The sequence below is a fragment of the Mercenaria mercenaria genome, chromosome 9 (genome assembly GCF_021730395.1).
Source record: "Mercenaria mercenaria strain notata chromosome 9, MADL_Memer_1, whole genome shotgun sequence".
In the NCBI taxonomy this organism is placed as follows: Eukaryota; Metazoa; Mollusca; class Bivalvia; order Venerida; family Veneridae; genus Mercenaria; species Mercenaria mercenaria.
The window spans coordinates 32,307,839-32,379,927 of record NC_069369.1 but is presented as its reverse complement, the minus strand read 5'-3'; the positions used below and the strand labels follow the sequence as shown (position 1 = coordinate 32,379,927).

General features: G+C 36.0%; 1 protein-coding gene across 1 annotated transcript; it reads right to left on the bottom strand.

Moving 5' to 3' along the window:
• Nucleotides 1-31,630: 31,630 nt before the first annotated feature.
• LOC123546861 (uncharacterized) lies at nt 31,631-51,428 on the bottom strand. Its single transcript, XM_045333474.2, has 2 exons — nt 51,342-51,428; nt 31,631-39,941 (listed from the first exon to the last, which is right to left on the bottom strand). The coding sequence occupies exon 2, from the start codon at nt 38,803-38,805 to the stop codon at nt 37,663-37,665; it is 1,143 nt and encodes a 380-aa protein (XP_045189409.1). The 5' UTR covers nt 38,806-39,941; nt 51,342-51,428; the 3' UTR covers nt 31,631-37,662.
• Nucleotides 51,429-72,089: the final 20,661 nt, after the last annotated feature.

Here is a 72,089-nt window from a genome sequence, read left to right as displayed (position 1 = left end):
CTTTCTTTATGATACTTTTGAGGCTTTTTAAATATGATAAAAGTTGAAAAATAAATTAATGAAGTGCATATCCTTTCCGCTCTGGTAACGTAACGTAGTAAAACATATTAGCGTCTGATGACCCTTTTACGCTTCTGTAGAATCAGTATTTATTACTTAAAAATATTTATAAAATTTCTAGGTCTGCAGTTCAAATACGGAAATACCTTACAACCGGGGCATATATAGAGAATATTAGGTTACTGTCTTTCTTAATTTAAGTTTATCCACCCGAGGCTTGCCGAGGGGGATAAACCTTTCGCAGACGAGGTTTGATAAACTTAAGTTAAGAAAGTCAGTAACCTAATATTCTATTTATCCTGCAGTCAATAAAATTTGTGTATAACATATACTTAATTTCAAGATGTTTTTTCTATACAAAAATAATCCAGAATTTCACTCACTTGTGAATTCCTACGCCCTTCAAGTTCAACCCCCTTGTCTGCTTGATCCAGTTACACACGATTCCTTACAATAAAACATTATTTCATGCCTCATACTTTGCCTTATGAAGTTCTGTGTATTATAAATCATCGGTGCTAACAGGGCATTCGCGTACAAAACAAGCAGAATGTTTTGACTCGGATAAAAATACAGCCGAAAAAACCACGACGCTTGAGATGAATTCAAATGCCCGCAGTCTTAAATTTACTCCAGTTTTGTACAAGACAATGTGAGATAATGAAATTCCTTCCACCATGAATGGTTTAGATCCGATAATTACAATAAGCGACTGCTTAAATCTGGTTATTTGTGTAAATTTCTAACTAAAAATGAGTGAACAAAGCCACGGTCGATTCACACAGTCTTTAAAAAAACCGTCACAGTACCTTTCCCGTACGGAGGTTTACTAGGATAGAGTGAACCAATTTTAAATTTTTTTTTACCGTGGCCGTCCTCATTAAATGATGAAATGTTTGAGCTTCGAACACAGCCCATTTTTACATCGCCTATAGCACATATACCTGAAAAAAGTAGTCCGTCAGTTGCATTGACGGTATTAGTAAACCTGCATTGACTGTGTAAAGCTCAAGTTTACACGGCAGACAGATATCGGCCTGGAAAATGCATAGTGGTAGGATAAAATGACACTTTCAGACAGCAAAAGAAATGACCTTTGAACGATTTGACGAAGTTTAAAAAATCTCCATGAAACCTTACTCCGTGACTGTTTGTGGTTTTGTCCGAGTTCAGATATATTTTCGTAGATGTAAAGCTGATATGTCGACAGTCGTGCTTATAAGCCCAGGTGTTTTTTACGGTGTTCCGTTAGGGCCAGCGCCAGCTCCCTGTGAACTCTTGTATATATAGAAATATACCAGCATTTTATAATTTGAAATCCTACTTTCACTTTCACATGCCAAGGTACGACGGCACGATGGTGAAGCGCGACAGTACGATGGTGATAACACAACAGTACGATGGCGAAGCGCGACAGTACGATGATAGTTTTTAGGTAACTAATGTGAACACATTACCAAGACAACACATTCTTTCTAGTTTCAACTTTTATCTCTTCATCAGAAATCAAGACAGTCCAACATTTTATTTATAAGACTATCTTGTCAAGTCTTGATATTCGGCACGGCCCTCTACACCGCCCGCGCCCGTCCGAGCAAACAGGATAGTAGAAACTACGTTGTTCCTTTTGAACAATCGTGACTTTTTATTTTATACTAAACCGCGATGCACGATGGTACGATGTAGGGCTGTCATCGATAGAAACGATATCGATGTATCAACGATATTTTTTTGTCGATCGATTATCGATTCCCATTTTCAAAAATCGATATTTTACAGAGAGAAAAAAACTACCCAAATAAACACTCAGACCCTAAAAAACAACTAAAGTTCACAAAGTAAATTTGGATAAATGCAAAAAAGGAGTGAAGGCAAAATAAAAATGAAGGATGTTATTAATTTTTATGTATTTCTTTTATTTCATAAATACAAATACATGTACAACACAATCAAACAGAAATATGGAAAGTAGGCAATAAAACTACAAATAGCATTTACAGGAAGGTATATAGTATGCATATGAACAAATAGCTCGTTAATATAACTTAGTAATCAATATATCGATGTATCGTCGATATTTGTCTTCTGATATATCGGTATCGCCGATACGCCTAAGACCCCATCAATGACAGCCCTAGTACGATGGTGCGATGGCACGATGATGAAACAACGATGGTACGATGGTGAAAACGCGATAACGCGATGATTTAATCGCGATGGTACGATGGTGAAATGTCGATGTATTATCGTGTTTTCATCATCGTACCATCGTGTTTTCACCATCGCACAATCGTACCATCGCGTTTTCACTATCGTGCCATCGCGTTATTATCATCGTACCATCGTGGTTTCACCATCGTACCATCGCGTTTTCAACATCGTACCATCGCCTTCTGGTTAGAAATGCGTAGTCCCGTACACTTGTATTTTTGTCAACAATAGATGAATGTATCTCAATGTATTTTGTGAGAAGAAATTTACCATTTAGATTCTGCTGTTTTGCAAAATATTTTACAGAATGTTCAGTGCTCAGTTCATTAAAACTATAAAATCTTCAAGGCCACGTTCTTTATATTTTATGTATGCATGAAATTAACTTAAAAAAACTTGGTGTAATAGTCACATGGTATTATTCAAACTCAGCTTATTCTTGTAAGGATGTAGAAGGTACATAGTGTAATGTGAAAATGAGATTGCATCAAGCCTGTATTTTACTGACACATATACTGTACCACTGCGCATGCCCACCGGAAGGTGATGGTACGATGTTGAAAATGCGATGGTGCGATGGTGAAAATGCGTAGTACGATGGTGAAAACGCGATGACACGAGGGTGAAAGCGCGATGGTACGATGATGAAAACGCGATGGTACGACGATCTACGATGGTGAAAACGCGATGGTACGATGATGAACACGCGATATTACATCGACATTTCACCATCGTACCATCGCGATTTCATCATCATGTCATCGCGTTTTCACCATCGTACCATCGTTGTTTTATCATCGTGCCATCGCGTTTTGGTAATCGTACCATCGTGCATCGCGGTTTAGTATTAAATAAAAAGTCACGATTGTCCTAACAGAACACCGTAAGAAACGGACAACATCGTTAGTTTTTGGAATTCGTCAATGTACAAACTTAAATTTAATGCAGACTGGACATTATCAAATGTCGTTTATGTCACAGTATCGGCATTTCAGTCTTTTAACAACTGTGTTATGAAATCAGGCTAGAATTTCACCGGTTAAATATCGTGCATTTTACTTGCGATGAATTAAGTAACGACACTGTAATTTTAATATATACCAACCTGTTTACAAAATTTCTGTAGCTTTAATGTCATGATTGTATATTATCATTTCCTGTTTATATTCTGACTTTAAATTATAATTGATATTTTGTGATAAAATATAATTTATATAAGCTCTAATATTTCTTATTTGAATAATTTATTTCTATTTTATTAGCTCCCTTTATTGTTGTTCTAGTTTTTTAAATGATTTTCGATCGTAGCCTATTGTCATTTTTTATTTTATATTTGACCTTCATACAAATAAACACATTTAAACTATTGAATATGTGCTCCCAGTCATAGTTATTGACTGTTGGAAGTACCATGTAGATGTAGATGTTCGATTTTTACCCACTGACAGCTAGAAATTAGCAATCTTTAGACTACGTACGGATATGCGGCCGTAAATAAAATACACCGAAAACATTGAAAATGTGATATTTTTGTTTTGCAATAAATTTGTCATTTTTATCAAATTCTAATCAAAGTAGCCCATTTCCAACTTTGCATTCCAGGATTCAGATATTTTTTATTAGAGAAACAAATTAACGAAAAAAGCATCAATCGTCGAGGCATGTAGCGTAGAGAGTATATGTAGGCTATATTAGACTGGCTCCCGTCCCTATGTTTGTTCTTATTATCATTTATCTGTTTTCTTCATTAAGAGGGAAAGAAAACTCCAGCAGGTTGTTTCTACATTGATATTTTTATTTGCCCCTGGCTCCAAACAGATAAAATTATGCTATTTTAGAGGCTTAAAATTTTCTTAAAAAATGTTTTCAGTATTTATATAAAACAATAGCCATGCAGCCAGGGGTCGGGCTATGTGTACTTGTACGAAAGGCGGTATCCTGGACAGTTTTAAATATTACTATGTTAATGACGGCGTCGGTGCATTTTGGGACTAGATTCAGAGCACCCACTATTACATTTTACTCGTCAACACTATTTTCCATCGTTAGTCTGGTCTGGACACGTTCGACGAAATGATTGCGTTTACTTATTTAAAAAGATTTGCCTAGCTTTCTCTTATTTTCGTAACACGTCAGACTTACTGAAAATATCAGATATAAAGAAATATGCAAAAAGAATTCCCGTCGGATTGGCAGCGCTGTATTTCATATAAGCTGAAAACAACAAAACTGGTAAAATTATTAAAACACAAAATAAATAAAAAAGAAATTTGTATTTTAAATGTAAGATCAAAACATCTTTATCCGAGTGAACAGCATATCAAAATAATTTCGCAAGGGAATACGGACGACCCCCTCCCCCCACCCCCACCCCCACTTCCTCAAACAACCCCCAACCCCCACGCCTGCCGACCCTCGCAATTTGAGCGCCGTTTAAATTTCATTCCGTTTAAAAATCTATGTTGATCATATTATTTTTTTAGGTTTACAGTAATCTTTTTCAGAGATTTTTTTGAACAGAATCAAAGCGGAGATTTTGCACGTCTTGATAAAATTGTACATGCCATGGGATTTTGTCCGAGGGGGGAGGGGGTGGAAACAGTCATTCTTTCGCGAATGGCAATAGTGAACAAACTCTATGAATGTAATTTTGGACACCGAAGGTTATTTACTTTCTCTATAGACTGTAAAATCCGATTTTTTTTTTTTTAGATACGAAATTATAGTGATCACAACGAGTTTGTTAATGATTATCATGTTGTTTTTTTTTTTGTTTTTTTTTGCCGTATGTGTAGCTAAATGCACCAAAAAATTTTTTGAAAAAAAAATAAAAATAAAAATAAATAAAAGATCAAAATACGTTTAGATACATTTCTGAATATTCAGAAACCGATTTGCGAAAATATTGAAAATTGCTAGATTACTGGATCAATTAAAATGCAAACATAAATGTAACTTTTGATTTTTTACACGACGACAAGACTGTCTTCTTTCGCAGTAGGTGGTAAGATAAGATAGATCTTCGTAGAACACCGACAATCTGTCACCGGAAATTCTACGTGGCTGGAGGCGGTAAAATTCTTTTTTAGTTAGTCCTAGGGCATGTCATGCCGAGAGTATAGAGGGCAATAAGTTATTCTTGTCTAACCGTTTCATGTTAAGATGCATGATTTCGAATCCTTTGAAACTTCCGCAAAACCAAGTGCATATGTCAGTGAAAAGTTGTTTTAGTAAAAGCGAGAAAAACGTTTTGGAATGTGTTACAGAAATGTATGGCTTTTCTTAAAAGAATCATATAAACTTTATATAACCTGGTGTTTCTCAAAAATGTAAATATGTAAACATAAATTAATACATTACTTAGTTCGCTAGCTAATTAAAGAAGAAAGATAGAGAGATAAATCTCACTCGATCTTTAATTTGCCTATGTATAGTAAATGGGAAAATAATTATGAGTTTGTTAAAGTGTCATGTATTAGACGCGTTAATTCATATTGCTCGTAGTATTTTGTTATCTGATATTTTAACATTTAGCCTTCTGGACGTAAGTGATTCTACATTTGCCACCAATGCAGATCAAGATCTGCCTGCACATCCATGCAGTTTGTTCATGATCTGCACTGTTCGTCTTTCAGTCAGTATCTTTTTATTAAGCTCTATGTTACATCATTTTATGACTTCACGTTTTCGTTGCTAGATGGTCAATTTAATTAATTATTAATCAGGGTGCCAAAGATTTGTTGTAATCTACCGGTAATAAAGTTTGGCTGATATAAAAGAAAAATAACGGATGAGGGTTCTGAAATATGAAATTCTTCATGTTTAAAGTTTAATCTTAATACATCAAACTTCTTTTAGCTTATACATGGGTTTTAAATATATAATGACAACTTTTAAAATGAATCACAGGGCAATAGTTTTGACAACAAACTTGACCTTTTAGTAAGTGTATAGTATTTCATAAATTCTAATAAATACATTACGCTATAAAGCCCATGAGACTGTGTGCATCTCTTCATGTTATCATTTAAATTAAATTAAAGACCTTAAATAAATTGTTAATATCAGTATTGATTCATCTTGGTATTATCAGGAAGGTCTAATACGTATCAATTGTTCCAAGTATTATCATGTGAATGAAGAATGGTGTGAAAACACGAACAAATTAACAGTAGTTTTTCATTTACCATGATTCATTTCTTCAAAGTAAACAGCATAATAACGATTTAAGTGAATATAAAAAATTCTTCTAAGTGTGACAGATCATGAAACTAACATTATCGCATACCAGAGGTCTACCATAGTTCCTCGGGATTTTTACGAACCTCTGATGGATGGAAATGGAAAGTTAGGGGGAAAAGAGCGAGAAGGACGCTTATTTTTATGCTTATTATGTTCCAGCTATTCCAAACCCGTTATGAAATCATTTCCCAAACTAACAATATGAGACCGATGATGACCCTATCTGCAAAATCACCTCCCAACTTATCTGCTTCTTATCAGCGATTATGTAATTGTAATTAACAGAAGTGCAATTAGCACAGCAGGGAGTCCCGCTAGACCATGAAAAGTGTGTGCAATGGAATAGAAAGTAATTAATTTTCCTTCAGTGAATGTAGAAGGAATAAATGATGATAAATACATAATAATATAAAATAATGATTTATGAAAATAATACGAATAATACGAATAAACTAAAGGTAAGGTGAAAACCAGATCATCCGGTTTTATTGACATATAATACCTGAAATTATCCTAATAATGAAAACGGTATTACCAGTTAAAGTTATCATTTATATACATTTTATTGCAAAAAAAAGGTAAATGATAAATGTCATAAACATGCAGTCTTTGTTACAAGAATTTAACATAATGAGAAAGAATCAACAATATCTATATATGGATTTTTTGTTTCATAAAGTAATGCTCCATTTTATAATACTAAAATGCACACGGCTTGTTCTGTCTAAAATGTAAATATTATATTATTCTGAAAGCAGTAAAACAATTAGGGTTGTAAATGTCACGTTTCTTTTCAAAATTCAATTTCAGTTTGCGCACATCTCAAGCAAATGATCAACCATGAGATTATGATATACATTCAATCCCAATAAAATTGACAAGACTGACTTGAATTTATTTTCAATAATTATAACACAGACACCAGAAAACACTCGAGACATTCTCAACATGCTTTTCTTACTAAATGAATTGGCACATTTGTAACGATCTTTTAAAAAAGTAAATTAAAAAGGTATGGTATCGAAACACAATTTATCCTTTTTTACTTGATAATATCATAACATTCATTATTAAATCAATGAAATGTAATAAAACTTTTGAAACAAATAAAGCACATATTTTATATATTCGAGATCCGTCCATAAATCATATTTCACTTTTATTTTGTAAACAGTTAGCTTGCATAAAACTGACCGGTTGCCAAACGCCCGATCGCTCCACCTCTTTGATCACGTGGTCTGGAAATGCGAAGTCACCCTACCGTGGTCACTGGACCAAAACTGCTGCTAACCTGTCATTGGACCAAAACTAAAAAGGCGGGCACTGACTCCCGTCATCTAATGAGAGTCTTGAAATTGTCACAGTAGGCGTAATTAACAGTAATTGTATTTTATTACTTTGCGCATGATTTATCAGATACGGCAGGTTTTGATATTTCTAGTTTTCAATAATTTTGATATATATTTATACAAGCCTCTCGCAAGTGACCTCGGGACGGATATTTGGACCCGATTCGTAAACATATTATTATTATTATTGTTGTTGTTGTTTTCATTGTTGTTTATGTCGTTTATGTTAACTTAACTTCCGTGATTGTGTTTCAGTTTCACCAGTATATAAGATAATTTTTAGCCAAAATCTGGAGGTCAGTGCCTTTAATATGACGTTCTGGTACCTTTACACCTTTACAGTTTGGACGAGTCGTATATATGATAAGATCTGAGAAATGCGCCACCCCCACTCTTAATAATTAGAATGATAAAATCTCTTTAAAATTCAAAACCAATTTATAAAATTATTATTTTTACGACTGAGACCTTCAATAAACTCGAGGTCCACAATTTTTACCGTTTTTACATAAGGTTTATTCATTACATGCTCGCCTTTCATTGTGAGCCGGACCTTGTGTCAAGTTAGAATTTTGCTGATAAGACATGATTACTAAAATATACACTTTCAGAAACAAAAAAGAAATATCTTGACACCAGGCCCGGCACATAATTATGGTATTTCCACTTTTCTTCGCAATTTTGGTCGTACTTTCCTTTCAGAGAAGCTCATCAATCAGATACACGAAGATTTGTTTTAATCATGAGGGTGATGACTTAAAGTTGCTTTTTGTAAGAAAATCTAATGTTTAGATCCAAGTTTAATGCAAACGTGAATCTGAAAGTAAACATTCTGCTGATCAGTTACATGTTTTACTGGAGAACAAACTGTAGATCTATCAACGTTGATTTTGTTCAAGTGGAATTTTTAAAAAATAATGTTAAATTAGACCTTTGTTTAGAGAGTTCATTGTTGTTGTTTACATAAGTATAACTGATGTGCAACGCAACTTGTAAACAGTTGATTTATGTAACATGTATGACCCTCTGTGACGCAATCGGTACGCACAACGGTTCATAATATTCTTTTTTGTTTGGTGAGAAAAAATTCAAAAATTAAATAAAGGGAGGTAATAAATCAATGATGTATATTGATTATTTATTTGACCTAATTCAATTTATTTAGAAACATCTTAAATATTATTAAATATAATAATTATAATAGGAAAAGCAAAAGTTACAGGAAAAAGTAAGATAAAAGAAACCTGTATGCTTGTGTTGGTAAAACTGGTATAAAAAATGTTTATTAAAAACTATTCTTTCTAAAAATAATACTAGCGTTAAAAACTCTTACCATGTTACGGAGAGGATGACAACTTTAATTCTGCGGCAGCTTAAAATTGTTCAACGCTTAATACAATAGCATCAAATATTTTTTATGCAAATAAGGATTGCTTAATATTAAAAACATGGAAACAAATCTTTAGTGTATGTGGACAACAAAGACGATACGAATGTTACCGTCTCGGGGATTTTAATCACCGGCGCTTTGCGCCGTGGGTAAATCTGTTATGACACTAAATGTAAACTACAGTTTCGAGCGAAGTTTCATTTTCTTTTGAGTGGCGAATAGTTTCTTTGTAAGCGGGTATATATAAAAGATAAATACCCATGCATATCGCCAGTATGAATATTGAAATATTCTAAGCAAATAGAATAATTCCACAATGATAGAATATATTTGCCTACTCTAATTTCCGCTCCATAGTTCTGTCGCCTAGTGTGAAATGTTAACATAACTTTAGAATCATAACCATATTTCATAAGAAACTTGGGGCCATCAAACTATTCATATCAATATTAAAGCGATGACCACTAGAAAATCAGGGGCGAGGCTGTCAGAAAAGTAAATAAACGATTATGTACTCCGGTTGCAACATTCATCTTAATATCATATTAGTATTCTTGTCTCAGTCAGGAAATATTCTAAAATCTCATAAGACATTTTACTCGCTTTTCTCTCAATGAATATTGCAGTACTTTTAAAAGATGCACTACTGCCTCCTAGCCAAGGTCAGTTTGCAATAAAAATGTTATAATCTGGCAACAAGTAAGAATATCCTAGAATATTAAAACATTCTTAATAAATACAAGTATTCTGTTTTTAATCCATATCCTACACATTAAGTATGAAAGACAATATTTTATAATTTGGCGTTTATTTCAGCAAGGATATCCACATATATTATCGTCGATTCTCGTGCAGTAATTAAGTTGCCCCTTTAAACTAACTGTCATTTTTTTGTGCTAAGCGGCTACACCGTATTAAATTTGTGTTGTGCATTACTGTTGTTTCACATATGCCTTTTATCCATTTATAACTGTTAATGCCTGTTTATTTGTATATGATACTGTTTAGAGAAGAGCTAAAATTATGGTTGACAGATTGCACAAAATTAAGGTTCGCAAATTTATTGTAAAATTTATATAGATTCATGTTTCGCAAATAACAGCAAATAAAAACTTATTATGATAGAAAATGACAAACTCTGAAAATTTGTGACAAAAAGACAACACTTATTCATCCGTCAGTATGTAATCTAGGATAAAAACTGTATTTCCGTACTTTTCTGTACGGAAAAAGTCCGTGTTTTTCATTAACCTCAAATAATTGTAGAATGTTCGAAACACAAGACACTTTAATGAAATAACTTTTATAAATTAAATCTTAATATTGTCTAAACAGATATTTAGTTTGTGTATTTTTACCACCGACAGTTTCGTCGGAGGACCGTCTCAAAATATATAATTTTTCGTGAAAAAATGCAGTCTTCATATATCAAATAGAGGGATGGGCCTTGTCGGAGGAGTCATATTTTCATAACCTTAGGTCCGATTTTAAAAATGATACCTTGTTGTAACTGGCAAGCCAGTACCTTGAGAAAATAGGCCACGTCAGGTTCGAACCCGGTCGGCTAGGGAGTCAAGGTCATAGGTCAAAGTCCGGTAATACTCTCAATATATGAACTGTTCAGAGCAGTCAAGACAGTCCTGAAAACTCAAGCACTACCTTCACTGAGTCCAATGATACCATTGGAGCAATTCTCACGGCTCACCGGGTAGGGCCAGCTACTGCATATAACAAGTTAGGTCAATTTCTGATACCTGTCATGAACTCTGATGGCACTATATGGACTTGTAAGTAGCTTAAATGTAAAGCTAAGACATCTACAAACATATTTTTATATGTTATAGGTACCTGGGGTGTAGAGACTCGAACAAGGGTCAAAATCTTACATAGTGTCATTATCAGCTGAAATTCAGTATTTATAAATTACAATACCGTGCCTCAATGTATTAACTGCCCTGACACCTATGGCTCACCCAGCTTTATGAACATGGTCTTAATCTGTAGCCAGGACCCGTACCTTGTCGACCACGTGTAAAAGCGATACAAGTTTAGGTTAAAATGGACCCAACTGGGTCGAAAACCTTCCAGACATGGTCAAAACAGCCGTTTCGAACCCTACCTTGTAGCCGTATATGACCTGCCCTGACATCAAGGGCTTCTCCGAGATACTTTAACATGGTCTCAATCAATAGCCAAGACCCCCACCTACATGAAAATGTATGATATAGGTATATCAGTTTGGAATAGGGGCTCGAACCCTGTCGAAAACCTATTAGATATTGTCAAAATAGGAACTTAGAAGACCAAACGGTAAATTTACATGTCCCGCCCTGACCCCCACGGGCATCCAATGTACTTGGACGTGATCTCAACTGAAAGCTGGGACGAGTATCTACACGGCCATGCATAATACGGGTATATATGTATATACATGTGGGGAAGTTAGCAGTTACTTGCGGAGAACAGATTTATTAAAAAGAAGATAGATATTTAATAGATTTCCTAAAGTTTTTTTAGTCTATAGATTGTTTATAATATAGTTCGTAAAATTAAAGGGAGGTAATTACATTTACATTATCTGTATAATTTTTATCTTAAGATTGATTTAATAATTTCAGAATAGTAAATTGTTTTAAATAAAACAACAGTTTTAAAATTTTATACAGACTGTAATATATTATCTTAATTTTTAACCTTATAGATTGTAAGGTGGCGCCTAATATATAAATGAAAACTGTCACATTTGGGGTCTATACTCTACATAGCGAAAGCTATACTGTGCCTGAAAGGGCGGATGGTCGGACCCTTATTAAACTTAAATATGGAATGGAGGTTAGCACATTTTGATTCACGTGCGGGGCGTATGTTCCCGTGACTATTTATTAACGACATTGTGTCTGAAATCAATAGTCCTTCAACTCTGATTCATGTGGGGAAGTTGGCAGTTACTTGCGGAGAAGAGGTGTATACTGGGACAGAATCCAGGAACATTGGTTAGGTTAACTGTTCGCCGTTACATGACTGAAATACTGTTGGAAAACGGCGTTAAACCCAAGAGAAGAAGAACTTTAAAATCAATCGACTTTGAATTAATGATCTGTATTTATGATAGTCAACGTTTATTTGACGCCCTATAGTTAGTATAACGCTATGGTAACGTAATGTTATATATGACGTAAAAGCTGAAACGTTGTAAAACAGAGGGGTTATTTTTATTATTAATTGAACTGTAATGTAGTCTAGTATTTAGAGCCATTTATCAAATCAGTGAAGGCATATGTTAGCTTCAATCGATGCTTGGCTATTTCGAAGAATTCTAAGTAATTATCCCCCGCCGATGAAATCGGGAGGCGGGTATTGAAATGGCGTTGTCCGTCCGTCACGTTCGTGCGTGCGTGCGTCCGCCCGCAGCCATTTCTCAGTACCTAGCTGGTAGAATTTCATGAAACTTGAAATAAACATGAACCAACATACTGCGATGATGCCCGTCAAGTTTTTTTTTTCTTTTTGATTGGTCAATTTACCGTAGAGTTATTGCCCTTGATTTAATGAAAAATGCCCAGATATGTCCGTCCGCAACCATTTCTCAGTAACTATCAGGTAGAATTTCATAAAACTTGAAATAAGCATGCACCAACATACTGAAATGATGCCCGTCAATTTTTTTTTTTTTTTTTTTTTTTTTGGATTCATCTTGGTCAATTTCCCTTAGAGTTATTGCTCTTGATTTAATGAAAAATCCACGTCTGCAGCCATTTCTCAGTAACAAGCTGGTAGAATTTCATGAAACTTGAAATAAATATACATACTTCCATGATGCCTGTCATTTTTTTTTTCTAATTGGTCAGTTTTTCTTAGAGTTATTGCCCTTTAAATGTTTAAAAATCTACAGATTTGTACATAACAAACCAACCAATTGGTAGAATTTCATTAAACTTCTTTCATTCTTTCCATGAACATTTTTTAGAAACATGTGATGTACCCACACCTGGTCACACCCCCTACCCATCAATATTTATAATCAACATGTGATGTTTTGTACCCTCACCCGGTCAACCCCGCTGCCCCCCCCCCCCCCCCCCCCCCCCACACACACCCCTGAATTTGCTTGTTTAATTTGCTTTCCAAGCTTACGCCTGAAATGTTGTGTAATTTATATTTGTATTAAATTTTCCTGATACAAGATAGTCTGTGTGTATACGTTCGTTATGCATTGCCACTAACTACATCATGTTTAAATTCAAACTATCATGCTATGTATGTTAAATATACGCACTTTGGAGACCATGAAGGTAGGTAAAGGTAAATAAAACAACATATACTTCATACCAATTGAATTCCGGAGACTTAGGGTGATATGAAAAATCTGTGATAGGAAGGTAGAGTTTAAGGGTGCACTTATACGTCCTTTCTATTAAGCTAGCTTTTATAGCAATGCAGTAGTATTCCCCTTAATTGTCTGCAACCACCTTTTGGATCTCTGTCGTTTATGCTCTCATTAGTCGTGATAGTGACCCACTTATTTGGACTTTTTGGCTGATATTTTACGGAAACTGTGTACAGGTAAATTTTCTTCACCATAAATTTTCAAAATTATCTTCAACTGTATGTCTGGCGACATACCAGGGGTCCAATGCTATACTGCCCCTGAAAGGGCGAATGGACCCTTTTTAAACTTAAACACTGACTGACCGTCCGCCTTGGGTGTGATAGGTCCCATCAGACATTAATGTTTCAGCATGTTGCAAATATTCACCTCGAGATATAGGAATACATAATAAATTAATATGAATCAAATATGAATACAGTCCTCTCCTGGAGTCATAGTCAAATACATGTAATTGTCTTGGTGCTGTGTGTTTGTGTCTTAGATTTCTGTGTCTGCAGCTACACATGGACCACCTCATTTCACTTCGCTGGCTGACAAAATAATAAATATTTTTCTTGCGTGACTGTTCAAGCAAGATGTGGAACTCAGGTGAGTGATCTAGGGCCAACAAGGCCCGCTTGTTGCTATACGTAACAGCACTTATCATTAAGATAATTATTTGTAAATAAAACTACATAAACCTGTTAATTTTTCTTCACTCAAAAAAGTAAATATACACAAGGAATCGATAGTCACAGTGTCAAATAGAAAGTGCGACATTTAGCGTTGGTGTTTGCGACATATAACGGTGGGCAATTTTTTGCGACATTTAAACGTTAAAGCTGCGACATTTAGCGGCGACGATTTGCGACATTTAGCGGTGGTTGCAACATTTAACGTCAACCTTGCGAAGTTTAACGGTGGTTGCGACATTTAGAGGCGTTGCGACATTTAACGTTGCCACACAGTTTATCGTAGTTTTAGGCTTATACTTTCGGTAGCAGATTGCGTTGCTGAGTATCTAATTATTTAGTATTTATATTATCTTTCTAAAATGAATGCAGCTACACATGGACCACCTCATTTCACTTCGCTGACAAGTCTGATTAGGTGGTAGTCTGATTTCTCGGCACTGTCCTGTTCTATCCGGCGTACAGTGATTTTCACTGGACTAAGCTACAAATAATATACTAGTATTTTCGCGATATAAATTCGGATAAACCTTTGAAATTTTGTGTTTATCAACAATGAAGGAAGAAATATAATTCAAATCTTAGCTTTCTAATCTAAACAGGACAGAATAGGAATCAGTAAAGGTTAAAAGTCTTGTTTTTTAAAGCTCACGGAGCATTCGTTGTTTTAAAGACCGGTGAGATTTTTTTCTCTTGTCGTTCATGCGACCATCAAATCCCCTTGGGAGGAAAATAAATTGAACCAAAGAGAATGGGCGTATTCGACGGCTATAGCTACAGAGCTCATTTTTCATTTGTCTTTTAAATTAACAGATATCGGAGCTTATAAACAGCAGTCATCCTCGTCTAACTTTTTATCGAAATATAATGTACTAGTATGCATGAAATTTTAATCAACACACGTACCGCTGTGAAATATAGTTAAAATGTTGAAAATGTGTTCCTTAAATAGACCAGTAGATGAGGGATTAGTTCAAGATTCGTTCAAGATGGCAGTATTTGGTATTGAAATAGGAACTAAATTTGTACATTCAACAGTAATAAAATATAATTATACCAAATGACAGGAAGAGGTCTTACTTAATGTACTACTCCGTTTCTGCTTGAAAAAAAAAAAAAAAAAAAAAAAACAAAAAAAAAAACGTGATAATTAACTTAGTATCTGCATATTTTCCAAATTAAATCAGGCGGTTATATTCCGCATGTCATTTTATTACAAATGCATAAAAGCCACAAATTTCCAGAGTTTAATCACAACTTATGAAAAATAAGACGGCAAATAGTGACTGTTTGAAGTCGTTTAAATAAAATAAATACTCGAAATCACCTACTTTGAAGATACAAGGTATTGATTTAACAGGGTTACTGTCACGTAACGTCATGAGTTTCTGTTTTAATTGTTAATTATTTTTGGCCTTGTTTAACAATTAAGTGTCAAATCACAGACAGGTTTACGTAATTGTCCATAAAAGTGTAAAAACAAACACCTATTGTTGTTGTTAATGTTGTTATACACCAAGTTCCGTTTCTGAATAGACATGAGAACATTAGAGTCTTATGACACACTACACAATTAACTGGATTGCGTTATACCTGGAGATTTATTATAGACATCGTTGAATATATTGTTTGATAGACATCGTCGTCTAAATTAATTTGAACGATGATAATTCAATTTATAAGATTAACATTCAGAATAATATCAAAATAAGATAATAAACAGAAATAAAAGAATACGAGGGTTGTCCAAGAAAATAGCGACTTTTTTAATACAGTTAGCGCTAGTCGGCGCACACTTAATTTTACACATAATTCCTTTTAAATTCATGTAACTTTCCCGACATGCACCCACACAATTAAAATCTATATCGTCGTTAAACACTGACTGCAGTCAACTATGTAAAGAATACTCAAATAATATGAGAGGTATTCAATTATATATATATAGAGAGAGAGAGAGTCCTGTGGAGTATGAAATACCAACAGTTAAAATGTTAAAATAATTATTTCATGCGTCGCTTACTTTCGAAATAATAAGAAAAGTTCGCGATTTGCTGGGATAATCCTCATATAATTATTATTTGTCGCCACACACCACGATTTTGTTATACGAACAAAAAAACAACATCAATAGTAATGATAATAAAAAAAAACGTTTTCAATTAAAAAAAACTCCAATTGGACCTTTTTCCAATTTTTTAGATTGGAAAAAAAAACCAACTGGAATTTTTTCCAATCGGAAATTCGTCCGGGCGGATATTTTTCCATTAAAAATGTTGGAAAAAAATCCCATTGGATTTTTGAAAAGTTCTAGGAGACCGCTCTTTGATACAAATTACGTTCTTATATACACTATATACAATAACCAATTGTTTTTACACACTTCGAACAAAAAATGTTTTCCGCCCGGAAAAAAATCCACAGCACGCCAAATATGGGAAAAAATCCGATTGGATTTTCAAAAATTCCAATCGGACGCCATATATCCGATTGGAAACTGGAAAAATCCAATGGGACAAATTTTTTTAATCAACTTTTTTGTACATAAAAAAATTAAAAATAATGCGAAACTATATCATTTATTGCTCATTGGCGCCTAAACTACCATCCAAGCTAAAACAGAAGTTTCTAAGTCACTTAGAAATGGTAGTGAAGTTTGCCAAAATCCTGGTTTTGCAAAGATATCCTGGTGGCTGTTACGTGTTAACTGCTATATAGTATCGGTATTTGTACTCTCTGAATGCTTATCTCTTTATTTACGTACACTGCAGACGAATGAACAAGAATCAATATGAACTACGATCAAGTGAAAAAGTAATATTATTTTTATATTTTTACTTGATATAGTTTTTTAAAACATTTATACAAGGTATGGTATAGAGGTCAATATTTTTCATGACTGGGCAGTCATATTAACGCCGCGCAGTTGTGTTTGTCGAGAAATTGTTGTTCTGTTACATCAAAAAAAGAGTGTTTAATCTGCTAAAATAATATAACTTTATTAAACAATACTTATTGCGACAACGTTATCGGAACTATGTTATTGTATTACCATCACGAGTAAGGCCATACACAGATTCCACTACCTAATCTAAAATTGAAAAAGGTGGAAATTATGCTAATATGTAACACTAATAATTTTGCATAATATGCACAAAAAATAAAATAAATATGATATTTGACTACAGTCTGCACGTACAATTAAAAACAAAAGGGCCATGGTTGCCCTATATCGCTCACCTGAACAAATTTCTTAGCTAAAGTTTTAAAAACAAGAAAATTAGGAGAGTGGGTCAAGGTAAAGATTAGAAAGATTACTTTTGAAATCTGTTAAAAATATTACAGGTTGTCCAAATCCTTTTGCTGTAGCTTAGAAAACTAGAAAGTAGGTCAGTAAGTCACATTGATGGTCACTGAAAGTCTGTTTAATGATCGGCATGCAAAACTATACATGTCATCCAAAATTCAAAGCTGTATCTTAAAAATCAAGAAAGTAGGTCAGTAGGTGACATTCATGGTAACTGAAAATCAGTTTTAAGATCGGTGTGCAAACTGTACATGTCTCCACATTTCAGGCTGTATTTTAAAAAAAACAAGAAAGTAGGTCAGTAGGTCACATTCATGGTCACTGAAAGTCTATTTTAAGATCGGGTGCAAAACTGTACATGTCATCCACATTTCAAGCTGTATCTTAAAAAAACTAGAAATATATGTCAGTGGTCAAGGTTACAGTCAAATGACTCCTAATTAATTGGGGTCATAAGGTTATTATAATTTAACAGTCTAGGAAATATGATCAGATAATTTTTGAAGTATTTTTTTCCTATATAACTCATACAAAATTTATGTGACCCTCGGGGCTGGGCCTCTTTCACCCCGGGCATATTTGAACAATCCTGTTAGAGAGCCACTAGCAATGCTACATGCTGAATATCAAAAGCCTAGGTCTTGAACTTTCAGTCAAGAAGATTTTTAAAGTGTTTTCCTATGTAAGTCTATGTAAAACTTAGGACCCCCAGGGCAGGGCCTCTTTTTACCCAGAGGTATTATTTGAACAATCTTGGTAAAGGATCACTAGGCAATGCAACACACCAAAAATCAAAAGCCTAAGCCTTGCATTCTCTGACAATATGAATTTTTAAATTTTTCTCCTATGTAAGTCTATGTAAAAATTGGGACTCCCGGGGCGGGACCTCTTTTCACCCCAGGAGCATAATTTAAACAGTCTTGATAGAGAACCATAAGGCAATGCTATATACCAACATCAAAGGCCTATGTCTTGTGGTTTTAAACAAGAAGATTTCTTTTTTCCTATTTAAGTCTATGTAAAATTTTAGACCATAGGGGCGGGGCCTCTTTTTACCCCAGGGGCATAATTCGAACAATCTTTATAGAGACCATTGATGATATCACATGCCAAATACTGAGGTTCTATGTCTTGTGGTTTTGGACAACAAGATTTTCATAGTTTTCCACTATATAAGTCTATGACAACCATGTGAGCCCCAGGGCGGGGCCATATTTGACCCTAGGGGAATAATTTGAACAATCTTGGTAGAGGACCACAAGATGATACTACTACCAAATATAAAGCCCTTGACCTGTGGTTTTGGACAAGAAGATTTTTAGAAATTTTCCTTTCGGTTGCCATGGCAACCACAATTCTATATGGAATTCAATGCTTTGAATAATTTATAAAAAAGACCATCCAAGGAACATCCCTGTGAAGTTTCATCAAAATTGGCCTGATGGTTAAGGAGGAGATGTTGTTTAAATGTGGGCCGGTGGTCTAGTGGTTACACGTTTGACTGCCAATCCAGAGGTCCGGGGTTCGAATCCCGGTCCAGGAACTGGAAATTTCTGAGATGCTCTTGAGTGTCTCCCACTTGACTAAGAGGCCTGTACTGGTTCTTCCCAGGAAAGACGGCTTCGCGTGTGTCGGTGCTATACACCTGGCACGTTAAAGAACCAGACTGTCTATTCACAAAGAGCTAGGCAAAGTCAGCCGGACAGGCCTGTATCTCTCTCTGTTCTCTCTGTCTGTTCTGGGGGCTTTACCTCACTCTGTCCCTCTGGTTAGATCGCTCTGTGTCTGTACTAGTAGAGGATAAATTTCTGTGTGGCTGTGTTTGCTATATGTAAAGCGCCTTTGAACGTGTTTATCATGAAAAGGGCGCTATATAAATCTGGTATAATAATAATAATAATAAAGGAAAGGGTGGACGGACGAACGGACGGACGGTGAGCGATCACAATAGCTCACCAAACATTTTCGTCTAATTTGTTTGGAGTGGTGGGGTGGGGTGGGTTGGGGGTGGGGGGTGTAAACGTCGCACTGACATATTAATAGGTGATATTGCGACTGTTCAGCTTTGATGAAGAATAATGACATCAGAGTGTTACTAATGGTTCTCTATTATTTGACCTAGACACATTGTTTAAAGGACTTTGTCATATATGATGCAGGTGATTAAGCGGATTAACCGTTTTAAATTGAATCAAACGCATAGAGTAGCAACAGAGATAGCGAAATTGTGTCGCAATATTTGACAAGAGTTACTTAGAAATAAGGGATATAAATAGCAATATTGGTGCGAACGTTACTGATCTTGTGCCATATGACGTGGGTGAGGACGTGAAACAAAATATTAAAGTTTGACTCAAATGCGTTTGGGAAAAAGCAGAAAGAGTAATTAACAAGAGTGGCAGACTATCACAAATACTTGGCCGAGATATTATGCCTAAAAACATTGTCAGCAAGTTTAGTGGAGATTGGATGAAAACTGTTCGACTTAGAGTGCGGACAAGGCTAAATTCGCAGTCTTTTATTAATTCAAGGGCCATATTCAAGGTGCTGGGCGATTTGATCGCTCGGTTCACAAATCCCTCACAGGTCTATAAACACAATGCGGACCTATTCCCCGAACTACATCATCCGAGAACTAATTTTAAAACGCACTGGGCGTCATGTCGGAATATAAATGGACGTTATAATGATCTCGCAGCGGTTCGTGCGTCAAAATGTTGTTTATTGCAGATTTTAACACGATACGATTTGTTTTTCTGGTAAACAAAGACAATTGAAAGTGTGACGTTATTAGGAAATGAAATTATTGCTTGTATAGTGTGTCATACTAATATGTTCATTACAGCGTCTGAAAATTGATCACAGCGGTGCGTTGAAAACGAATACTGCAAATATAACAATAATAATACAACATACTATAATCATTTAATACAACAACAATAAATACATGCCGCATACAGAACTAACAGAGACAAAATACACATCATATAAACAACTTTTAATACAATTTTAAGATAAAAAAATGTAGACGAGTTTCCGGGTGTGAGAATTACAGTCACTCAGTTCACAAGTCTGTGACACACAAGTCCACATATTTACATTTTAATCTACACTTAAGTCATGTTATAATGAATATATACAACACTTGTTTTAAAACTGTAAGTTTCTTTCAAATATTTTGGACCTCTTAATCTCAAAAATCTCAGAAAAAAGGCTCTGAAGACATGAAAACAACCCCTTTTATACAAACTACAAAATACTGAAAGCTATCCCTCAAATATGGAATATGCTACCTCATAAGAATTTGTAACAGAGTTACCAACGCCCCCCGCTTAGGGAAATTTTTCACAAAATATATTCCATGCCAATACAACATATTCTATGTAATAGGGCAACATACTAACAATGTATATAGTCATAAATATATATCATATAATTCATGAAGACATCATGAAGTTTGAAAATGTCTGGAAATCTATAACTGGTGAATGCTTTCAAATGCTAATATCTGTATTTTAATGATTTAATGTGATTTTATTTTTAAATTGGTAAGGAAAAACAAACAAGAGTGCAAGAATATTACAATATACACCCGTCATAGCAAATTTCTTACACTTACTTAGTCTAGCACCTGTATTTGCATATAGATTGTTTTTGCCAATTATAAAAAGTCATAATATAAGTTATTTATAGTGACAACAAAGGGAAGTTAATCCTAAAAAAAGTCTTTATAAAACTCCTTACCAGGTAGAGATAGGTCGAAATATTGGATGTAACATGCATATTGTACACAGAAAAAGTGGTCTCGATTTTCCCTACGGCCAGAAATAAAAAATGTTTAATATAAGCTATATATAGTAAATACAAAGGGAAGTAATTCAAAAACAAGGGTGCCTCATGGTGGTGAACATTTGTGCCAAGTTACATCAAATCACTCCATGCATGAACAAGAAATACTCCGGATAAAGTCATTCTTGAATTTGACCTTTGACCTCTAATTATGACTTTGACCTTAAACCTAGGGACCTGGTTCTTGTGCATAACAAATTAACTCCTTATAGGGAACATTTGTGCCAAGTAATTTTAAAATCCCTTGATGAATGGCAAGGTCATTAGCCGCAAAAAGAAGCAGGTAATTTTAACCTTTAACCTCTAAGTGTGATATTGACCTTAGAGCTAGGGGTCTGGGTCTTGTGCACGACACGTCATCTCATTATTGGGAACATTTGTGCCAAGTAATTTCAAAATCCCTTGATGAATGGTAGAGTTATGGACCGACACGAAATATACCATGTTAACATTTTACCTCTAAGTTTGACCTTGACCTTGAAGCTAGGGCCCTGAGTCTTGCGCATGACAGGCCGTCTCATTATGGGGAACATTAATGCCAAGATATTTTAAAATCCCTTTATGGATGGCAGAGTTATGGACCGGACACGAAGTGTGACGGACGGACAGACGGACGGACGGAGCCTATTTCTATATCCCCCTTTTTTCTTCGAAAAGGCGGGGTTGCATTAGCCTTGACAGTTGGGAAGCTTAGATCCTAGAGCTACATGTTGAAACACACGCTGACATTAGCATCCTGTAGCAGACATTCTCTGCATTGAAATACTCTAAGGGAAAGAAATTTAAGAAAACATTTAAAATCATTACAAAATTACTACAAAAGGAAGAAAAGTTACTTTATACTCAAGATGTATTTAAAGGCTTAGTTGTATAGTATGCAGGAATATCTTATGTTTGTATTTGGGTTTTCTTTAAAAGCGGCCAAGTACGGGTGATATTTACTGAAAAAAATATTTCTATTTAGAATATGATTTTTTTTCGACATTCAAAAATAAAAATCCATGTTCTGGCAGTATGCTAAAGAAACTGGTTATTCTCAAAAATCCAAATGAACTCGCTGCGTTTTCTAGGTTTTTAAATCAATTTTTAAAATAAAAAAATATTTAATCTGATCTTAAAATCTCCCAGTATATTCTAACGATTATAGAGGTTTCTATTCATGGGAACATTTTTAAATTTCACTCCGTTTGTCCTACCAAACAATTTGGTACATATGAAAAAATGTCGATTGGGAAGGGGATGGATGGTAGGCCTTACTGGAGAAAGTGATTCGAAGTCAGTGATCTTAACCACCCTGTCACGGAAGCCCTGTTATCAAATCTATCTAAGCTAGTAAAAAATAACAAAAGAAATTAAAACCGGTATCGACTACATAAAAAGATTTTTTTCATACACATTTACACGAGTTCGTTTGACTCTTTCTTGCAACAAAATGGTAATTTTCAATACCTGTACATAACTGTAAGTTTCCTCTTTTATCATTCAAGTTTTTAAAAAATTCGTTGAACTTCATGTTGCCAACACAGTATGAGCGTATCACTTAAATTTCACTTAAAACTCACTCGTACGTTTATATGCGGTTTTAAGAGAACTTGTACGTAAAGGTTACATGTATTAAAAATCAATCAAGTGGCAAACGCGCCAGAGGGGTAGTTCTGTACACTTTCTTATGAAACAAGAGGGCCATGAAGGCCCTGTATCGCTCACCTGACCTATTGACCTAAAGATCGTCAAGATAGTTTCATTACGATATGGTCATAAATGTGGCCTCTAAAATGTTAACTAACTTTTCCTTTGATTTGACCTGGTGACCTAGTTGTTGACCCCATATGACCAAGATTCGAACTTGACCGAAAGATAATCAAGATTAACATTCTGACTAAGTTTCATGAAGATACAGTCATAAATGTGGCCTCTAGAGTGTTAACAAGCTTTTCCTTTGATTTGACCTGGTGACCTAGTTTTTGATTCCACCTGACCCAGATTTAAACACGATCTGTAGATCATCAAGATTAACATTTTGACCAAGTTTCATTAAGATATGGTCATAAATGTGGCCTCTGGAGTGTTAACTAGCTTTTCCTTTGATTTGACCCGGTGACCTAGTTTTTGATCCCACCTGACCCAGATTTGAACAAGACCTATAGATCATCAAGATTAACATCCTGACCAAGATTCATTAAGATATGGTCATACATGTGGCCTCTAGAGTGTTAACTAGCTTTTCCTTTGATTTGACCTCGTGACCTAGTTTTTGACCCTAAATGACTCAGATTCAAACTGGACTTTGAGATCATCATGTGTAACATTCTGACCAAGTTTCATGAAGATACATTATAAATGTGGCATCTACAATGTTAACAAGCTTTTCCTTTGATTTGATCTGGTGACCTAGTTTTTGACCCAAGATGACCCAATATCAAACCCATCCAAGATGTAATTAAGGGTAACATTCTGACCAAGTTTCATTAAGATTGGACCAAAATTGTGACCTCGTGTGTTTACAAGTCTTTCCTTTGATTTGACCTGGTGACCTAGTTTTTAACCCCAGATGACCCAATATCGAACTTGTGCATGATTTTATTGTGGGTAATATTCTGACCAAGTTTCATTAAGAGTGGGCCAAAATTGTGACCTCTAGAGTGTTAACAAGCTTTTCCTTTGATTTGACCCGGTGACCAAGTTTTTGACCCCAGATGACCCAATATCAAACTCATCCAAGATTTTATTGAAGGTAACATTCTGACGAAGTTTCATTAAGATAAGGCCAATGTTGTGACCTCTAGAGTGTTAACAAGCTTTTCCTTTGATTTGACCTGGTGACCTAGTTTTTTACCCCAGATGACCCAATATCAAACTCATCCAAGATTTTTATGAGGGTAACATTTTGACCAAGTTTCAATAAGATTATGCCAAAATTGTGACCTCTAGAGTGTTAACAGTCAAATTGTCGGACGACGGACGGACGGACAACGGACACAGGGTGATTACAAAAGCTCACCTTGAGCACTTTGTGCTCAGGTGAGCTAAAAATGTATCATGTTCTGTGAAACAATTCTCTTGCCTTTTGTCTGAATTTGGAGCTCATGACTATGTAAAATATTGGACTGGTCATACAGTTGATCATGTACAATCTCTCGGCCAGAAAATCTGCTCTCAGCGATCGCGTGTTTGTAACTGTTTTGTAAATAAATGTTGTCCAGTTTACAACCCATGTGCTTATATAGGTCAATGTTACGAGGAACACTATCAGAGTCGTAACGTTTTTCTTTTTTCTGTCTCGTTCAATGCGATTAAATGAATGAAGAGTCTGTTTTGGACGTTCAGTGTTTATGTGAATCGCCTTGCTCTGCGACGGAGCAACACATGCTCCGGTGTGCTTTCTATTAGATTGGTCAAATATCTCGTCTTTAGCCCTTGTGATGCCTGATTTTCCTTCTCTATTTTCTACTTTGATTTCTTTTGGCGTTTCTGAATGGATTGTCTGTTCATTTAAACATCTGGGTTCGTCCTGAAACGTTGTTGTCGCCTTGCCAAGATTATGTGATTGACGGCTTTGCGTTGATATGGCTGTCGATGTATCGGAATCCTTTACGTCATCATTAAGCGGTCTTATTCTCGACTTCCTGTTCCATAGTTTACACTTCCTATTGGTTTCATTGTTGATGATACCCATTTCCATTTTAAACTGTTTACGATGATTTTTCCATAGTGAAATTGAAATTTTCGTGTAGCAGACGATGACGGTTATAAACATGACGCCAAAAACAAACGCTAAAATACCGCTAAATATAGCGGCCAAAGTTTTATAATCGTCCACTAGAACACATTTCAGTGTGGTCGAATCTACTGTGACCGTACAAAGATAAACTGTGCTGTATACAAAACTTGAAATCATTACGCCAAAACAAATTCGCTTTGCTTTTGTGGAAGCAGATTGTGCTTCTCTAGTTGAAGTAGCTTTTGCCTTTCTGTAACGATCTAAAGCAATTGCCGTCAGGAGAAAAGTTGTAGAAATGTTAGTCAGGCAAATGGAGAAAACATGCAGATGACAGAATGCCACGGACGCCAGAAATTTCCAAAAGGTTGGTTCGTAGCGAACTATGAAACATGTCGTATTGACAGAAGCCGAAAACAAGTCTATGCCAGACATCAAAAGAACAAAGACATCCGTGGTCGATTTATCGCGAAACTTGCTCAGTACGGTTACAACAATGGCATTTCCTGGAATTCCAATTATTGCTACGAGAACCATGAAACCAATGAAAGTATATCTAGTCCATTCTAAAATCCCATCTTCAAATGATTCTGAAAAATTTGATATGTTTGAATGCGTTTCATTTTCCATTACTAAATTCTTGAAAGTCTGCTCCAAGAAGAGATCACGCGTGAACTGCTATAGTATCGGTATTTGTACTCTCTGAATGCTTACCTCTTTATTTACGAACACTGCAGATGAATGAACAAGAATCGATATGAACTATGATAAAGTGAAAAAAGTAATATTATTTTCATATTTTTACTTAATATAGTTTTTTTTAAAAACATTTATACAAGGTATGGTGTAGAGGTCAATATTTTTAATGACTCAGCAGTCATATTAACGCCGCGCAGTAGTGTTTGTCGAGAAGTTGTTGTTCTGTTACACCAAAAAAAGAGCGTTTAATCTGCTAAAATAAGATAACTTTATTAAACAATACTTATTGCGACAACGTTATCGGAACCATGTTATTTTATTACTAATAGTTTTGCATAATATGCACAGAAAATTAAAATAAATATGATATTTGACTACAGTCTGCACGTACAATTAAAATCAAAAGGGCCAAGGTGGCCCTATATCGCTCATCTGGGTAGATTTGTTTGCTTGAACAAATTTCTTAGCTAAAGTTTTAAAAACAAGAAAATGAGGAGAGTGGGTCAAGGTTAAGATTATGAAAGATTTTTGAAATCTGTTAAAATATTACAGGTGGTCCAAATCCTTTTGCTGTAGCTTAGAAAACTAGAAAGTACGTCAGTAGGTCACATTGATGGTCACTGAAAGTCTGTTTAACGATCGGCATGCAAAACTATACATGTCATCCAAATTTCAAAGCTGTATCTTAAAAATCAAGAAAGTAGGTCAGTAGGTCACATTCAAGGTCACTGAAAATCAGTTTTAAGATCGGTGTGCAAAACTGTACATGCCATCAACATTTCAAGGCTGTATCTTAAAAAACAAGAAAATAGGTCAGTAGGTCACATTCATGGTCACTGAAAGTCAATTTTAAAATCGGTGTGCAAAACTGTACATGTCATCCAAGGCTGTATCTTAACAAGAGGGTCATGATGACCCTGGATCGCTCACCTGAGTAATATGAGCTATATGTTTCAAATGTCAAACTGATGATAAAATATTAAGAAAGTCAGTAGGTCACATTCATGGTCAATGAAATTAATTTTTACGATTTGTGTGCAAAACTGTGTATGTCATCAAAATTTCAAGGCTCTATCTTAAAAAACAAGAAAGTAGGTCAAGGTCACAGTCAAGTGATACCATATTACTTGGGGTCATCAGGTAATTATAATTAAACAGTCTTGGAAATAGAATCAGATGATTTTTTATGTATTTTTCCTATATAACTCACATAATAACTAAGTGACTCCAGGGCGGGACCTCTTTTAACCCAAGGGGCATAATTTGAATAATTTTGGTGGAGGACTACTAGATAATGCATCATACCAAATATCAAAAGCCTAGGTCGTATGGTTTCAGACAAGAAGATTTTTAAAGCTTTTTCCTATATAAGTCTATATAAAACTTGGGACACCCAGGGCAGGGCCTCTTTTCATCCAAGGGGTACAATTTGAGTTGAGGACCATAAGACAATGCTACAAACCAAATATCAAAGGTCTAAGTGTTGTGGTTTCAGACAAGAAGATTTTTAAACATTTTTCCTATATAAGTCTATGTAAAACTTGGGACCCCCAGAGCGGGGTCATATTTGACCCTGGGGGGATAATTTGAACAATCTTGGTAGAGGACCATTAGATGATGCTACAAACCAAATATTAAAGCCCTATGCCCTGTGGTTTTGTACAAGAAGATTTTCAAAGTTTTCCGTATATAAGTCTATATAAACCATGTGACCCCTGGGCGGGGCCATATGTGACCCTAGGGGGATAATTTGAACAATCTTGGTAGAGGACCACTAGATGATGCTACACACCAAATATCAAAGCCCTAGGCCATGTGGTTTTGTACAAGAAGATTTTCAAAGTTTTCCCTATATAAGTCTATATAAACCATGTGACCCCCGGGGCGGGGCCATATTTGGCCCCTGGGGGGATAATTTGGACAATTTTGGTAGAGGACTACTAGATGATGCTACACACCAGATATCAAAGCCCTAGGCCCTGTGGTTTTGGACAAGAAGATTTTTAAAGTTTTTCCTTTCGGTTGCCATGGCAACCAGAGTTCTGCATGGAATTTAATTCTTTGACCAATTTTGAAAGGGGGCCAAACAAGGACCATTCCTGTGAAGTTTGGTGTAATTCTGCGCAGTGGTTTTCAAGAAGATTTTTTTAGAAATTGTTGACGCACGACGCACGACTGACGACGCACGATGGACCTCAAGCGGTCACAATAGCTCATCTTGTCACTTTGTGACAGGTGGGCGAGCTGAAAAACAAGAAAGTAGGTCAGAAGGTCAAGGTTACAGTCAAGTGACCCCTAATTACTTGGGGTCATAAGGTAATTATAATTTAACAGTCTAGGAAATATGATCAGATAATTTTTGAAGTATTTATTCCTATATAAGTCATATAAAAACTATGTGACCCTCGGGGCGGGGCTTCTTTTCACCCCAGGGGCATAGTTTGAACAATCTTGTTAGAGAGCCACTACGCAATGCTACATACTGAATATCAAAAGCCTAGGTCTTGATTTTTCAGTAAAGAAGATTTTTAAAAGTGTTTTCCTATGTAAATCTACGTAAAACTTGGGACCCCCGGGGCAGGGCCTCTTTTTACACCAGAGGCATAATTTGAACAGTCTTGTTAAAGGACCACTAGGCAACGCAACATACCAAAAATCAAAAGCTGAAGCCTTGCAGGTTCAGACAAGACGATTTTTAAAAAAATTCCTAAATAAGTTTATGTAAAACTTGGGACACCCGGGGCGCGACCTCTTTTCACCCCAAGAGCATAATTTGAACAATCTTGGTAGAGAACCACTAGGCAATGCTACCTACCAAACATAAAAGGCCTAGGTCCTTTGGTTTCAGACAAGAAGATTTTTAAAAAAATCCTATTTGTCTTTGTAAAACTTAAGATCGCAGGGGCGGGGCCTCTTTTCACCCCAGGGGCCAAAAATTGAAAATTTTTGGTAGGGAACCAAAAGGCAATACTACATACCAATTATCAAAAGCCTAGGTCTTTTGGTTTCAGGCAAGAAGATTTTTTAAAGAATTTTCCTATATAAGTCTATGTAAAACTTGGGACACCTGGGACGAGGCCTTTTTTCATCCCAGGGGCATAATTTGAATAATCTTTATAGAGGACCATTAGATGATGCCACATGCAAAATATTGAGGCTCTATGCCTTGTGGTTTTGGACAAGAAGATTTTCAAAGTTTTCACTATATAACTCTATGTAAACCACGTGACCCAAAAGGCGGGGACATAATTGACCCTAGGGGCATAATTTGAACAAACTTAGTAGAGGACCACTAGATGATGCTACATACCAAATATAAAAGCCCTATGACCTGTGGTTTTGGACAAGGATATTTTTAAAGTTTTTCCTTTCGGTTGCCATGGCAACCACAGTTCTATATGGAATTCAATTCTTTGAACAATTTAAAGAAAACCATCCCAGGAACAACCCTGTGACGTTTCATTAAAATTGGCCTGATGGTTTATGAGGAGATGTTGTTTAAAGGAAAGTGTGGACGGACGGTCAGCGATCACAATAGCTCACCCAACATTTTCGTCCGATTTGTTTGGAGTGGGGGGTGGGGTGGGGGGAGGTTGACGTCGCACCGACAAATTATTAGGTCAAATGGCGACTTTACAGCTTTGATGGTGGAGAAGACCCCCGGTACCCCTCAGTGAATTATTTCATAACGGGTGGGAACCTGTGTAAAACCACTAACCTTCCGAATGTGTAGAAAATGGTCCAATCCCAACCCGACACCTACCAACCCCGCCCAAAAAAATAACAGCGGTCACTGGAATACATGGTTTTGTCCAGAAACAAAAGGACGATATTGCCGAATTGTATACTGTCTGTTCCAGAAGAATAATGACATCAGAGTGTTACTAATGGTTCTCAATTATTTGACCTAGACACATTGTTTAAAGGACTTTGTCATATATGCTGCAGATGATTAAGCGGATTAACCGTTTTAAATTGAATCAGTCGCATTGAGTAACACAGAGATAGCGAAATTGTGTCGCAATATTTGACAAGAGTTACTTAGAAAAAAGGGATATAAAGAGCAATATTGGTGCGAACGTTATTGATCTTGTGTCATATGACGCGGGTGAGGACGTGAAACAAAATATTAAAGTTTGATTCAAATACGTTTAGGAAAAAGCAGAAAGAGTAATTAACAAGTGTTCCAGACTGTCCTCGAAATTGGCCTAATTCAAGGGGCAAAATCCAAGAGTACCTGGGGCGATTTCGGTTGTTATCGTACTTGGCCGAGATATTATGCCCAAAAACATTGTCAGCAAGTTCAGTGGAAATTGGATGAAAACTGTTCGACTTAAGAGAGCGGACAAGGCTAAATTTGCAGTGTTTCGAGTAATTCAAGGGCCATAATCCGAGAGTGTCTCAAGCGATTTGGCTGGTTATCGAACTTGGCGGAGATATTATGCCCACAAAACATTGTCAGCAAGTTTGGAGGAAAACTGTCCGACTTATGAGAGCGGACAAGGCTAAATTTGCAGTGTTTCGAGTAATTCAAGGGCCTAATCCAAGAGTGCCTGGGGCGATTTGGCTGGTTATCGAACTAAGCGGGGATATTATGTCCACAAATAGTGTCAGCAAGATCGGATAAAAACTGTTTGACTTAGAGAAGGGTCAAGGCTTAATTCGATGTTTTTCGAGTAATTCAAGGGCCATAATCGAAGAGTGCCTAAGACGATTTGGCTGGTTATCAAACTTGGCCGAGATTGTCCAGAAACATTATTAGCAAGTTTGGTGAAATCCGATGAAAACTGTTCGACTCAGAGAGCGGACATGCTCTGGACTCCGACCGCCCACAACTCTTTCAGAGACGGGCGTATAAAAATGCATCAACACTTTAAAATGGAATTCTAAGTTAAATATTGGGAATAAGTCGTGAAATATTTTACCTGAGCTATAGTGTTTATGTCATATGGTGTGGATGAAGATGAGAAAGAACTGTTTTAAGTCTGAATTTAATCCACTTAGAAATAACAGAGTTAAATTACATATCGATTCTAAGTAAAAATAAGGCATAAAATAAATGGCATGAAATATTGGTACCATTTTTTACGGACCTCATGTGGTACGATGTGGGTGATGTTTGAAGCCAAGCCATTTAGTAACAGCAAACAAAAATGTTAAAGTCCACATCTTAACAAAGCATCTGGACAAGCACGCTGATTCAAAGACATAGGATAATCTCCATACACTCCATAACCTTAGGAGGGCTGGCACATTTCTATACTATCTCGCCTGGCATAGGCATGTTTTTGTTTGTTTGTTTGTTTGTGTTGGGTTTAACGCCGTTTTTCAACAGTATTTCAGTCATGTAACGGCAGGCAGTTAACCTAACCAGTGTTCCTGGATTCTGTACCAGTACAAACCTGTTCTCCGCAAGTAACAGCCAACTTCCCCACATGAATTATCAGAGGTGGAGGACTAATGATTGCAGACACAATGTCGTTTATCAAATAGTCACGGAGAACATACGCCCCGCCCGAGGATCGAACTCACGACCCCGCGATCCGTAGACCGACGCTCTACCTACTGAGCTAAGCGGGCGGTTTTTTTGACAACACAGAAAATAATGTCATATGACCTCCATCTTTTCCCGGAAGTAAAGAAAATGAAAGTAAACTAACTTTAAAAATGAAAGACGCATTTGCATTGGTCTATAGGCAGGGTTCATTCGCAGGGGTCACCCCGTATAAATGTATGCGCGTGGATTTGTTTTTTTTTTTTTTTTTTTTTTGATGGGGAGTCAATTTTCAGCACTTCCTTACGATTTGAAAATAACTTGGTTTTAGCATGATGTCAGCTTTTCATCTACGAAAAAATATTTGCACTCGGAAGAAACACAAATCCCACTGGGGTCCATGACAGAGGAACGGTATCGTTCAGAAGGTTCTTTTTAACGTCGCCTTGGATGTCAGATATTTCCGTATTTGAGAAATGCAGAACTGGACATTTCAGAAATATTTTCGAAATAAATTTCGTATAATAAATGTTGATTCTACGGAAGCGTGAAAGAGCCATCAAACGCTACGGCTACGGTAAGGATATGGTCAAGCTTAAAACAACTGGTATGGCCCATCGAAGGGAACTGGTACTTTAGTGTTCTGAGGCGTGAGAGTTGTATCACTTTCCACCACCTCATTTGAACAGACTCCGTTATTATTTTGCTTGATGTCATTCTATGCCTCTGAAGGATCTTTTACACAATGTATTATCATTGCGGTGACATAGGCCTTTGAACTAATGATAATTAAACAAGAGTATGTCAGACTGATACAATATACATGCCTGTCACATCAAGACTGAAAATACTCTACTTCTTTTACAAATCATTTGTAAACTTCCTCATTTTGTTTTACTAATTCAAGGGCAATAGCTCTTGAGATACCTATCAAAACAAGTGTGTAAAAATTTGAATGTTACGACATAAACACTATGGCAGTGCCTGTTGATGAGATTAGATTTTAGATGTTACACAGAGAGAGGAGAGAGAGAGAGAGAGAGAGATATATATATATTCATATACATATATAAAATTGGGATGGTACTGTGTACTTTCGTACTTTCGATGAATTCAACGGCAATAAATCAGGATATACTAATCCAAGCTAAGTTTTATATAGGAATAAGAATTATGTGTAAATCTGGTTTAGTTTTTTTTAAAAATGCACTAGTACTTGGACACTGCCAGTTTTCACTATATTAAGTAATTCAAGGGCCTAACTAAAACTGATTTATTTCATTAAACGCCTATTGCTATACAATGACATATTCAATTTAAACAAACCTTAAAATATTAATGATGAAATGTGAAAATTCAAATAAAATTAAAAACTAACACCGGCTGTTTTCGCATACACAACAATAATAAAACAAGAGGACCATGATGGTCCTGAATCGCTCACCTCTACCCACATGACCCAGTTTTGAGTATGACGTCGTTTTTTCTATTATATGACATAGTGACCTAGTTTATGAGCTCATGTGACCCAGTTTTGAACTTGACCTAGATATTATCAAGATAAAAATTCTGACCAATTTTCATGAAGATCCATTGAAAAATATGGTCTCTAGAGAGGTCACAAGGTTTTTCTATTATTTGACCTATTGACCTAGTTTTCAAAGGTACGTGACCCTGTTTTGAACTTTACCTAGATATCATCAAGGTGAACATTCTCACTAATTTTCATGTAGATCTCATGAAAAATATGGCCTCTAGAGAGGTCAAAAGATTTTAATAATTATAGACCTACTGACCTAGTTTTTTACCGCAGTTGACCCAGTTTCAAACTTGACCTAGATATCATCAAGATGAACATTCAGACCAATTTTCATACAGATCCCATGAAAAGTATGGCCTCTAGAGAGGTCACAACGTTTTTTCATTATTTGACCTACTGACCTAGTTTTTTAAGGCACGTGACCCACTTTCGAACCTGACCTAGATACTATCAAGATGAACATTCTGACCAATTTTTATAGAGATCTATTCACAAGTATGGCCTCTAGAGAGGTCACAAGGTTTTTCTATTTATAGACCTACTGACCTAGTTTTTGACCGCACATGGCCCTGTTTCGAACTCGACCTAGATATCATCAAGATGAACATTCAGACCAACTTTCATACAGATCCCATGAAAAATATGGCCTCTAGAGAGGTCACAAGGTTTTTCTATTATTTGACCTACTGACCTAGTTTTTGACGGCACGTGACCCACTTTCAAACCTGACCTAGATATCATCAAGATGAACATTCAGACCAACTTTCATACAGATCCAATGAAAAATATGTACTCTAGAGAGGTCACAAGGTTTTTCTATTATTTGACCTACTGACCTAGTTTTTGATGGCACGTGACCCACTTTCTAACTTGGCCTAGATATCATCAAGGTGAACATTCTGACCAATTTTCATGAAGATCTCATGAAATATATGGCCTCTAGAGAGGTCACAAGGTTTTTCTATTTTTAGACCTACTGACATAGTTTTTGACCGCACGTGACCCAGTTTCGAACTTGACCTAGATATCACCAAGATGAACATTCAGACCAACTTTCATACAGATCCCATGAAAAATATGGCCTTTAGAGAGGTCACAAGGTTTTTCTATTATTTGACCTACTGACCTAGTTTTTAAAGTCACGTAATCCAGTTTCGAACTTGACCTAAATATCATCAAGGTGAACGTTCTGACCAATTTTCATGAAGATCTTTTGAAATATATGGCCTCTAGAGAGGTCACAAGGTTTTTCTATTTTTAGACCTACTGACCTAGTTTTTGACGGCACGTGACCCAGTTTCGAACTTGACCTAGATATCATCAAGGTGAACATTCTGACCAATTTTCATGAAGATCTTGTGAAATATATGGCCTCTAGAGAGGTCACAAGGTTTTCCTATTTTTAGACCTACTGACCTAGTTTTTGACGGCACGTGACCCAGTTTCGAACTTGACCTAGATATCATCAAGATGAACATTTTGACCAACTTTCATAAAGATCCCGCAAAAAATGTGACCTCTAGAGTGGTCACAAGCGAACGTTTACGGACGGACGGACGCACGGACGGACGACGGACGCCGCGCGATCACAAAAGCTCACCTTGTCACTTTGTGACAGGTGAGCTAAAAATAAAACAATGCCATGAAGTCTCTAAAATACAGTGCCTTAAGAATGTTTTTGAATATATCAAGTGATTTACTTTTTCGTAATTCTAACGGCAGTACATTCCAGTTTTGGACCAATAGTACAGAAACTTCTGCCATTAAATGTTTTGCACTTATTGTATGGAACAACATAACGGCATTCAGAATTTTCTGACGATCTCAAACCTTGTCTACTAGGAGCATACTCTGTAAGCAGTTCTGTTAAATACATAGGTCTTCTTGCAATGTGACAGCTATACATGAAAGAAAGTATCTTAAACTCAACCCTGCTTTCATCGGCAACCAATGTAAATACAATTTGAAAAGTAGATCCCTCGGAATCACCAAGGACAAGGCAAATGGTGAAAATTGCAGACTCGGTTTGATTGAGTCTGTTCATGAGCAGTAATGGAAAATGCAACACTGCCCACGCCCCCTAGCACCGGCTTAAGCAGTGTTCAATCATCAAATCTAAATGAGTTGAAATCAATGATCCCGAAGGACCAGAATATATAACAACACTGAGATGAAGTCAGTCATACAATGCTTGATTAGAACTGTCAAATTTTGTTAAGGGCAAGTTTTGCACACATGTTTTGAATTCGTTGAATCTTAGGCACCTCACCGTTAGCTACACCATACAGTATGACAATGCAGTAATCTAGCTGTGAAATAACTAGAGGCAAAACTAAACTTTCAGTGGCTGCTTCGGTTAAATGTTTTCGGATGTTCTTAATTCGTAGGTAATTCAACATGGCTGTACGACATTTGCGATTTACATGATCTTTAATAAGGTTCAAGGTTTCATCACATGCACCAAGATATCTAATTGTGTTTTCACGTTTGGTATCATATCCAGCAATGTTAATCGAATTTGTAAAACATCTGTTCGAGGTCTGCTACCATTAGCATAATAAATTTAGTTTTTGAAGTGTGCATTTTCACTTTGTTTCTATTTATCCAGTCATTGGTTGTAGCTGCGCACCGTTCGAGGTCCCCAATCGCCGCTTTAATTCTACGGAAGCAGATGTTGGATGAAAGCTTTAATTTGCTAAATAGTCATCAGCAAAACCGTACTTTGATATGGATTTGGGAATGACTTCAAATACGAGTTCCCACATCAGTGAGAAAGAGCCGTGGAGCAAGGCAACTGCCAAGACATTCAAGCTGGCGGTCTGATGAATATGAAATGTTGATATTAACCTTACAACAAGTACGAGGCCTTAAGTAGGAGAGCTGTTTTCACAGACACCACAGTGGTCGACAGTGTCAAATGCCGCAATTAAGTCAGTTGCAATAAGGGCCGTGACTTTCACTTTCTCCATACCACTTAAGAAGAAAATGGGCCACAACTTCAGAGCCAATAGGACATTCCAGCGGGAGCGGTGGTCAGATGGATAAGGTGTCGGTCGCTTAATCCAGGGGTCGTGGGTTCAAGCCCCACTGGGGTCACGACCATGACTTCTCAGGAAGCGGACCCAAGAGTGGTTACAATAAGCTTGAAGCTTTCATCACAATCGAGCTAAAACACATTAGTATAAACTATAAACTAATAGGACGATCCCGATGGTTATCAAAATTGGCTGGGATATCATGCCACAAATACTCTGGACATTGAATGTAGTGAGCGGACAACTTATAATTCCATAATACACATGTGTCACGTGGGGCATAAAATGCAGACCTTATTTTCTGACTACAGGATACAATGTACCATTTTCTAAGAGTTCCGTTGCTCTAGGCTAAAGCATTCTCTAGTATCTGACCAAGACCTAAACCTTTAACATAATGATCCTAATCTTAATATAGCTCAACTGTTCTGATCAGACAAGGGGTGTTCATTTTCAATGTCACTGTGACCTTGACATTTACTTCATGGACCATAAAGAAAGCATAATAAATAATGTAGTTTGGTTCTGTAAAAAAATCATCCGCCTAGAATAAATAATAAGCATTTTTCAGTCCTGAGATTATTTGTGGCATTTACATACTGATACCATGACTATATATACATGTAGGTCATTTTCTGACAACAAGCAATCATCTTTCCAAGTTTAACAGCTACTGGCATAAGCATTCGTATGCCCTTCAACTGCTTCTTACACACTATACAGTAAGAAAACTCGATAAAAATCTGACCCCGTGTTCACAAAACATTTTTCGGTCTCGGCTGATTTTGATTTTGAAATTTTGGTATCAATTTTGCTAAAACTGCAAGATTTATTTCCAACTGAGACAGACTACCGGTACTGAATAGCCACTTGAAAACAGTTTATTAACTCAAACTTTAGTTTTAAACATGCTATTTAGATATAAATGACAAATGAAGTTTTGTTATCAAACTCAGCCGAGACTGAAAATGTTTTGTGAATATGGGGCCTGACTGGCTCCAGCCTTGCAAAATCACATTGACCTTTCACCTCCTGTTATTAATCGAAAAGGTTTGTTTGTTTGTTTTGGGTTTAACGCCGTTTTCAACAGTATTTCAGTTATGTTAATCTAACCAGTGCTCCTGGATTCTGTACCAGTACAAACCTGTTCTCCGCAAGTAACTGCCAACTTCCCCATATGAATCAGAGTTGGAGGACGAATGATTTCAGACACAATGTCTTTCATCAAATCGTCACAGAGAACATATGCCCCGCCCGGGGATCGAACTCACGACCACGAGGTCCGTAGATCTGCGCTCTCCGTATTGAGCTAAGCGGGTGGGCTTAATCGGAAAGGATTAGAAAGAATTACTGAATCAGATTTGGATTACTGACTTTAAAACTACTATTGGACAGACATTTGATCAACCGACATGAATCAAACAATATACCCCTTCTTCTCAAAGGGAGGCATTACTAATAATCAGACATATATATTGTACATGTAAGAATAAACTGTTAAAAGGGTACACGCCTTTATGTAGTCTCTATTTTTCTTCTTCTAAGTTTAAGACAAATGGTTTAATATGTTAAGCTCTGAAAATTTCTTCCATATCTCCTCAACCAATACATTTGCCTGAATGGACTTAATTTACAAAATAATATCTCTCAAACATAAATTGTCATGCTGAAAAAACCTGAGCAAACAAAGTCAAATGTTCATTAATTTTACATGTCAGTCCGTATTCCAACCAAGTTTTTCATCTGTTGTCTGCACATTAAGCAGTTAGAAATATTGGTAAAAATACATTTGTCATCAATCCTAGGCAAAACAATTCTACCATCACTAATCTGACCACACATTTCTGCAGAGGAATGTGCTTGATATTTTGTATAAATACTGTTCAATGGCAACATGGATTTCATGGAATTTTCAGAGTCAATTTGATTAACAGTATCAGTTTTTGTAGCTCTTTTAGCAACCTGAGTAAGATTTGCTACAAATGTTACTGGTGTTACTTCACCAGTTTCGCTTTTAATACATGTCATTGTATCTTTCAAATGCCGTATGAATAGGAAATTTGAAGACTTATTTTCAGTCTTGTCATCTTTATCTGTGTTGTCTACAGACGTATTCTGTTTACATGCTGATGTCGTTGGTGATATAATATCACCAACATTCAGAAAGTCAAACTTATTAGGGAAGGATTTTCTGGTACCTGAACAAATTGGCTGATAAAATTCTGATTTTACCATACCATTCTCCACTGAAACATAAACATTTCTTTTAACTGGCGGTGTAAGAGAAACGTCATCAGCATCTGTTTGGACACTGACATCAACTGTTGTGTAATCAACATCTACATCATCATCTTCATTGTCGTCATTTGAAATCATTGTTATTGTATCAAGCGTCTGCAAAAAAGACTTATCTAATTCCTTTTTTCTATCATCAAGTATGTATATAACATTATCCAGTTCAACAAGTTTATCTGATATTATCTTTTCTTTCATTCCTTTCTTTTTCTTTCCAGAACTTTTCTTTGATTTCAACTTACTTTTACCAGAAGTTTTATTCTTGTTTATATCAATGCTGTGTATTTTGTTACTTCTTTCAATAACTTTAGCAAGTAATCTTTTTTTGGTGTCATTTTCACACTGATTACCTTTTCTTTTTGTCTTAGTACCTTTTTCAACCACTTTGAATTCTTTTTTAACATCACTTTTTTCTAAAGTTTCATTTGGACACTGCATAAGTAATGCCTGCATTCCATGTAAACCATCATCTGAATAACTCTCAGACTTCCCTTTCGACTGTCGAAGGCGGACACTTCTCCTGCACATACTTGCAGTGATATTAGTTTCATTCATAACTCTGATTAAATACAACAATTTTGTATTATATTCTGGTAATGTCTACCATAAATGATGTTTTACTCCCAAGTCTACCCTTGTATTTCAATGATTCAGAAACACAGTGGAATTAAATATAAGGTTTTGCTTTCATCTATATTAAATTCTTTGGCAGCTGGGCACAATAATCTGTATTAAATATGTTTCAAACTTATGTAGCTTCTTCCTACTGGAAACTTCTGTAAGCTATTTTTCCCTAAGACTGCAGAAAAAAAGTTTTCCAGTTAATGGTAGTAGACAATATATAATCAATTCTTCACTGTGTATAACCAGATCTTTTGGCTCTGGAGTAGATAGAATTTTTCGTATTATAGTATTGAGCAACTTAATGTGGTCACTGAGTAACCCTTCTCAAGTAGAGAAAAAAACAGTTCTTTACAATAGCCTGTTAACGATTCCCTCTTGTTCACTGAAATGGTTAGCTATTTTTCACTGTGGATGATCACAATTCCTCTCTGAAGTCATTATCAGTTTTTCACTGCATTCTCTTTTATCAAAGTTTAGCACTTTTTCACTCCTGAATTTCAGAATTTTTACACTAAATGGTAATTACTATTTCTTCGTTGTAAGCAGTTCTTCACACTACGTTGATACGCAATTCTTCACTCTGACCTGAGCTTCTAAACAACAGTTTACACAATCAGTGGCAACCTATTCTTCATTGCAGGAGGAAACTTTTTCCCCAGTTTTTAAGGTAGGTGATTCTTCATCCTGTAATGGCTAGCGATTCTTCAAACAGTGGAAAGCAATCTGACACTGTGGGTTGTACTACTTCATAAAAAATGGCAAATAATTCATCACGGTGACCGTGGATTTAAGTCATTCTCCACTGCTGAAGTAAAGCTGTTCTTAACTTTCGAATTTTCACTAAAACTGGTGTTCTTAATTTCAGATTTTTAAAGTAAAAAATTGTAAACTTTTGAAGGTAAGCGATTCTTCACTTTGGATTGGTGAAAATTTCTTCAATCTGGTATCCTGAGCAAAGCGGTCGAACGGAGATTGACTCTTCAATCTGGAATGGCGGGCTATTCAGAAGTTCCAGAATTTAGAAGTTGGTTGTAAATTCTAATACTGTGCAAGATGAACATTTTGTTCTGAAAATACAAATATTAGGCAGCTGTTAAACTAAATATTAAAAAGGATACACACAACTGGATATTGTTAACGTACTTTAATATAAAACAAGAGCACCGCAATGCGGAGAAATATATGCCCGAAGGTATGACCTTAAAACGAGCCATCAGAAACATGCGCTCTGCATGTCGTCTCGTCTCGATGTGGTGAACAATTGTGCCAAGTGTCTTTAAAATCTTTCAAGCAGTTCAAGACTTACAGAGCGGACATGAAACAAAGTCATATGACTTTTGCCCCGTAAGTGTGACCTTGACCTTGAAGCGAGACATCCAAAACATGCGCTCTGCACATCATCTCGATGTGGTGAACGTATGACTTGTGTCAAGTTTCTTTGAAAGTCTCCAAGCGGTTCAAGAGTTACAGAGCTGACACGAAATTGCTAACGGACTGACGGACACCCCGCTTCAGGCGTTACGCGGCGTATAAAACACGGGGGAGGAAGTGTTACACGAAGGACGGAGTTCTTCTGATAACCTGTCATGTTTTCTTCTGATAACTGTTACGGAGTTCCTGGAAAACGTTACAGAGTTCTTCTGACGTCTGTACGACAAAACAAGGAATCGGTAGACAAAATGGTAATTATTTATCTTTAAAAAGAGAGAATGGGGTGTAAAACTAAAGTTTGATGATCAAGGTTGCCTAATGTTTTGTGTTATGCGTCAGAAAAAACTGTTTAGTCTTATTATCAGCGCCACTTCTTTGAAATCAAGACATTTTGAGTAAAATATCGAAATAATTTGCTTATTCATACATGTTAATCTACTCAATCACATTCTTTATCCTCATCACACGCAATAGCCTAATTTTAGTGCAAAGTTGCAAACATAAACCACTATCTAACAATTTTATGCCCGATTTTTCAAATGTTACGGAGTTCAGGTGATAACTCTGAAGATGTCACAGAGTTCTTATGATAACTTTTGTTACTGCCAGGGTGTTTCTTGAGCTATGTTACGATAAATTTTAGCTAATTGTATTATTTACAAAGGGTGTTAATCATGTTCTAACGTAAGATATTTATCCAAGGCACAGTATTGTGGTTATATAATGTATGGTATGTGTTTTTGAGTTCCAGTGATAACTTTTTAGTGTGATATTTCTTATTCTAACTAGATGTTACTTTTAAAGGGTCTGTGTACGCTCATAATGATGATCTAGCTAACTATGTCGAATGTTTGAAATACAAATTGTACATAAATGATGTACAGTGTCAAACAGTTACAGAAATATATTCTTATTTTCATTCAACTGGCTTCGAAATTACATGTTTATCGCATGACCATTTTCATTAAGTTATAGACCCAAAACATTGACCTTAATCCGAACGCTTTCGCATACTATGTAAACAGTTGTATTCATATCAATAGATTTTCATAAAGAATGTAATAATGATAATAATAATGCTATATATTATCAGTAACATAATTATAACTTTACCATCATAATTCTTTTAATCCTTCATATAGTAGAATTTTAGAAGTTGACGCTGAAAGAGTACAGTCACAATGCGACATTACACAGAGAGCGAGCTACCGCTTCATGTGTCATCTATTGACACAAGTCATATGATGCTATAGCGTATTTACCACAGACTCAAGGTAGATGACCGACATGTTCGTATTTGGTGAATTTAAATGTGACTGGCGTAAATACTGCGATAAAACTTAATTGGTATTGTCATAACATCTTACAGAATGCATATAATTTTCAATGTGCTGAATACTGCGTACCAAAAAGGGGGTTGTCATCCTCATACATGCATATACTATTTGTCTTAAAGAATGTCATTATGCGTGAATAATGTGAATTTTAAAGTGCTATCTATATCAATCCTTCACCAGAAACGACCTCTGCATTTGCCAAAATGCTATAGGATGAAAAGAAGGAGGGGGAGCAAGTCCCAGGACCCCCCTAATAGTGCCCTTTTCAGTGCCAGCACCCTGCCCTTTTTGAATCCTAGCTGGAGCACTGCACTATGATTATAAATTTGCCATTCTTTTATCATTGCATAAGAACACTGTGTGCTAAAAGTCTTAATCTTTAACAAACATAACAATGAGGTATCAGAAGTTTTTTGTTGGGTTTAACGTCACACCGACATACTTATAGGTCATATGGCGACTTCCAGCTTTTCATAGTGGAAGAAGATCCCAGGTGCCCCTTTGGGCATTATTTCATTATGGGCAGGCACCTGAGTAGAACCAACGAGTCAACATTGCTTAAGCCAGCAGGATGGCTTTCTAACATGAAGAATTCTTCATCCCAAGTGAGGCTTGGACCAATATCAGTGTGGGGCAAGTGGTCTGAAGTCAGTGACCTTAACCACTCATCCACTGAGGTATCAGTATCATCAAGGTGATAAGTACACTCTGAATATATTTTGGGCACAAGAAATGTGACAACGTTAAATTTTGCAAACTGGATATGAAACAACAGCTGTCACAGGAGACTGCGCGCTCGACTATTTCGATGCTGGATAGTGAAACTGGGCACATCTGAGGAAGATGAAGCTGTCACTGGAGTGTTTAAAGACTCCAATGTGGATTAAGATATTGGACAAAAGCGAAAGTCTATGTCAAAAGTATCAAGTAATAACAGAGATAGGAATAAAGGGTATCAACACATTAAATAGGTATTAAGGGATCTTAATTCATGGAAAATTTCTGCAAAAGTAATGCACAATGTGTCATATCATGTGTCTTATAATGTGGAATAGCTTTTTTAAAGTCTGAATCAAATTTATTTAGTAATAACTGAGGCGGAACAAAAGTGCATCACAACTTGAACCTGAAAATCTAAGTAAAAAGAGGGCATAACTCAAAACATACTAAGTATTGATGCCAGCATAACAGACCTTGTGTCATATGGTGTGGATGATGATATTGAACAACCATTTTAAGTTTGAATCAAATCCATTTAATAACAACAGACATATGGTGAAAAATCATAAAAATCAAACTGAAATTCTAAGTATTAAAGGGGGAATAATTCATGAAATATTGGTGCCAGAGTTATGGCCCTTAAGTTAGGATGTGCGTGATGATGTGGAACAACTATTTTAAGTTTGAATCAAATTCATTTAGTAATAATAGAGATAGCGTGAAAGTGCACCAAAACTTTAACATGAAATTCTAAGAAAAAAGTGGGGATTATCCATAAAATATTATGTGCGAGTCATGATCCTTGTGTCAAATGATGTGCATGATGATGTGGAACAACTAGAAATTTAAAGTAAAAATGGGGGTAACTAAAACAGAAACAAATTATGGTCCCAAAGTAATGGCCCTTGTGTCAAATGATGTGGGTAATGCTGTGGAACAACTATTTTAAGTTTGATCAAATCTATTTAGTAATAACTGAAATAGAGTGAAAGTGCACAAAAACTTTTACCTGAAATTCTAAGTAAAAAGGGTGGATAATCCATGAAATAGTAGTGTGAAATTTATGATCCTTGTGTCAAATTATGTGCATGATGATGTGGAACAACTAGTTTAAATTTGAATCCAATCCTTTCTGTAATAACAGAGATATTAGAAGTGAAAATGCATCAAAATTAACCTTAAATTCTAGGTTAAAAGGGGGCATAATTCATGAAATATTAGTGTCAAGAGTTATGGACCTTGTGTCATATGATGTGGAATAACTATTTAAAGTTTGAATCAAATCCATTTAGTAATAACTGAGATAGGGTGAAAGTGGCCCTAAACTTTAACCTGAAATTCTAAGTAAAAAGGGGGGATAATTACACTAAGGAATACTGTGTCTAGTTCAATTATAACAATATTGGTAAATTTATGTGAAATGTTCCACACCCAGTACTTGACAATTTACTCATTTTGGCAGTAATTTGCGTAATTTGATGGCATGTGACCACTAAATCCAGTCCGTCTCGGAAATTATGGTACAAAGGCGGGAAGTGGGGCATTGTGGGATCGTCGTTTATCCGAATCGGGCCTATTTATAACAGATGACATAAACAAAGCATTGGCGAAAACGATGTTAACAAGTGAGAAATACAGGATTTCAGGGCTCCAGATATGATGCCTATTAGCGTAAATTACGCTTTGAAATAATGCATATACGCATGTCTGATAATTTTTAAGCGTATAAAAACGTATATGAAATTACAGAAACGCACACAATCACTTTTTACTAGCGTAAACAAAATCTGAATCGTCTGGATGCTTTATCATTTTATGTAACAATGCATGGTCGGCATTAATTCTCCCACATTGAACGTACACACGCATTCAATGGTACTCTGCAAACCTAGGTTAAACTATATTATACATTCAATGAGTGCTTAATCAAATAGTTGGGAATTAATATTGCTGGTACGGTAGTGTATTTTAAAGCGGTGTCGATTTAAAATATCAACTTCCCGTGCGTAATCAACTTTCTAAGAATGTATAAAAGTGAACAAACACTACGCATTCTTTAAACCAACAAAAATCATGCCAAGGAAGAAAAAAGAGGCAAAAACTTTAATGTTGCATTGAAACTGAACTTCAAACAAATTCATGGGTGTTACATCCAATAAATATGTTATAAAACTGATTTCTGTTGTTTTTTCACATTTACAAATTTTCAGGAGTAAAATTACTCCTAGTCAATTTGATATTTTACCATTTCACTTATTCGAAAAAAATATGATAAGTAAATACTTATAGGCCAAAAAATTATCTGGAGCCCTGGGATTTGGGTTTAATTGGATAGAAATTTAAGTATTTCAACATTTTTGAAAGTATATTGGATAAATTGATCAAAATTTGAACTGAAAATGAAAGTAGGTTGTTTGTAAACATTGTCCAGATGACGCTGCAGTGCAAAATTAATGGAATCAAAGCGAAATTACCAATGATGAGAGAATACTGCGGACGACTATACATAGGTTTATTTCACCAGAAAATATGTAATTTTGGAAATTATATGATAAGTTTTACATAATTTCATAAATCAATGAAGAATTGAATCCCCATTTGATACACGTAAGTTTTATTTGAATTTATGGCCAATTCGTGACATAATCGGCATTTAAACCTATAGCATGTAAAGCGTCAGCAGCGATGGAAATTTCATCCACTATTTTGGTCTTACGAGTATTTGACACGAGCGGAGATACTTTTCAAATAGTGCAACGTTTTATCGAAGTTCTAAATTTCCACGTACAGCTTTCCGCAAAATATATCTTGTGGAAGGTTTTACAAGTTCATGGTGGAAGTGACTAAAAAGGGATAGCTAAATACCAACAACTGACAATGAAACCTATTTTACACATCCACTGAACATACTATCTTACTGAAAGTACCGAACATCTGTCCACACTTAGTGAAATTTACATCCATTCACTTTTGCAACACAACACGAAACTGTCAAATCTTCTTTATTATAAAGAATGGTTTTAGATGAAAAATATTCTCACGGTTGGATTTTATAACAACAGGGCCATGATGGCCCTATATCGCTCACCTGTTATCATTGCACTTGAGGACAAGAAGGTCCTCAGAAAAATTATCTAAGTCCAAAGGACAGGAACAACAAAGGGAAGAAATTAAACCAAATAGAAAAAAAATTCTTACAAGGTACAGATATGTCAAAATACACCTAAAAATTGGAGGTACCATCCATGTTGTACCACAGAAAAGTGACCAATAATATAAAGTTACTAAAAACAAGCTATTTATAGTAACGTAAAAGGGAAGTAATTAAAAATAAAAATTATTGTAAGTTAACAAAAGAAGGATATGCCAAATAAATCTGTTGACATAAATGAAATTTCCGATCAGTATCTTCATTAGTAACAGAGATATACCCATTTTAATTTGAAATAAAGGGAGGTACTTTGACATAAAATCAGTCCATAGCTATCTACCCTCATTGGCTCTGTCCAACTAATGACAATAATGAAATTTCAAATAAGTCCTATTAGTACTTACTGAGTGATATAAATCCATTTTGATTACAATCAACGGAGGTAATCAGATATAAAATAACTCTGGAACCTACGAATGGATCTGATTTGTCATGGAATCCAAGATTTATTGTTGTTGAAGATATTTTGGAAGTTTGTATCAAATTAAACCATAAATGAAGTCTCTATATGGCTGCAAAAGCCAAAATAGCCAATTTTGGACCTTTAAGGGGCCATAACTCTGGAACCCATGAAGGAATCTGGCCAGTTCAACAAAGGAACCAAGATCTTAATATGGTGATACAAGTTTTTTGCAAGTTTGGTTAAAATGAAATCATAAATGAAGCTGCTATTGTGCAGACAAGGTCAAAATAGCTAATTTTGCCCCTTTCAGGGGCCATAACTCTGGAATCCATTAAGGGATCTGGCCGGTTCAAGAAAGGAACTGAGATCTTATGGTGACACAAGTTTTGTGCAATTTTGATAAAATTCAAATCATAAATGAAGCTGCTATTGTGCAGACAAGGTCAAGATAGCTAATTCTGGCCATTTCAGGGGCCATCAGTATGGAACCCATAATGAAATCTGGCCAGTTTAAGAAAGGAACCAAGATCATATGGTGATACAAGTTGTGTGCAAGTTTGGTTAAAATAAAATCATAAATGAAGCTGCTATTGTGCAGACAAGGTCAAAATAGCTATTTCTGGCCCTTTCAGGGCCATAACTCTGGAACCCATAATGGAATCTGACCAGTTCAAGAAAGGAACCAAGATCTTATGGTGATACAAGTTGTGTGCCAGTTTGGTAAAAATCAAGTCATAAATAAAGCTGCTATTGTGCAGACAAGGTCAAAATAGCTAATTTTGGCCCTTTCAGGGGCCATAACTCTGGAACCTGTAATGGGATCTGGCCAGTTCAAGAAAGGAACCAAGATCTTATGGTGATACAAGTTGTGTGCAAGTTTGGTTAAAATAAAATCATAAATGAAACCACTATCGTGCAGACAAGAAATTGTTGACGCACGGACGCACGTTCCTACATATGGATACTTATGTGGCTACTCTTTTGTTCTCTCTATTGTTCTTTTAGCCACGTAAGAGAAAAATAGCCACATAAAGCCTTACGGAATGAATGACATCAAAGAAAAAGTACAGTTACCTATTGTTCCTATAGCCACCTAAGTATGCAAATGTGAGCTAGCATGAGACGCACGGACAGACGGACTGACGACGGACGAAGGTGATCACAAAAGCTCACCTTGTCACTATGTGACAGGTAAGCTAAAAATGCAGCCCGTTATTATACGTATTGTCTACGTAGTGTGCATATGATTATAGTCGAAGGGTGTAACCAGCATTTATCGGTTTTAATTTAATTAAAAGTTATTTCATTAAGTTATTAGCTCATATCAAAGCAGTTTAAAAGGCCTCATGCATTCGGCAGTACCCATGCGTTAAATAATGACCGCAGAGTTTTTAATGGTGCCATAGGTTAAACGCATTTGCTTTCGTCTAAGCATGTATAATTGACTCTATACAGTGTGTGACATTAAATAACTTTTTAACACCATAGCCAATGGGGCTATGGACTTCCAATTTTTTGTAGCCCGACAGAATTTTTCGTAGGCCCACTAATTTTTCGCTCAAGAATGAACAAGACTTTCATTCTAGTAATATTTAATTTCTTTCAATATACTGCTGTAGGTTGGTGAATATCAATTGATATATTTCAGAAATTTGTATGAGTTTTTCAGAATTGATTTCGAAATCTGAAACAGTGTTCACAAAATTGTGCAGAAAGTCAAAGACACAGAGTCATGAAAAGAGATCTAAACAGCTTTGCAGACAAGAAATAGCGTGGCAGTAGACTGACCAGGGGTCTCACTAGGCCCATTATTTTTTTGGGAGAAGTCAATTCTCCCTCAAACTGATTTAAGGAGAAGTGGGGAGACTTTAGGGAGAAGTTGGAAGACTCCATTAATTTTGATATTTCTTAGTAACGTCGACGCTGTGAATTGATTCAATGACCATTCATTTTCTAAAGTTACACCATTTTACCATACACAATGATTATTGTTTCAATACAAAATTCTAAAAAAAAAATGTTTTCTGTTCAAGATGCTGAATCTAACATGCCGATTTTTTTGTTGCTATATCGTGTAATATATGAATGCAGGATAAAAGGGGTTTATCATTTATACCGAGTCACCACTTGTGTGAACAGTTTCTCATTCGAATAAAACTGAAAGTAAACTGTGTCAAACCTAGAAATACATACCGGTATTCAAATCAATTCATCCATCAAAGTTAGTTTTACGAAGTTCAATACTTTACATGTCGTTCTTTTACCATGGATACCAAATAATTGTGTCTATAATTCCAATTAATCGCATATGTAATTGACAATTTCTTTACAAAACGACACGCACATGTTGACAATTAAATGGTAAGTGTCAAAGACGTAACCGCGGCGCTGATTGGCCTATTACAATTGCCTCTGGTGAAACCGATAATTTGATTTGCTTTCACACTTCTCGCGAAAATCTCACAAGTACCTGAAGTAGGCGGAGCTTAAATTATGCTATCGGCGAGTGTGTATGTGTATTCAACGCACATTATGACGTGGTGCAAATTGTCAAAAGATTAGCGAGTGCGCATCCAGAAAAAAATTTGGGCGACTTGAATTCGCTTTGAGATTGGATTTGAGCGAAGTTTGAAGCTTCAAAGCAACTATTTTGCTCCCACGTTTGCAATGATCTTTTTGGTAAATTTATTCCTCAGAAATTTTTCATAGCCCAACGGGCTACGGTCTGCAGATTTTCTGTCGCCCGAGCTGATTTTTCGTAGCCATTGGCGATCGGGCTACCGTTAATGTCGAACACTGCTATATATTTTTTCAGTGTTGTATTGTTCATGATATTTCATTCAATTACGCTAGAAGTCTGTGAATTGCGTCCGGGAAGTGATTGTTGGTGCAATTTTAATTACGGTTAACCAATATATCACATGTTTGAGAGTTTTCCTACATTAAATATCAATAAAATAAGTTTGAAATTTTTTCTATGCAAATGGCTGTCATTCAAATAAACTAAATGACACAGGGACATGTTGAACGTCCAAATATTAAAAGGCGCCCTGTGCAAGTTTAATGTTATGAACTAACTGCCCATATTAAAAGGTGCCCTGTGCAAGTTTAATGCTACTGAACTAACTGCCCATATCATATGGGTAGTTAGCTCTAGTTCAATAACATTAAACTTGCACAGGGCGCCTTTTAATATTTGGACTTCCAACAAATTACATGCGATATCCTAGGAAATATTGAGATTTTTTTTTTTTTCATATGCCAGAAAAAAATATCTCAATATTTCCTAGGATCGCGTCAAATTGTTGGATTTGGACTACCTTCAGTGAAATATTTCTGGTTTAACAATTAATATCCATTTAATGATATTACCCAAGTAATAAAGCACATGGTTCAGGGCACTCGTTTGGCCGTTTTTGGGGCCGAATATGGGCCCCCTCTCATAAAATAATATGTTTTTTTCCCCTTTCTCAGAACAAAATTCCCTGATAATAGGTTGTTTGACACAACTAGATATGAACTCTCTTTCAAATTATATTATAGTGCCTATAAGGAAGGTTATTAAAGAAGGCAATATAGTTACATTTAGTTAGAAATGATTGAAAACTGTATTAATAAGTGTAAAAAGTAGTAACAACATATGTATGGCTAATAGTCTAAATAATGAGACCTCGGGCAGACCGATTTTACATTTTGATATTTTACGTTGTCTACCTAGAGGTCTCAACCAGAAACAATCAAAACTGTGGTGGAAACTGTGGTCAATTGAAATTACGCTTTATCAGTAGTCACGATTTTTCTTTAGCCCTAACTGCTTACCAGTTGTTTTAAATGATAAATAGTAAATAAAAAACATAAGAACAGGACATATTTATCAAGAATTTCTGTTGTAAAAAATTTAAACCTCTAACGTTTCAATCGTCTTCATGTAATGGCGGTCGGAGGCGTGACCAATGAAAACGCTTCGTGTATTAATGTGTTTACCGGTGATCGGCCATTTTCCAATATGTAGTACACTCGCGTTAAACCTTGGCATTTTTTTAACTGCCATAGTTTGAATTTTTCTCAAGAAATCTCGGTAATATATACATCACTGAAAAGGAAAAATTACAGGCTTTCTATGTATGTATTTCTTTTTTTTATCCGTTGCATTACTATAACATAATTCCCGCCCAACGGATTCCATTGGGTTTAACTTACGCAAAGAAGAGGACAGTGCTCACATTCTTTACCTTTTCTGGTTTGTACTCGGAGGCGGATATCGACAAGTCAAAATAATATAGAGTCATTTTACCTATGCTCGACCAGCCAAGTGCTCGACCACTATTTATAAATGTACATGTTTATTGAAATAAACCTTTGAACTGACGGTTTTTGTTCATTTATTTCCTTCCCAGCATCCTTGTATGACATCATACATATTTGATCTAGATCTTTAAGGGGCTTGTTTGTTTACAGACGACAGATTCTTTGCATCTGTGAAAATACTTACCGTGAATCTCCTCTTGAAAATGATGCGTCTTTCCCGAATTCTTTGAGAAGAGTACTGGAACAACGTATTTTATAGTCTTCTAACCTTTATTGATAATTTGACATAAGCTTATATCTGTAAACTATCGACTTGAAAGTAAAATTTAAGATGTAAACAAACACGCCCACCTCTCGAAAGGTCAAAACAAAAATGGCGCTCTCATTAGTTGCGTCATGTAGACGCTTGAGATAAAAAGATTCACCGCGCCATAAGACAAGTTGGATAAAATGATTATGGACATTTGACTTTTTGAAGTTTTTAGGTTTGTTTGATTGTTAAAACTGTTCGATTTCTTGTTAAATTACTTGATGGATACTGCAGACACACCATTTACCAATGTTCCTTTTGCCCGCTTTTCAGGTAGGTGTTTCTATCTCTTGTTTGAAAGTCTGAAACTTATTGATTTTAAAATCTGAAAACAGAACTAGAAAATATGAAGTTTTGACTATAAAAATATTTGTTTGTTTGATTTTATAATTACCTCTGAAAAAAGAAATCGGTCTGGTCGAGCATAGGAAAATGTCACTTTAAAATTTAGTGTTTTACACCCTATAGTATGAACCGCGCAATATTTTTTCCTGATCAATGTCAGCCAAACGCTTGGGTGGAAATTTACCAATAAAAGTAGGTCAATTCAGAAACTAAACGTTTTCCAAAACCTTGTCAGTTTTTAATTTGTTCCGAGAAAAATACTTGTAAATCTGGTCGAGCATAGGTAAAACGAGTCTAACGATATTCAACTCTCGAGTACAATTATTTGGACTAATATGGCTAAGAACTTCCCCTTTTAATATTAAAACGACAAAAAATTCCACTTTCTGAGGGTATGGGTACCTGTCCTCAAAAGTTGTCTAGTGCCCTGTTGTTAAGAAACTGAAAGCGAGTTCTTCTTTACAAGTGGTTGAAACTTATAAAAGGGAGGCTATCGTGTAGATCATTTGATTACAAATGGCGGCAATGATATAAAGGGAGGCTACCGTGATGATCCTAGCTTCAATGGGCGGATGGACCGTAATGCACCTATCATGTTTTGCCCCAGGGTGGGCTAACCTAGGGGAATTTGACATTTTTCCATTTTCGGAGTCTAAATCCCCACCCTAGAGCAATGGCAATTTGTCAAAATTCCCACAGCTGGAGATGCTTTGCATATCAAGAGACCCGGGGGATGGGCTTTAACGGACATCAATGAATTTATATAGATCTAAGGTTATTGCCTTTTCACAAGGTAATAAGTCAGCCAGTTCCAATTCAGTTTTATTACATTTGTATATTTAAAATTTCACATGAGAAAGTCTCTGCCTCCTCTGCCTTCCAAACTTTGATGCACCGACTGTGATACCTGAAACATATAGGCCGGTCATTTCCTATATTTTTGGGGAAACTCAGTTAAAATTGGTAATGAATAAAGTCAATGAACGTTTAATATATTTACAGTTAAAGAAGAGCATTGCCTAATAGGGGCAGATGCTGACACTCGACAGTGTTTCCCATAAAGAGGTCAACTTTAAAAAAATGTAGGTCAATGCACGAAGGTCTTTCCCAAAGGGTTATTGTGTCCAAATATCATTCAAATATTTTAAATTTTATATTCAATATGCCTCAGATCTAAATGAGAGCTTATTATAAATAAAATATTTACATAAAAATGCAACAGTCTAGAACGAATTAAGACGTCACCACTGAGGTGCATAGCGCTGAGAGCGGCCCGGGTAGGTATTGGAGGGGGCATCTGTCCATGTAAGGTGGGAGGGGTGCTCGTGGAATTTCTTTAAATACAGGTACGAAATTGTGGCCTCTGGTGCATTTTCAGGTAAGGGAAGGGTTACTCCCTTCTTGATGGTGGGGTGTCAGGTGGCTCTCCCCTCATTACAGGGGGTCAGGGGGTTCCCCCTCTAGACATATATTTGAAATATAGGCATGATATGGTGGCCTCTGGTGCATTTTGAGGTAATGGAAGGGTTACATCCTTCTTGATGGTGGGGGTGTCAGGGGGCTCTCCCTCTGGAAAATATTTTAATACAGGTATAAAATGGTGGCCTCTTTCAGAAAATATTATTCCTTTGTCAAAACAGTAGGGTGCATCTTTGATGAGTATAGGTATCGGGCCTAAGAATATAAAAGACCATTCATCTTCACAAACAAGCGTCAATAAAGCTTATATTTGGCATGAAAATGGCCTTTACTAGGCGGGAAAATTGCACTATTCGAGTGGATCACTAAGGCATATCCAGCGAATTGCTACCTTCATGCCTACACGCGTCTAGCTGCAATTCTCCCATTTTTCTTGTTTCTTTAAAGAATCGAATCGGATCGCTGTCGTCTTTCATGCGATCGTAGATGTCTTCCCTATCATTTCAGCGGCGTCAAATTTCCACACCCCCGGGATCTAAAATTCGGCCAAAGTCTATTTCCCGGGTCTGTCTGTCTGTCAAACTCCCGCGTACTGGGAACGACCTTCTGTCAATCCGTGTATGCCCGTCACTACCCCCTGGGGCAAAACATTGATAGGTGCATAATTAAACTTAAACACTGGATCCTAATCATTGAGCGTTAGCCTTTAGGCTAAGCACCAATTACATCAAGAGTCAAGTTTCACTTGATTATTTAAATTGATGACCAATGCTAAGGTAGTTCTGCACGTTCGGATCAAAATATTTTCTAAAATGTAGAATTTAATTAAATCCTGATTTTTCAAAACCTCAGAATATACTTAGAACCTTCGGCAAATAAAAAGATAGGATCGTGTGCTTAATTTTTTGCTAGACTGTTTTAAAAATTAGGACCTCACGCAAGTTTTACATCTTATGGGGTATATATTTCTCAGTTAATCCGGTTTGCAAGAGCGTGTACTAATGTTGACGATTTCAATGAACGTAACTTATTTATTACAAATAAGCTTCTTCAACAGGGCTACCGTTATTATTAATTACGTAAATACTTTTCCAAATTTTACTATCGTAATTCAGATTTGATTTTAAAATAAATAGCAATTTAAAATCACTTCTGCGAGAAGGTATATCAAAACCCGCTTTTTATGGGGATGTGGTTTACAAACTTCGTAAGATTATGGGTCATGGCAATTTTCCAGTTGTATTTAGTAAAGTAATTTATGAAAAGAGGTTATGACCCAACTGTTTTGAGACACACCGCATGTTTGGTGTTCAACCCTTTTACAGTTGGACGCTACGCTTTCCTCTTTGATTGTGTCTGACGGATCAGGTGGAGGACTCTATGATTAGTAGTTCTTAAATCCCACCAGGACTGAGCTATTTTGATTTCCGTCTTCTGGCCCGTTTCGTCGGGCCCTTAAGGGTGTTTCCCTTGTTGCTCTGTCTTCTGCAAAGGCAGTGAGTACATGCGTTTTAGGTTCTTAAGGCTTGCATTTTTATATTATATTTACAAGGGCATCATTGTGTTTTACATTACATACTTTCTTTTGCCTTTACATATGTTAGGGTTTCACCTGGCGGGGATTACTTTTATTTACACTGTCTTGTGACTTTGTAACATGGTGGGGGTAAGAGTGAGGTTAGGTGCACCATAAACCGGTTTAAACTCCCCAGTGGTGGTTTTGCCACTGACCGTTCCAAGGCGGTGCCCCACTGTGTTCCTGTATTTGTTTGTTTTGTCCTTTTTGTGTCCATGTTTTGTGTGTGGTGTGCGAGAGTTGTTCGTGTGTGTCTTTGGAATGGCTGCGTTTTTTGAACGTGGCTTTCCCTGTTGGATATTCTTCCTTGTTTTTTAATAATGGGAGTCCATTGGAAAATCACAATTTTCATAACATTTTCGCGAATAAAATTTTTCTACAATGTAGATATTGATGAAACTTCTCACAGTCGTAAATAAATATATGGCATATAATTTGGTGAAATAAAATGCATAGGCCCGTGTGCTTGATTTTGAGATATTTGCCCATGATTAAAGTGATCCACATATTTTAACCCGGTTTAAAGCCATTATTTTGAACTATTTGACGTGCCACATATTTTAATATCATATTTAAACATTAGAAAGATAGAAATGTTGCAATTGTAATACATTTACTCACGGTTGCCTTTAATTCATAAAACAATTCATTTCCGTACGCCGAATCCAGGCTTTATTCTACGTTATCCGGATAATTGACCATACGCCAGGCTCCGCCTACAGGTCACGTGGTACCACAAAATACTAAACCTCCGACATTTAGATCGTTAAGGCTGCTGCTGCTACTTTACGCGAAATTTCTGAAGAGATTGGCAAGAAATTTCTGGCTTATTATGTGTCTTTAAAACGTTTAGATGGATTTCGAGAAAGTACTGTTAGGAGTCTTACATAATGATTGATAGTTTTGGGATTTTCCGACAATCGGGGACGGAATTAGTCAGTGAGAAAGCATGGTTATTCAGAAGACAAAAGAAGACGGAAGAAGGCTACAGGACGACAATTACTAATGATATTTATTGTTGAAAATTTTGTGTTGCTTCTTTAATAAATCACTGACAAGTTTATGCGTGTTATATTATTATAAAAATATGTGTTTATCATTCAGTTTGATATTTTCTTAGTATTTTCTCGACTTGTATTCAATCAGTACTTATGTCCCGTGTGCAAAACTGGAAAAAGTGCATTGAAGGATAATGATACATGTACATTTTAGGTATAAATAGCCCTTCTCCCTCAATGAAAAAGAATTCACATCACCGATGCCTTTCCACGTACATGTTGATCAAGGCAACTGAAAAATTTGGGCACGAATAATGTAGCATTTTTAGTTCATATTTTTGCTACTTGAACATTTTGGCACTTTCTCTTCACAGTTTATGGTTATGAAAATGCCCAGTAAGAAGTGTTATGGCTGAGAAATAAACCAAAAATGCTTAGTTTATATTTGGCCTACAATGTGTCTGCGGAACCCGTAGACTGCCCGTATCCTCATTTCTGTGTGTGTGGGGGGGGGGGGGGGTATGGATGTAAGATTTTCGTACGGGCTCCGCAGCCTCTACGACTTTGTTTAGCGAAAAGTTATACATATTTGAATTAATCGAAAGCCAGTAGCCCGTAGACCGTAGACATGTCGTAGGTGGCATTGCACAATCTCTGCACGGGCATCGTTAGGAGGCCATGCGCTGATCGTGCAGCCAACGCACGATATTCCGTGGACAAAGTGCCTAAAAGAAATCGTACGGAGATTGTAGACACATGAGACCTTCGCACGGCACTCGCAGAGCTGCCACAAGGTTCCTACTTGCTGCAGTACAGAATGAAATCGCATGGATATTGAGCAATCATCGCGCGGCAACCCTACAGCAGCCACATCATTTCTGTGCGGCGGCCTTTATATGGCATAATATTTTTCAGATGGTTATATATATTGGTCATCTCCAGCACGTAAGATTTCCGTTGGAAGCTTGCGGTGACTGCAAGGCAGCTGCACTGAAATTGCACGATTTCCGTATAATCTCCGCGCAGCATCTGTAAGAATTTCTCCCGGCATGTACAAAAAAAAATATGGCACGATGCCCATATTTAATGTGAACACATACACCGTAGCCCGTAGCCACCTACGATGCCAAATTTAGACTAATTTATCGCACGGCGCCCGGGCCAAATGTGAATTAAGTGAAAGCTAGATATATTAATAACATTGTATATACAAATATGTGATAGTTTCCGTCGATTTTATCCACTTTCAATTGTCTGTGAGGACGTCCACAAGTCTTAATCCAGCGAAGACACTTCTCAAAACTTTACTTAGGTTTTGGAAAAGGAATAATCTAGGCGTTCTGGGAAGCGACTATCGGACTTGCAAAGTCCCCACTGACACCTTTTTACCATTTCTAATAAGTTTTACTTGTTTATATAATCATTTTCAAAAGGAATTTATCAGTTATTTTTATCGGTGTGGAGATCGCAATGTCGGAGGGTAATATTTACATTAACACCGTCTAGAGGTGTGCGTCGAATCAAGCGCATTGATTGGTTGATCGCCTATCGATTTATTGGTTTGGTTGACAGCCGGCGTTTGGTCAATTGACGTTACGCCATCATTCCTGGTTTTTCAAACGTGCAGAACTACCTTAATAGTCTACTATGAAAAGTTAAAGAAATTAGAACGCTAGAAATTCTGCGTTGTATTCTTTTGTACAAATAAAATTATGCAAACGAATGCTCGAACCGTTCATGTCAACAAGAAAGTAAAAAAAAGACAGCCAGAAAGTCACAGATTCTATCATTCATGGCAGATATTTGTCTGATTTGAATATATTTAATACCGATTATGAAAAAAAATTATGCGTCGAGCGAACTTAGAAAAGTTTGTTTTATCGGCTGCAGAAAAACACAAGAGTCCAACACAGTTTCGTGTATCTTCATGTGGTTGCCCTACAGCGTACGACGTCGTTAGTGACAATGTTCTCCAAATTAACCACACTTGTCTGTATACAAATACATTTATATATAGCGCAAAAGTATAAAAAATATTCTTTTGCGCTTTACAATAACCTTAAAATGTATAACTGAATTTTATTTTAAAAAAATAATTAATTAATTTAAGAAAGATAAATTACAAATATCAAATACAACTAATTTACAGTATTTGCATATCACTAGATGGTCAAATTCCTAAAAAGGATTTGTCATAATACTATAAAAATTACAAATGATACAGTCTGCATCTGGATATATGAAAAACATGCAAACGTCCAGGCAGCAGTCATATGGAGTCGTATTTACATGCTTATAGACTATGTACACATATACAGCAAATGAAAGATCAATGGTATAAAAATCTATATTTCAGAAATGTTTAATGGCACCATGATCCCAGCTGACAAAAACATACACGTTATTTGCGCATGCTTCGCGGAAGTCACGTGATTTTGTGTTTACACACGCAAAATGTTAAGGTCACAATTAGGTAAATAGTTCTCCCTATATATTCTATATAAAACTGACTTTTTTTAAAGAGCTACCAAACATAGCTAGACCCATTTCAGAGAACAAATCCTTACCTCATTTTAAAGAGTTATGATAAAACTGATGCAAAATGAAGAGAAAAGTAGTGGTCATGTATCTTCTAAGAGAGATTTCTCTTGTCACATTTGCTAACTGTAAACTGACATCAAAATCAAACTGCTGTGACCAGGAAGTACTACTCATACTAAAATTGAGCTTCACTTCACCAAATACAAACTGCTCTCCCATTTTTCCTACCAAAATGACAAAAATACATCCTCAATGAAATTGAAACAGAAACTAGCTTCAATTTAGACCTCTGTTGCCATGCCAAGTGAAAACATAGTGTTCAAATACCTGGCAGCCATTACGCGACTAGACCAGATGGCTCCCACGCTGGTTCCTTTAGTTTAGTTAGGCCTTAACGGAACGGTTTAGGCTGATCACTACCAAATAGAATGTAAGCCTCCGCTGGTAGTCCAAATATAAATAGTACTAATCTTTTTTTCCTTTCCTAGTGCATTTTCTCGGCAGCAACATGCTTACTTTTACCCTACCGCGTTTCAGTATGTATCTCTTTGCATTCTATTGAAATTGGCATGTTTCTATCGCATGCTAGGTAAAAATGGCGGCGTAAGAATTTAATGTCTCGAAAACAGAAATTGAAAGAAGCGAAAAGTAGTAAATTCAGCGGGTTGTATTTAACGAACTGTAGTTTTCTTATATAAAAGTTAACACCTCCTTTTCTTTTTGTTTTTCTAAAGTAGCGATCTAGTTCTTTATGGGAATATAAGTCTCTGAAAATCTGATATGCTAGAAAATGTCGAAAAACCGTTATGAATTAAGTGGATTTTATATGAAATAAAGAACAGCTGGATTTAGTGGTGTTCAACCTTCAATAAACAAATATGGAAGATTTGAAAGGTAAGTAAAAAACATCTTGAATGGGCATCGAGAATTTTACCTGTTTCACTTATTCCCAAAACATGCCATCAAATAAATTTGTTTTTAAAAAGTTCTACACGCTTAAAATATATTGACAGTTCGTCTGCAAATTCCTAACTCTCCCAACCTTCATTCACTGGAAGTATACTGTTCAGAAAATAATACGGTCCAAAAATGTTAAAGGCCTTATTAATGAAAAAATAAATTGTATCAGAGCAAGCAGGAAGGAAATTTCTTTTTATGTTTATTACAGAGGGCACCTAGTGTTGGTGGTCAGTACCACTAGTATGACACACAAGATCTCACAGAGGCATATAAGGCTGTAATTGAGGAAGGTTTTCCTGTAGAAAGAGCAGCTAAAAGATATTCTGTTCCAATCACCACACTGAAATAACGCTTGAGAGGGAGGGTTGGTATTGACACTGTTCGGTCAAGTCGAAAAACTGTATTTACATAGGAGCAAGAAGCATTTCTGGCCCGTCACCTTATAACAACGGGGGAAATTGGTTATGGCTACTCAAGACAGGAGACCCTTAATTTTGCGTCAGATTATGCCTTCCATTTAGGAACAAGAGACAAGGCTCATCCTCTTGGTTTTGACTGGTTTTATGGTTTCATCTCCAGATGGCCTGAATTAAACTTAGTTAAACCTAGGAGTCTGGAAGAAGCACGTGCAAAGTGTGCCACTGAAGCAGCAATAAGTAACTATTTTAAGGAACTTGGAAGCATTCTGGGTTAATACCATTTATTGGATAGACCACAGTGTATATGAAATATTGATGAAAAAGGTCTTAGCTCAGAACATATGCCACCTAAAATTGTAGCTGGTAAGAGGTACAAGGCCCATACTGAACAAATATTACATCGGGCAGATCAAAAAATGTTACACTGATTGGATGTGCCAGTACTGTTGGAAGCAAGTGCCCCCATATTTTATTTTTCCTGGTCAGAGGATGTTAGATTCCCTTCTAGATGGAGCAACACCTGGATTATCAGGTCTGTCACTGAGTCAGGATGGTCTAACTCTGCCACATTCAGAAACTATATGAAGAAGCACCTTTTGAAATTCCTGCCTGCTAGGGATTCTGAATCTCATCTTTTGCTGTTGTATGATGGACAAAAAAGTCATACCACCATTCATTTAATAGAATGGGCTATACAACAACATACTGTGTTGTGTGTGCTTCCCCCACATTGCAACCATATATTACAACCCCTTGATGTCAGTTGTTATGGCCCGCTTGAGCTGGCATGGAACTCAACTTACCACAAATACCTAAGGGAGACTGACACTGTCGTTCCTGGACCCTCTGGATTGCAGAACCAATTGTCATCCAAGCATAAAGATCTGTCTAAGACTGAATCTGATGACAGTGAAATCCCAGAGTCAGACAAATGCATTGTGTGCAAGCAATTCTATCCAGTAGATAAGAAACGTCTCCCATATCTAACAATAGTAAAGTTGGGATGTTGTGACAAATGTGATGGGTGGGTCCACCTATCTTTTTGCTCACCTACCAAGGTATTAAATCTTGGTGACTCATTCTTGTGCCCTCCGTGCAAGGATGATACTCAGTAATTTGTTTGGAAATAGGTTAACAGTTAAAACAGTTATAACAGTTTAATAACAGTTTAAACATTTTTGGAGTCAATGTCTATCCAGTTACTTAAATTCTGAAGTGGTGACACGTATATTTTTTATGTGAAGTATGATTTTGTGTGTAGTGAAGTGTGACCGTCGAATTTACCCCATGTGGTCCATATGAACATGCGCAGTAAATATCAGCCATTTTGTTTCATTGTAAACATGTAGAGCTAGGTCAACGACCTTTATGTCATGCATGTGGATGATTTAAGGTTGCAACTTAAATATATAAAATTTAATGAAATTCAACTTTGTAGTGTTACGCGGGAAAATGTCAATAGACCGTCGAAATTACCCAATACGGGGATACCTGATGTATGTCAAATTTCAAGAATTGGAAACTAATTTATATTGAATTCAAAACTATGACTTAAACAAATTTTTGTTATGTGCATGTCTACTGCATTAACATGGCATACAAATATAACAGCCACATTTATTGCTGCTTTTTTATTATTATTATTTTAGTTGTTAGTAATTTTAAAAATAACATACTAGCCGCTCCTTGCTGGTAGGTGGAGAATGGATTCGCGTCAACTAAAACCAAATGTTCGCCAAGTGTTTTAAAATGTCTTACTTTAATTATCATGATTCTTTACATTTTGGTTTAAAAGATATATAGATGTTTTCTTATTGTAATTGTTTTTTTAACAAAACAAAAAAAACAACAACAACAACAAAAAACGCTTTATAATGAGCTTTCTTCAAAGCTCCAAAAAGGAATTTCGAGAAAAAACGAGCTTCCTAAACATGTATATTCCATCAAACAGTACTTCCCTATAATAGTCCTGTTATTTCTATTATATTCCTTTCTACTAATCTATGCTAACCGTGCCTTATGAATTGATGATCTAGACAAATGCAATGCGTCGTTTTTTACTTGCCGGAAGGTTAACATTCTGTTAGAATATGTAGTATATACATAATAGATTATCTTTGATGATTTTTCTTGCAGGTAAGTAATTGTATATTACTAATGTCCCCCGCCTTTTTCGAAGAAAAAATGGGTGACATAGAAATAGGCTGCGTCCTTCCATACGTCACACTTCATGTCCTATCCATAATTCTGTTTTCCATGAAGGGATTTTTAAATAACTTGGCATAAATGTTCCCCATAATGAGATAGCGTAAGACCCAGGCCTCTATCTTTGAGGTCAAGGTCACACGTGGAAGGCAAAGTTTAACGGGTCTGTTTCGCGTCCTGCCCATAACTTTGCCATTCATCTTGGGATTTTGAAATGACTTCGCAGACCAAGACCCACAGTTTAAAAGTCAGTGTCACGGGTTGAGAGAATCAGTTTCAGGTCCGGTTCGTATGTCTACTGTTCATCAAAGGATGTCATAAAAACTCAGGTCCCCGTCTGAAAGGTCAAGGTCACACTTAGAGGTCAAAGATAAAAGGTTTTTCTTTTTTGGTATGGTCAATAACTTTACTTTACATGTATGGATATTCAAGTAACTTGGAAAAACAGTCACCATAACAAATAGATTGGTCGAATGTAAGACCCAAACCTCTAGGTCAAGGTCAATGTCATACTTGGAGATAAGACATATTTTGGTACTTTTTTGTCTGGTCTGTAACTTGTAATGCATGGGTGAATATTCAAATAACTTCACATTATATTCACCATCGCAAGACAATGTGTCATGTGCAGTAACAAGACCTGTCTGTGAAAGGTCAGGGTCACAGGCACCCGAGTTAACTTTCTTTTTCTTTTTTTTGTACATGAAATGCCTTCTTTTCTATATGATAAAACACAACAAATGTGTATTTCCATTAGTTTTCCTATAAATTTGAAAAAATGAAATTATGCTTAAAGTAAGATAATTTGTATTAGATATAAAATAGTTATTTATAATTATAGATTTCCAGAATGCAAACAAATGGACATTTTAATAGTTATTTATTTTAAGTAACCATAAGCATGATAATACCTCTGTATATTGTCATTCTGTTGTTTTGTTAGCACTTGTCAGATGATTATTCTTCTATACCGCGGACATGTAGCATTTACATAATAAATTATCTTTGATAATATTTCTTGCAGTTGTCTTGACTTCACTTGGTTCAAGAACGCACAAAATATTTACCGTAGACACCCGTAGCCATGAGCAAATGATATGTAAAAATCACCGTCATAGTTCTTGTAGTCAACAAGTCAGCAGTTTGAGATTCATACAGCAGGTGCGCGTGACGTACGTACGTATAACTGGCAGCGTCATTGTTGTTTTATCTTTGAAGTTCCGACCGACGTTTCGCTTTCCATTGTTTTGGGTAGTTGTGGTTATATAGATAATCCATATTTTGCTATTTTGAAAAATGAATAACAACGAGTACATTTAAATATACAAATCTTGTTTGCTAAATTATTCAAGAAATTGCTGATACATAAAATCATTGATTTGTTGTGGTCATTTAAGAGCTGTTAAAGTTATGGATCCTTATATTTCTATATGGAGAGCTCTCATGAATATTCACAAATTGTTTATGATCAATGGCCATCCTACTATCGCTACCATACTATCCTACCACTTTACTATCGCTATCCTGACGTCCTATCATCGCTATCATATTATCCTACCATCCTGCTATCACTATCTTGACATCCTACCATCACTATCCCAACATCCTACCATCGCTATCATACTCTCCCACCATCCTATCATCCCTGTCATATTATCCCATCATCCTTCTATCGCTATACTGACATTCTACCATCGCTGTCATACTATCCTACCATCCTACTATCCCGACATCTTACTATCGCTATCCTCATATCTTACCATCTTACTATCGCTATCCTGCCATCCTACTATCGCTTTCCTGACATCCTTCCATCGCTATCGTGCTATCATACAGTTTTACTATCGTTAGCATTATCCTACTATACTACTACCGATTTTAGCCATTTGTTAAAAATCTTCCGTGATAATAAAACTTGATAGTAGTAGGATGATAGGCTAATAGGACGACGATGGTATGATAATATGGCAGCGGTAGTATGGTGTCAAGGTGGTAGGATGGTAAGATAGCAGTAGAAGGATAATAGGTTGGTAATTATGCCATCCTGTCATCGCCATCGTACCCTCGTTACCTGTGGAAAGCAGGTGCGCCATCATAACTGCTAAATGTTATATGCGAAATGATGTATGTCAAATGCTAATTGATGAATGCTATCTGTCAAATATTAACTGTCAAACAGTAATTGTAAGATAACAAAATTGATGCTAGTTGTTAATTGCCAAATGCAGAATAATACATGCGAACTGTATATCGCTAAATATGTATCCAAACAATGAATATATCAGTAGATAAATACATACTTTGAAAAGTCGTTGCCCTTCAGTAACTTATAGATAGTATGTCTCTTTAAAAGAATCTAATCATTTCAGGGTAAACAGTTTCGGTCCCACGTTTGCATGGCTGACAGAACATATGCTGTTGCTTCAAATCAGACTGGAGAGCACTATATATGTTCATTAATTGAAGGTTACATTCTTTAGTTTTAGGGATACAGATCCTTAATTCTTTGGCAGTCATCATTTTGCATTTACATTATACATTTGCGATTTAGCATTGAGCATTAAGTGTATGGATTTTTGTTATTTGGTATTTTGCATTTGTCATAAAGTATATTACATTTAGCAGTAAATATTTGGCATTCAGCATTATGTATTTGGCAGTAAGCGTGGCGCACCATCCTTTCATGATTATCCTACCCTCGCTAATCCTACAATCCCGCCTTCGCGCTTTGATAACTGAGCGACGGACGATGGTAGGATATTAACAAAAAATTAATCCGTATCAAACATCTTTTATATCGTCAACACATTTACCTCATTATATATATTTCAACTATCTTTCTAGTAAACTTGTAAACAATTCGCTGTAAATGTAATTAACTGTTATTTTTCATCATATTTTGTACATCTTATATATCAGACAATTACGAAATGCTTAACACTCCCAACAGCCTTTACACTGGCAAAAGTTTAGACATATTCGCAATGAAATAGTATCACTCATCTGCAATGCTAAACAAGATCATTTCAATAAAATATCAGATGCACTTAGATCAGATATAAATTCAAATACAAATACGTAGCATTTATATAGCGCAAAAATTATGAAATATTCTATTGCACTTTACAATAACATAACACACATTTAAAACATATACATTCAAAATATGAACAGGATTTTAGAACTTAGATTTAGACATATAAAAATACTATGTTATACCACTACTGATATTTTGTATTTTAACAAGAGTACACTCATTGTTCATGAAACTGACTAAACAAATGTGTTTTCAGTTTTGATCTAAAGCTGACTTCAGACTGAATGTCTTTCAGATAGCTAGGTAGATCGTTCCACCATTTGGGACCAACGATGGCCATAGATCTGTCTGCTAATTTTGTCCGCCGTCTAGGGATGTTAAAGTTAGTGTCACTTTGTAAGCGTAGTCTGTACCGTTGTCGAGTAGGTACAAACATTTCCTTTAGATATACTGGAGCTGTACCATTAATGACACGGAAGACTATCACTAGGACTTTGAACATGACTCTAGCCTTAACTGGGAGCCAGTTTAATTTTTTCAGAAGTTCAGCACTTGGTTGTTCATAGGAATCGTTCATGACTACTCTAGTGGCATGATTTTGGACTCGCTGTACTTTCAGTAAATAAACTGTTGCAGAAGTCAATGTGGGAATGAACCAATCCATGCACTAATGATTCAGTTGACCTTTGTGTGAGATGTTTCCGTATAGCTCTAAGGTTTCATAACTGCACATGTGCTATCTGAAACTTTTTCTAGATGTGATGGTCAAAGTTGAGTGTATTGGTCATGGTTACACCCAGGTCTCTGACATGATCGACGCATTTTACGTCACACCCACCAACGTTTACACTTGTGATGTTCAATTTCGCTAACTGTTGTCTGGTTCCATACATAATTATTTCAGTTTTAGACTGATTCATTCAGGTTGTCATCCATTCTATGATTTCATTGAGACACTGTAAAGTTTTGGAAGAACTGTTGTCTCATTTTGAGAATTTCCCGCTTGAATTTTTAGTGCATTCTTGTGGTCATCTGCGTATCCATAGGTATCGGCTGGATATTTCTGCACAACTCGGTTGAGAGCCGATATACATAGGGTAAAGATCACCGGTCCGGCACAAGAACCCTGCGGGACACCAAACTTCAGTGGCTCCGTGTCAGATGCTGACTGTTCAACTAAGACTTTCATTGTTCTGTTCGTGAGATAAGATTCTATCCATTTCAGGGGAGTGCTATGTATACCAAATTCATCTTTAAGGATTTGAATCAGTATCGGGATACCGATAGTATCGAACGCTGCACTTAAGTCGATCATGACCACGATTGTTACTTGATTTTTATCTTTGGTTTCCAAAAGATCGTTATACATTTTGACCATTGCTGTTTCAATCCCGTGATATTTTCTATAGGCACTTTAGTAGCTGGGAGGAGATTGTTAGGTTCAATATGCTTATTGATTTGGTTTAGTGCAGCTTTTTCAAGAATGTTTGAGAGGAATGTTAAATTTGACACCGGGCGATAGTTTTGCAGTTCAAGTGGGATGCCTTTCTTCTTCAACAAAGGTTTTATCACAGCACTTTTCCACTCCTCAGGGAACACACCAGATAGCAGTGATCGATTTACAATTTCTGTCACAACGGGTGCAAGTTGTGGAAAATTCTCCTTTAATATTTTAGTTGGTATCACATCAATTTCACATGTTGTAGATTTTGATGCATATACAAGTTTCAAAATATCATTTTCGGAAAGTGGTTTGAACGCAGTAAATGTATTCATAATCACAGTTTTATTTTCAACTTATTTGCATTGTTTTACGATGATACGCTGGCTATTTTTCTGTTCTGAGCAGAGAATATAGAAGTCCATAACTTTATAAATTTAATACATCAGAACCTACCACAGATATATTTAGAAGCTGTCTCTAGTTGTATCATGTGATTTTTCAGTAATATACAGTGCGCCAGATATTGCCATTAGTGACAAATGTTTCCAAATTAGCAACATTTATGGAACAGATAGAAACGAAAAGGTCACGTTTTCAAAGTGAAAAGTGAGATAATTTTGTCAAAACAGATGTCAAAGTATATAACTTGTCTTATGAGCCGTAAATCTTTTTGCAGGTATTAAAATGATATAAATTTGTAAGGATTTCAAAGACATTTAAGGAAACAAGGAAAATGATTAGGGATGTGACGGGACGAGGTGGACTAATGGGACGGGTCAGGATGGGACACACTCCTCCACCCTCGCTCTCATCGGTTTGCTTTCTCTGGTTCTTCTTGTGGAAATATTACTGATTATTTTGCAGTTTCTCGTTTGGCTCTGTAATAGCTTATTTTTTATTTTGAACTTACTAATCTTCTCATAGTTTCGTTGGTTGTAACGACTCCGAGAGAAAAGTATCCATGTATCTCAAGAACAGGCAGCAACTGTCAGCAGAACGCCGGAGGATGCATTTCTATAGTTGCATTTGAGATGCATTGTTGATAGGCAATCGTCTTTAACACTGCGGAAAATGGTTCCGTATACGGGAGTGTACGCATTCCGTATATTCCTAATATACGGGCGTATACGGAAACATTTTTCCCGTATATGGAACATTCCATATACGGGAATCCCGTATTCTTTAATTGGACATGTTTCTCTCACATGGATCCGTTCATTCATACTTAGCATAAACGTTTCAACAGTTTATGTCAGTATTCAAAGTTAGGGATTGTCAAGGTTCAAAAGTATGTTTAAGGCGTAGGTTTTGATCATACTTTCAGGAAAGATACCTTTTATATGATATTCGTATATTAGACATATACGGGACCGTATACTCCCGTATATGCACATATTTTTCGCAGTGTAAAAGGCTTTATCACACGGAGGGGTTATATTGCGTGGATGAGACATAAATCTAAGGTTTCATAATTATATTTTAAATCAACATAACCCCGAAATGCATGTATCAGCACAGTTTTCTATGCATTGTAACTTTTGGACCAAAATAACAATTTGAGAGTAGTGTATTCAGAACGGGGATCCCGTGCGATCGGAATAAAGATTAATGGCGACATATACCAAACTGTTAGACCATGTCTGAATGTCACAAAAAGACATGTCGCCAGTCATAGTTCCGCGACTGGACCGATCTATGACGTCATCAAAATGGCGGCAAAAATTGAAAATATAACTTTGTGTAATTCATTAATTATTTATGTTACACAGCAAAACTTCATATTATTATCTTTGGTTTTCCATCCTAGAATATTTGTTGTCAATGTAATAACAATATTGAAATATATAAACAATTAAATAATGTGAAATAATAAAAATATATCTTTCCCCACCCACTTTATTTCAACAGATTATTTTCTTGTTGAATATATTTGTCTGGTATATGCTATACCATCAAAATATACGAATATCATCATATTCCAATAGTGCTGTAGCTGTTTATGTGTGCTTTGTGTCTCTGCTACACATGAACACTGTACCAATTTGCTGGTCCACCATTCGTATTGCGTTAAACTCCACATTGACTTTAAACATTCGCACTTAATCAGGTGCAATGATTACAATTCCTACATTTCTTCTTTCCCGATAGATATGTTATAGTTTGATTGAACCTTTCAAACGTTAGGATTGATAGTTTCCATAGGATCTCAAAACTTTTTGAACAATAATGGAGTTTTAAACAATAAACTTTCCATAGTCCATAGTTTGGATTGTTACCTTCATCTTAGAATATGTCAATCAATTTAGCCCAGTTTGAGGGAAGGAAACTTTTCATGATGGGTATCTTGACTGGGTGATGAAACATTTGCCATCGTCTGGCATTCTGAGAACTCTTGAAAGTTCTGTGATAATTTTATCAATTGTCAAGGGCTGGCACAACATTTGACATTGTTGAAGAATTTTCATAACAGTTCTACGACAGAATTCTTGCTATCAAAAGAGTCTTTCTTGAAATTACAATTGTCAACGGCAAAGAACATATGGCGACTATTCACAAAGTTTCTTGGAATACATTCTGTATACTAGGCAACCTAATTAAAGAATAGTTGCCGTATATTATTATTATTACCTATCAGATTCTAATGAGCTACATGTAAGAGTAGTCTACATAAATATATAATCCGTGTAAGAAGTATTTTAGTTGACTAATGTATAATACACAGGCTGTAACCTGTAAATGTTATTAGTTATAACCACGAATAGTTGCAGTAGGTTTGTGAATGTATGCGTAAATGTAAGGGTCGAGCACATAAGATTATGTGACGAGTTGGGAACGTGACTGTCCTTGACATGTTCAAATTGTCATTCTTGCTTTCCGTGGAAGAACCCCGAATCAACCAACACAGATAACATGCAATGTATTAGGTATGGACTTCCCAATAAGATCTTGATCTTTCAACAACTAATATTTGCGATTGCCTGTCTTGACAGAAAACAAACAAGCTTTTTATACTCCCGAAGGGGGCGTATTATATTATGACGCCGGTGTCCGTCTGTCCCTCCGTCCGTCCGTCCGTCCGTAAGCAGTTTCGTGTCCGCTCTGTAATTCTTGTACTGCTTGAAGGATTTTAAAGACACTTGGCGCAAATTTTCACCACATCGAGACAAAATGCAGAGCGCATGTTTCGGATGGTTGGCTTCATGGTTAAGGTCACACTTAGGGGTCACATGGCATACCTTCATGCGTATATGTCTCCGCATTTCGGTGCTCTTGTTTCCAAAAGAATCATTATAACACTTCTAGTTAGTTTATTCACTTTTGAAGGGTCGTGAGTACAAGTCCCTGCGAGGCGATTGTGCTTTTGGTTATAAACTTGTCTAATCTACTATTTCAGTTATGTAATACTATTACTATTAGATAATTATCAACAGGTTTCTACTTTTTTATTTACGATGCAGCATAGAAATTACTTCATCAAAGCTTTTCCTTTATTTCACGTCCCTTTAAAGATGTACTATGCTCACCTTTTACATAAATATTTCATCATTGCATATTGATCTAAATCTAGAAAATCCTGATTAAACATATTTACCTTGGCTAAATTAATAAACTAACTGTATATACTGCAATCACAATTAAATGTCTGTAAAGTAACAACCATTTGTTTCAAGCAAACTTCCAGAGTTTTAGTAGCGTAATATATCTTTAATATTTTATAATTGACGTTCCTTTTATTTAAAATCACATAATGCTAAATAATTATGCATGTGTACGATGTAATGTACACTACAACAAATTTCACTTTCAGCAACAAAAACAAACAACTCTATCAATCATTTGAAGATGATGATATATTCAGTTTTTAAAAACATGGCCGCCATTTTGATGACGTCATAACTCGGTCCAGTCGCAGAATTCACACTGGCGACATGGCTTGAAGATTGAATACTGCTTAAGCCGGTGCTAGGGGGCGTGGGCAGTGTTGCTTTTTCCATTACTGCCCATGAACAGACTCAATCAAACCGAGTCTGCAATTTTCACTATTTGCCTTGTTCTCGGTGCTTCCGAGGGATCTACTTTCCAGATTTTATTAGAATAAACTTCAGACATTACGGAACAGATTGGTATATGTCGCCATTAATCCTTTTTCCAATCGCACGGGACCCAAAATTTGGCTCTAAGCAAATACACTAAGGTTACATTGCCGATTCGGTGCATTGGTTATAAGGTGTCGGTATCAATTCGGAGTTAAATCATATATTTACAGAACAAATGTTTTCTATACGTTGCATATGAAAAAATATATGGTACCAGGTGATTACTTTGAGCTTTCACAAAACTTATCCGTATAGGGCTCAACGTAAATGAGGACCTCACACGATATTAAAAGCCTCAGTAATTCATGCTACTGTCACTTAAGATTTATGTCACTAGTTAACTTTTTTCAGCTTTCACAAAATGCATCCGTATGCGACTCAACGCAGGAACGAAAATCGCATTACAAGCCTGTTTTAATCCCGGGCTACAGTGACTTATGTGTTTGACCCTCCCTGTCATTGAAGGTATATCTGTAAATTTAGGATTGTGATCTATAACTTGAGGGGTTACATTGCAGATTCCTTGCATTGGTTAGGGCAGGAAGACGGTATTAATTCGGGGTAAAATTATGTATTTACAGAGGAAATGTTTTCTATCCGTTGCATATGAAAAAAAAATATGGTACCGGGTGATTACTTTGAGCTTTCACAAAACTTATCCGAATAGGGCTCAACGTAAATGAGGACCTCACACGAAACTAAAAGCCTTAGTATTTCATGCTACTGTGACCTAAGATATATGTCACTAGTTTTTTTCCAGCTTTCACAAAACGCATCCGTATACTACACAACGCAGGATAAAAAATCGCATTACAAGCCTGTTTTAATCCCGGGCTACAGTGACTTACGTGTTTGTCCATCCCTTTCATTGGATGACAAGTTTCTACAAATCCCGGTAAAGCCTACTAATTTCAAAGTGTTCTCGCGATTACCAGTATCAATAGACGCATGCAGAATTTAAACTTCATTACTTGAATTAAGTTTGTATAGCCTGTTAACTTTCCGCCCAACATATAAATCCCTTATAATTTGCTTGTATTTTATAATATTTTTTCCCATTTTTGCTGGAAAAGAAAGTGTAGACCGGGGCCTGCGGTGCCTATAGGGCGCTATGCCGATGACGTCTACATTGTAGTTATTCCTATATAAAATGTAATTACAAAAAATGTACGTTTTCACTCGATCTTAAAAAAAAGCTACAGCGACATAATTTCTGACCAGTTTTCTTTTTAAAAAGAGCTTGATATTTTAATGCAGTTTTTTATTGTTAACTTTGACCTGTAAACAAATTATACACGTTACTTTCGTTACATAGGAATATATAAATTATAATCTCCCATGTGTAGGTTACATTGCGCCATCTTTATGTTGTAGATACAATTTTTTTAAAGAAAACAAACAAGAGAAACAGTAAGTACTCTTTAAAGAGTGAAAATGTGCAATTTTTTGAGTTTCATCGGATGTTTTCAGTGCAGTTGCAACTGTCATTAGTAGTATAGTAATTGTTTGTTTTGAAACATCTGACCCCACTTGACCTATAACCCCTCGATCCAAACTAATCAATGCCGGACAATTTAAAACCTATGGGTTTTAAACCCAACTAAAAACCAACTAAAAAATTTTAAACATATATAATATAAAATGAGTTTACAAAATAAAATATATTGTTTGAAAGAAAGAAGATTTACTGATTAATATAATCCCATTATATTATAACAAAAAATGGGAGAAAAATGATAAAGCTACCTGTTCGTCTTTGCGGAAAAAAACGAAATCAAAATTTGTTTAAAAGCACTATCAAAGCAGGAAATTTAGATATTCACAAAGCAATGTTACCTTTATTACCTAAAAAAGGTTTAACACTTCCAGGATATAACTATTGTGGACCAGGAAATCCTTTAGTTTAAACGGACCTCCTGTCAACGAACTGGATGCAGTATGTATGGACCATGACTTTTGCTATGATAGTGGTGTAAAAAAGAGTACATGTGATAAGCAAATGCTTTCCAATTTAAATAAAACTAAATCAAAAACATTTGGAGAAAAGATTGCAAAACATTTAGTTGTAAAACCAGCCATCAAAACGAAATACACACTTGGTCTCGGACAAAAATCAAAAAACGGGAAAAGGGGGTAGAGTATACCCCCGGAATCACTGTACCAAGCTACCGCTGGAGTGATGAATTAGCAGAAGAATTACATAAGCCTATTAAAAGAAAATTTACAAAACGACGAGTGATTGTCAATGATATTGATGATACTTGGTCTGCCGATTTAGTTGATATGCAAGCTTTTTCAAAATATAATAAAGGAGTAAAGTACTTGTTAACCGTTATTGATATATTCAGTAAATATGCTTGGGTTATTCCATTAAAGAATCAAACCGGAGAATCTGTTACTGAAGCATTTGAAAAAATAATTTTAAAAGATAGAATTCAGGGACGAAAGTCCCCG

What these genes read in the sequence shown, in the direction of transcription:
- LOC123546861 (XM_045333474.2), bottom strand. Translation starts at nt 38,805, where the DNA reads ATGAATGAAACTAATATCACTGCAAGTATGTGCAGGAGAAGTGTCCGC.